General features: G+C 46.4%; 1 protein-coding gene, 2 long non-coding RNA genes and 2 other non-coding genes across 5 annotated transcripts; 4 read left to right on the plus strand and 1 right to left on the minus strand.

Annotated features, from left to right (window-relative positions):
• Positions 1-2435: 2435 nt before the first annotated feature.
• Positions 2436-28829, minus strand: LOC141133655 (uncharacterized). The gene is made up of 3 exons (XR_012243104.1): positions 28539-28829; positions 28313-28429; positions 2436-4847 (listed from the first exon to the last, which is right to left on the minus strand). It is a non-coding gene; the product is annotated as an uncharacterized lncRNA (long non-coding RNA).
• Positions 15342-17774, plus strand: LOC141133656 (uncharacterized). Its single transcript, XR_012243105.1, has 3 exons — positions 15342-15364; positions 17523-17558; positions 17637-17774. It is a non-coding gene; the product is annotated as an uncharacterized lncRNA (long non-coding RNA).
• On the plus strand, positions 22869-22940 carry TRNAG-UCC (transfer RNA glycine (anticodon UCC)). Its single transcript has one exon. It is a non-coding gene; the product is annotated as a tRNA-Gly (tRNA).
• A 9297-nt stretch (positions 28830-38126) lies between the features above and the next one.
• TRNAG-UCC (transfer RNA glycine (anticodon UCC)) lies at positions 38127-38198 on the plus strand. Its single transcript has one exon. It is a non-coding gene; the product is annotated as a tRNA-Gly (tRNA).
• A 19375-nt stretch (positions 38199-57573) lies between these two features.
• Positions 57574-69566, plus strand: LOC141133654 (uncharacterized). Its single transcript, XM_073623150.1, has 2 exons — positions 57574-57767; positions 67334-69566. The coding sequence occupies exons 1-2, from the start codon at positions 57754-57756 to the stop codon at positions 69024-69026; spliced, it is 1707 nt and encodes a 568-aa protein (XP_073479251.1). The 5' UTR covers positions 57574-57753; the 3' UTR covers positions 69027-69566.
• The last annotated feature ends 2523 nt before the right edge of the window (positions 69567-72089 follow it).

Below are 72089 nucleotides of genomic sequence, written 5' to 3' on the forward strand. Positions count from 1 at the left end.
TTTTTTTAACATTTGATTGCAAAAGTGAAAATACACTTTAAAGTAGATGTAAATCCAGTCACTAAAATCTGATATACGTTTTATTCAAATCCATTTTCATTATGAATAATTTGCAGCTTTCAATAACCACTTGCACCCACCTGCAATGTACTGCGGACGAGCGGCGCTGTAGGCAAAGCAGCGTACCCGAAGTCACTGCCTACTTCCAGGTTTGCACACAGAGGGAGCCTGTCAGCAAGTCCTGGCCAATGATTCACAGCTGGGACCTGCTGATTGGCTGTGTGCAATCAGAGCCCAGAGCTCTGTGTTGGTAATCAACACAGAGCTCTGTACAGAGGGAGCGATCTGTCAGTTTTTCATCCCTGCTAAGAAACTAAGATCTAGTAAAGGCAGCACACTTTACACTTAGGCACTTGACAGAGATGTTAACCCTTTCCTACTCAGTGTCATTAGTACAGTGACAGTGTATAGCAGTAATGGCGAACCTTGGCACCCCAGATGTTTTGGAACTACATTTCCCACAATGCACATGCACTCTGCAGTGTAGTTGAGCATCATGGGAAATGTAGTTCCAAAACATCTGGAGTGCCAAGGTTCGCCATCACTGGTGTATAGGACTATCACTGTTCGCTGTATCAATGGCACTGGTGATGTCAGTGGTAGATAGTCAGTTCCTCCTAGTGTCAGAACGCTACACTATCCCAGTCCCATTATAAGTAGTTGATCACCACCATTAGTAGTATAAACTAAAAATTAAAAGTAAATAAAAATTCCAATATATATATATATATATATATATATATATATATATATATATATATAAATATACATAATATATACATACACACCCTAGTTTGTAGACGCTATAACTTTTACACAAACCAATTAATCTACACTTATTGGGATTTTTTTTTATCAAAGACATGTAGCAGAATACATTTTGGCCAACATTTATAAAGAAATTCTATTTTTTTTATATGTTTTATAGCAGAAAGTAAAAAATATTTATTTTTTCAAAATTGTCGGTCTTTTTTTGTTTATAACGCAAAAAAAAAAAAACCCAGTGGTGATCAAATACCACCAAAAGAAAGCTCTATATGTGGGAAAAAAAGGACATAAGTTTTATGTTTTATTTGTGTACGGCGTCGCACCACCGTGCAATTGTCAGTTAAAGGGGTTGTAAACTCTCGTGTTTTTTCACCTTAATGCATCCTATACATTAAGGTAAAAAAACTTCTGGTAGTGACTGGCCCCCCAGTCTGAGCTCCGTACTTCCCTCGGCGGGGACGCGCTGTCCCTCTCTGCACAAGGTCCCGACTCGATTGGATAGATTGATAGCTGCTGCTGTCAATAAAATCCAAGGACGTGGGCACCGGGGGGGGCGGGGCCAAGTCCGGCATTCATATCTATGGACACTGAAAGTGGAGTTCCACCCAAAAGTGGAACTTCCACTCATCGGATTCCTCCCCCCCTCCGGTGTCACAGTTGGCACCTTTCAGGGGGGATGGGGGTGCAGATACCTGTATATTACAGGTATCTATACCCACTTCCGGCATAGATAGCCGCAGAATCTGCGGTTATTTACGCCACTTCCTGCTCCCTCCCCGCTGCCTGCTGGGAAACACAAGGGTCCCAGAGACAGCAGGGACCATCCGTATTGCGCTGCGCGACTCGCGCATGCGCAGTAGGGAACCGGGAAGTGAAGCCGCACGGCTTCACTTCCTGATTCCCTTACCGAAGATGGAGGCGGCAGCACCCGAGGACCGAGAGACGGTTCGGCCTCGGGTGCCGACATCGCGGGCGCCCTGGACAGGTAAGTGTCCATGTTTTAAAAGTCAGCAGCTGCAGTATTTGTAGCTGCTGACTTTTAAAAAAAAAAAAAATTTCGGCAGAGCTCCGCTTGAATGTTGGACTCGGGAACACGCCCGCAAGGTAACCCCCCCCCCCCGGAGAGCGCTTCTTCTAGGGGGTTATCTGATGCAGAGAGGAGCCGCCGAGGGACCCCAGAAGTCGAGGATCGGGGCCACTCTGTGCAAAACGAGCTGCAGTGGAGGCAAATATGACAGGTTTGTTATGTAAAAAAAAAAAAAAAAAAAAAAAAAAAGGAGGGTTTACAATCACTTTAAAGTAACGCAGTAATGCTGTATCCCAAAAAATGCCTGGTCATGAAGGGGGTAAATCTTCCGGAGGTCAAATGGTTAAAAGGCTTTACACATGATGGCCAGTTTAGAGGTACACATGATGTTTTATAGCAGAAAGTAAAAAAAAATATTTTTTCAAAATGTTTGGTCCACAGGCATGGTCCAGTTACCATCATCAGGAAACACGCTGAGAAATAAGAAGTAGCTGTAAAATAAAAGCTGCAGGAGATCTGCAGCACTGAGATGCAACAAAGGATGAAAAAAGGTAAAAAGTTTTATATAAGAAATGGTCATTTGCTTTTATCACACACGGGGCTTTAGCAAACTAAATGCCATTACTTTAAAGGCCCCTTAATACCAGTCTGTTGTGGTGCATTAAATTCAGCATTTCACCTATTTATGTGCTGCAAATGTACTTCACAGACAAAAAAAATGTCCCTGTAATTCCACCTACTGTATATATGTGTCGGGGTGATATTCTAAAGCCTCGTACACACGATCGGATATTCCGACAACAAAATGTGTGTTGGAAGGGTTTTGTCGGATAATCCGACCGTCTGTATGCTCCATCGGACAATTGTTGTCGGAATTCCCGACAACAAAATGTTAGATAGCCATGCTCTGAAATTGTCCGACAACAAATGTGTCTTGTCGGATTATCTGATCGTGTGTACACAAGTCCGTCAAACTAAAAATCCAAAGTACAAACACGCATGCTCCGAACCAATGCTAACCATCAGACAACATTAGCAGAAGTAGCCTAAAGGGTGGCGCTAAAGAACAGAAAAACCACGTAGTTTCGTAAAAGTTGGCTAAAAAAGTTCTGCCGTCTGTATGCAAGACAAGTTCACGGCCAACGCCCTTTCGGACAAAATTCCACGGCTTTGTCCGTTGGAAATCCGATCGTGTGTATGAGGCATAAGGGTGAGTGCATGTGAATCGCACATCCTTGTAGCATATGTGGACAAGCCTTAAAAAAAAAAAACTAAGAAAAAAAAGTTAGACATGAATATCCACAAGACACAAGTGATGAAATAAGAAAATGTAATATTAATTCAGACCGTATTGTATACATCAGCAGGAAAAAAAACCCAAGTCTACACTCCGGCTTTTTTCACACTTTCTGCTCTCCACCCGTACCTACCACGTGAGGAATTCCTGTTCCAAAAATTGTTCTAAAGCAAATAATAAACAAAGATAAGATATTCTCATACTATAGTATATATAATACAGTTGTGTACTTCCAACCCTCTGGTTAGAATCTGGAGGAGGCTCTTTTTTGCTCCACCATTACTGTCATAAAGACCTGGTTTGACCATATTGGTGTGGAGGAACTCTGGCCTAAACAGAGCCCTGACCTCAACCCTATTTATTACCACTGGGATGATTTGGCATGCCAATTGTGAGCCAGATCTCCTTATCCAAAGTAAATAGTTGACCATACAATGGCTCTTTTGGCCTAATGGGCAGAAATACTCAAAAATTCTTCTAAATGCAAGGAGGTGGAGGTGGGCATTCAGGTCATGTGATTGCTGTGATTGGCTCCCAATCACAAGTAGGCATCGGGAGCTTTCTGGTACCTACTGAAAACTGTGCCGGGAGCGCTCTCAGCACAGAAATGTTTACAATATATGCAGCCTCTCTGCATTAAAGCCCACCCGAAGAGAGGCCGCATATATACATATGGCCTGTGGGAAGAGGTTAATACCCAAGGGTTTGTAATAGGAAGCCCAATATAAGTGTGATGGTCCATAAACGTATGGCCATATAGTGAAGCTGCATCACTTGGACAGCTGAGGGAACTATGATCGGGATAACTCATCGCTGGAGCCACAGAGATATAAGAAGCTTATTGATTTATTATGTGAGTAACCACATAACTGAAAGTTTATTTCATATCGAGATGGCCTTTCAACCTTGTGGATTATGGAAATATTATATTAAAACATACAATGTCATTGAAAAGTAGGAAAAACATGTGTTTAAATTCCCATTATTTACAATTTGGGGTCGTTTCCCCTCATACTAGTTTTCCCCTCGTTTTTTCTGTTAAATGGAAGCATTGAATTGGTGGTTGATAAAAAAAAAGGTGGCTTTAAAAAATTCACCCCCCCACAACTTTCTTGCTAAAATCCTTCATTTAAAATAACCAATACTGATTTAAACCGTTTCAAACCACATGCCCATTCACTGCGATGAGGCCAAAACAACTTTATTTGTTGTTCGTTGTGCTGATCCCAAATCAAAGTTTGTGCTTCTTCTTGACAATAAATCCGCAGAGCTTATTTTTGGGCCATCAGGTTCAGATCCACTGAATTTCAGAGTTTTAAACTTTTGTCCTGATCACGCACACGGGTCTTCCACAAAGTGCTTTCCATGTTTGACTTATAAAATCTAAGTGCTTGTAAGCCCACAGCCTGTGCCACACCAATAAAAAATATAGTAGGAACTTGCCCAATTCGCTATGGCAGACCTGTGCCACCTGGGCAGTCAAGGATACCTCGATGCACCGACAAGTCCTATGGTATGGCAATTAGTGCAAGGCACGTGAGGTGAGGAATGAAGAATTGGTCGCTTCAAACTAAGGTGCCCGGTTTGGAATCTTCATGCCACATGATGTCTTGGTCGGTGGGCGGGGGGGGGGGGTCGCTGGGTAGAGGCGAGATTTCTGGGTCGTCCAGCTGGGAAGGATAAGCGACAAAACTCCTGGCAGTCAAAACAGGAGATAAAATGTTTTATTGATGATGTTTTTACAAAAGCAAAAAAGGTACATTTCTGTAAAGTAATTCTAGATATAAAAAAATGATGGAATTTATTGTGCTAAAGATACTAAACAATAATATTTAAAGGACTCTTTCAGACAAATGTGGCATTTCAGAGGCAGATGGAATTTTGCAGGCTTAGAGTCCCCCCCCCCCCCCCATGGCTTCATCTCTATTACCACTCTTACTATATAAAAGAAAAAAAGACCAAAAATGTGGGATTGCTTACATTTATCACCTCTGCGTTTTTTTTTTTTTGCGCTATAAACAAAAAAAAGAGCGACAATTTTGAAAAAAAAAAGCAATATTTTTTACTTTTTGCTATAATAAATATCCCCCAAAAATATATATAAAAAACATTTTTTTCCCTCAGTTTAGGCCGATATTTTTGTTAAAAAAAAATCGCAATAGGCATTTATTGATTGGCGGAGCTCGCAGCAGGGTCGTGCCAGCGGCGGCGCGCATGCGACCACATAGTGGCAAATTTAAAGGGACGTACCTGTACGCCTATTTGCCCGTCTGTGCCATTCTGCCGACATATATGTACATGCGGCGGTCGACAAGTGGATAAAAGGTTAAGTGTTTTTTTTTTTTTTGTTTTTTACCTTTTGGAACATGTTCCAGTTCCACCCATATTTTGTTTGAAGCTTGTAACTTGTTCCAGCAGCTGCTGCCACTTCATAACACCCCCCACCCCACCCCCCCCATATACACAGGGCAGACATCTTTTACGGGCATCTGCTGTCACTGTTTGAAAATAACGTGATCATACAGGGCTCCTCTCGTCCCGCCCGGCTACGTCATTCATTCACAGTGCCCTGTGAATGGAAAACTACAAGTCCCACAAGCCTTTGTGAATATTCGTATTCTCTAAAAAATAATCCATACACATCTACTATGTAATGGCATTGTTGGCCATTTGGTTTTTAGGTCCATGACCAACTAGCATTGTAACAGATTCACTAGCAGATCAAAGAAAGCACCCAACTGCCTCTATGGCAGTGATGGCACACCTTGGCACCCCAGATGTTTTGGAACTACATTTACCATCACGCTCACCCACTCTGCAGAGTGCATGATCATCATGGGAAATGTAGTTCCAAAACATCTGGGGTGCCAAGATTCGCCATCACTGCTGTCTGGAGTCACCCCCTTACTGTCCCCACCAATAAGGTGTCACACCATGCTGTTCCCTTGGAGACCACAAAGATCGTGTAGCATATTGGCCACCGCAGGAGCAGCTCTGTAGAATCAGGTAAGTGTTCTATTTATCTAAGGAGCCGCCATCAACAACAGGATCACTAGTCTGACCCGGCCCTAATGCTTGACACATACCTTACACCCCAGTTGAAGTCCATGCGGACGAAACGCGCCGGGACCGATATGCCTGCTGAGCCACAATTTTTCTAAGCGCTTTTTATACTGTCAGTTTTATACCTGGGCCCTGTTTGTGTGGGTACCAGTGAACCATTTATTTCATTAAATCTTTTATGAAGCGGATTCACACTATGTGGAGGATTTTTTTCATTCTTTCCCTTTGAGGGACATACATCCTATGGACCGACCTGTGTTTGGAGCGTATGTATTAGCGTATGATTGCTTGCACCGAAGAGATTCCAAGATTGTGTGATTACGATCGGGAACTACTACCACGCTTCACCGTGCCTGGATCTGGTTCCTCACCTATCTCCTCTGGGATAACCATTCCTCGGATGGTCTTGATACAAGCCTGTCTGACTCTCAGCCCTCGGCTAGTGAGTCCACCTATTCCGGTAAGGGTATTCTAACCGTTATATACATCCATCAGATATTCCGGTGGCATGTCACTCCAAGGTCCACCCCAGCTATTATAGATCAAGGGGATCCAGTCCATTTGAAAGCATTGGAGCTTTTTCTTTTCAACACTCGATCTATGCACTATATAACATTTCGGTGAACACTGATTAACTTTGATGTGTTGAGCACACTTAGCAGTTACCTGTTTTGATTCTACACTTATTTAGTTTTATCATTATCAGTGATCTTATGAAAGTGTATCATCTTTTTGCTGTTACACTTGCTTATTTTTTAGATGTGTGCACATTCATGTTTATTGATATTTTTTGTGTGTATTTTCTTTGGGGAGTACTCATGTTTCATTAGTTTGTGATTTTAGAAAGTTATTGCACTCATATGCATGATTTAACAAGGAAGAGCACTAGTCACATGCGTTAAGCACCAACGTTTGATTTACTGTCTACACACGTCTAACTTTACAGCTGGTTCTTAGGCTCATTCAGTTGAGTCTTGCTCTAGTAAAACTTTATTGTGCAGTCAATCTCCAGACGAACATTCTGGTTGGTTTTTGCCCGATAACGGACATCATTATTTCTTAGCGCCACATGGTTACATATTTTTTTACATACCTTACAATCTTCTTTAGATCTACCAACAACTACGTAGTACAAGGGCCTGTCTGATTGGATGCAAATTGACTGGAAAGATTAGGTGGGTCCTCATGTTACATAGTGTTGTTAAATCTAAAGTGGATTGTACAGAGATTGTATAATCGGATTGTAGAACTTGTGTCAACCGCTGTTCTGTTCAAACGGTACACTTGTTGTTCGAGTGGGAAAACACAGCTTTTTACTAGCAAAGGCAAAAAGTGATCTGTTTTGCGTGCAATTCAAACGCACCTCAATAGTACATGCTGCCCAAAATGAAATACAATTCAGCTCAAACCCAGCTTCTGAACCGCCATGTGTAACACTCAATCAGTGGGATTTTTGTTGACTTGTGCCTGTTGCATTCTAAATGCAGGAAAACACCTGTTGACCTGAGATCTTATCCCTCCAGGATGAGGCTAGGTTCACAATATTGTGATCAGACATCACATGCGATTCGCACCGCATTGCTGTGCAGATCACATGCGATGTCTGTGTGATGCAAATTCAGCCATACAAATTGTATGGCTGAAATCGCATAGCATTCACACCAAAATGGTGCAGGACCTTTTTTTTTTTTTGGTCCGCACTGGAATCGGATCTCGTGGGTGTCCACACCTATGTGATCTGATTCCTGCACCATTTGACACTGCGATCTGCGACCCGATTTGGGGGTGTCATTACATTTGCATTGACACTGTAGATGTCAGTGTGCGATGTGGGAACCGGCACTGAATCGCAGGGTTTCCCACAACACACCAGTGTGAACCGGGACTAACGTGGAAAATTAAAAAGCGGAAAATATATCTTTTACTCCAGTTTGAATACATCAGTTATGTATCCTCTGATAGACCCCGACAAGCTGTCATTGGTTCTCCTACAATAGAAACAGCTGCACACAGGAAAGTGACAGAAATATGATTTAGCAAATTGACAATTTTCAGCCAATTTTCATGGCTGGAGCTTTGATGTATAATTTTTTTTTTTTTTTTTGAATAATTCTTTAACCTTTCAGTACATGTTGTTTTTTTTTTTTTTCTTTCTTTCTTTGTAAATGTAAATAATTTCTTTAGAAAAAAAAAAAAGAAGATTTTGTTTTAGATCACAGTTCGGGATGCTCTGAACCAGGCTTTGGATGAAGAGCTGGAGAGAGACGAGCGGGTGTTTATGCTAGGAGAGGAAGTTGCACAATACGATGGAGCCTATAAGGTAGAGTACATTAGGTGGATTATTTTAGTTTCTGGAAACCAATGCAAGCTGACAAAATTCCGAAAAACCATATCTCCAATCATTTCCTCCCCTCCCCCGCGATCACTTATCTCCCACAAGTCTTATGCTGGCCATACACTATACAGAAAATCGGCCGAACCCATTTTCGAAAAACGAACGTTCGACCGTGACCGCAAACGATCGTGCCATCATATAATGTCCGATAATCTGTTCAGTGGACATGAATAAATAATTTTGTGTTCGTTTTTTTACATATACCTAGTGCAAGCAGTTCGGACGGGAAACACATTAACCTTGCAATTTATCGTACGTTCGGCAGAAATTTTCCAAACATGCCGTTCGTTTTTTTTCCACAAAAACGTCACAAACGATTATCGATTTGTACCCACTAACTTGCCGAAAAACGAACGAAGTGTCCATACGAACGATTTTTCGGCCGATTTTTCGTATAGTGTATGGCCAGCATAACTTTTATTGATGGCTCTGATCAAGCCTCACTCAGTTGACTTCTTCATTATATAAAATTAATGAAAATTCCAATTAGGTGAGTGAAATCCCATCATGTTGGCAGTATTAGGATTTGGGAACTCTGTTACACGGGCCATTACATCCGAGCCTAATGCTGGCCATACACTATACGAAAAATCGGCCGAAAAATCGTTCGTATGGACACTTCGTTCGTTTTTCGGCAAGTTAGTGGGTACAAATCGATAATCGTTTGTGACGTTTTTGTGGAAAAAAAAAAAAACGAACGGCATGTTTGGAAAATTTCTGCCGAACGTACGATAAATTGCAAGGTTAATGTGTTTCCCGTCCGAACTGCCTGCACTAGGTATATGTAAAAAAACGAACACAAAATTATTTATTCATGTCCACTGAACAGATTATCGGTCATTATATGATGGCACGATCGTTTGCGGTCACGGTCGAACGTTCGTTTTTCGAAAAGGGGTTCGGCCGATTTTCTGTATAGTGTATGGCCAGCATAAGATGAATAAAACAGAATCAACCCAAAAGTGACACCAAGTTTGATCATTAATATCTATTTGATATGCATAGTAACACACTGCTGTCTTTGCGCTGACCTATTTCAGAGGACTTCTACTGTGAAAGCTGAGCCCAAAAAAAAACAGGCAGAGGTCAAAGGACTAGTCATCACCAGTATTGTCTGTGCTTTCCCTACAGCCAAGCTTTTCCTCATTACATGCTTTGTTCTCTGAGTAGATGCAGCTATCTTGTCAAAGGTCCGACAATTCGATCGTGTGTGGGCTTCATCGGACCTTTTCCGTCTAAAAATCTGACGGACCTTAGAAGTAGAACAAGTTTCAAATATTTCTGACGGACTTGATTCCTATCGAAAAATCAGTTTGTCTGTATGCTAGTCCGACGGACCAAAAACGACGCAAGGGCAGCTATTGGCTACCGGCTATGAACTTCCTCATTCTAGTCCGATCGTACGTCATCACAATCAAAACGATCGGACTTTGGTGGAATCGTGTGTAGGCAAGTCCGTTTGGTCGGAACTCCCGTCAAAGTCCTTCGGAGTTCAGTCCGACGTGTAGTCCGCTCTTGTGTACGCGGCATTAGAGGTAGGGCCTTGCTTCATCATGTCGGAGCTGCCCACCATGACTGGTGATTGGTGGGAGATTATTCAAGAACCCACAAGAGAGGTGGAGGGAAATACAGCCACAAAATAAGTCAAAGTAAAAAAAAAAAAAAATCCTTGCAAGGCCTCGTGTAAAGCTTTATTTTTAGCGACAGGAATAGTGAATACAAAAAAAACAGTATTTCCTGGCACAAGGATCATTAAATTCAGGGTTAAATGACCATTTCATGGCCTCCTGCTCCATATGGAGGAGTGATTGTGATTCTGGCTTCCCTATTTCTCTCTTTGGATGATTTGTACTTGTTACCATTATACATTATCGTATCTCTCACAGGGTGTTGTGACTTTTGTTTTTCTATTTGATCCCCTTCTGTTCAATGATCCTTGCCGCTGAACATGTCTGGATGTGGGTTTGTTGGACGTTTTTATCGTTAAAATAATTTGCAAAAAAGACCAAACAATTCACAATTGTATGATACGCAAGAAGGACCGTAAGTAATGGGGCGTACACACGGTCGGACTTTTCAGCTACAAAAGTCCGACAGCCTGTCCGACAGACTTTCGACGGACTTTTGGCGGACTTTCGACGGATTTGCGGCGGACTTTCTAACGAACAGACTTGCCTACACACGATCACACAAAAGTCCATCGAATTCTTACGTGATGACGTACACCGGACTAAAATAAGGAAGTTCATAGCCAGTAGCCAATAGCTGCCCTAGCGTGGGTTTTTGTCCGTCGGACTAGCATACAGACGAGCGGATTTTTCGACCGGACTCGAGTCCGTCGGAAAGATTTGAAGCATGTTTCAAATCTAAAGTCCGTCGGATTTGAGGCTAAAAAAGTCCGTTGAAAGTCCGGAGAAGCCCACACACGATCGGATTACCAGTCAGCTTTAGTCCGTCAGCGTCCGTTGGACTTTTGTAGCTGAAAAGTCCGACCGTGTGTACGCCCCATAAACTGAAACGGGTGCATTTCCTAAAACTGGAGAGGTCAAAATCGGATGCAGCTGTGCATGGTAACCAATCCGCTTCTAGCTTCAGCTTGTTCAATTAGGCTTCGACAATAAAACCTGGAAGCTGATTACTATGCAGAAATGCACTAGATTTTACACTCTCCAGTTTTAGTAAATCAACCCCATAGTGTCAGAGAAGCTGGTCCATGTGCACATCTGTGGCTCCACAATTGGCCACAGAGGAAAGATGGGTAGAATTGTCAGCTGTCAGTCATAGCTGTAAACACTGGTGAGGAGTGTGTAAAACTCCAGGACTGAGATCTAGCAGATTGCTCCATGAGTGGTAGTAGGTAGTGAGCGATTTCAGGATGAAGACGAGATACAGGGAGGCTGTGAAAGGGCTGCAGTGTGCACTCCTAACAAGGATCCAAACAGATTGGCCTGTGTATAACAGAAATCTGCAGAGTGTGGTCTAGGTGAGGGGGGAGCTGTCAATACTCAGGCTCTGATGTTAACTGTCTTATGGGGCGTACACACGGTCGGACTTTTCAGCTACAAAAGTCCGACAGACTTTCAACGGACTTTTGGCGGACTTTTGACGGACTTGCGGCGGACTTTCTAATGAACAGACTTGCCTACACACGATCACACAAAAGTCCGACGAATTCTTACGTGATGACGTACGACCGGACTAAAATAAGGAAGTTCATAGCCAGTAGCCAATAGCTGCCCTAGTGTGGGTTTTTGTCCGTCGGACTAGCATACAGACGAGCGGATTTTTCGACCGGACTCGAGTCCGTCGGAAAGATTTGAAGCATGTTTCAAATCTAAAGTCTGTCGGATTTGAGGCTAAAAAAGTCAGTTGAAAGTCCGGAGAAGCCCACACACGATCGGATTACCAGCCAGCTTTAGTCCGTCAGCGTCCGTTGGACTTTTGTAGACGAAAAGTCCGACCGTGTGTACGCGGCATTAGAGATTAGAAAGTTCAGTCTGTAAGGCCCCTTTCACACGAGGCGGGCTCCGTTTCTACGGGGTCCGCCGGCTCAGCGGGAGATCAGTCCGTTGATCTCCGCTGAGCCGGCGGATGACAGGTCCCTCTCTGCTCACTGAGCGGGGAGGGGCTTGTCAGGCGCCGCTGCCGCCTATGGAGGGATCGGACGAAAACAGACAGCGTGTCCGTTTCCGTCAGATCTCACCCGATCCGATCCGCCAGCGACGGATCTGGACGTAGAGCCATACGTCTGCTTTTAGCGGATCGGACGGGGTCGGATGTCAGCGGACATGTCTCCGCTGACATCCGACGCTCCATAGGCTAACATGGATCGCCCGTTCAGGTCCGCCGTCAAAACTGACAGGCGAACCTGAACGGTCCGATTGTGTGAAAGGGGCCTTAGTCCAGAAGCAGTAAATCACAGCTGGCTGCGAATCGGTGCAAGGAGAGATGTCAAGGAAACGATGTGCTGAATCGGCAGCTTGCATTATGACTGTAGAAAGTTACAAAACCTTGATGTACAGCTGAACCAGTTATGGATCAGGGACTGGCCACAAAAAAAAAGGTTCATTATGGGGAGAGCTGGCAGCTGTCAGCCTCCATCAGAAGGCACTAGATGGTAAATAGCAGTTCAGTCTTCTGTGTACACTGAGTGAAGGTCCAATGGTTTGTCCGTGCCAGGGATGACAAGGGGCAGTGAATGATAGTAATTGTTATAGTAGAGAATATAGTACAGATGATATCGCAAAAAGGCTGAAGGCAAAGATAAAGAGCACAAACTTGCAGCTCTCCACATACATGCTATGCAGAGCGGGTAGCTGAGGAATGGGTAGTAGCTGGCAACACATTTCAGAGGAACACACTTCTTTCTCAAGTCTGTGGGGAATAGATGGAGAGATAATATGGGGGGAAAAAAGGATACCTCATGGGACAGCAGGCAGGAATCCTTAATAACTAAATAACTATAATAACTTATAATAATAAACTCAGACATGTGTTGGATAAATAAGGCCGCGGCTGCTTTATTATTGGTTTAAAGACAATATTATATTCATCATAATAACACCAACTCAATAAACTTAAAAACAACCTAGTCACTACGGCTCAGGCTGCATAAATATTATCAGAAACCAAAATTATCCACATCATAAATTAATATTATATAACTTCAAAAACAGATTTGTCCCCCTTTGTATTTATTTATTTATTTATTTATTTTTATTACAAAGGTGACACCACCACATAATTACAGCCGCGACAGAAAACAAAAAAATTTGAGAGGGGAACACCACAGCTCCTGTCTTCTGAGGCGAATGAGCCTGACTAGACGGACCCCGTTTATATAGCCCTATATTTCACTGGATCTGACCAGATTTATCCAGCTTTCATCCCTAGTACCCCCAAAAGCCCGGGAAAGTCACATGTACTATTCCCCCAGGCCATGTGAGCACCATGTGTCCACCTGAGAGCCTTAGCTGGCTCCCAAAGGGGGAGACTTGAAACTGCCCATCCTGCCGCTCTCCCATGAGGAAAAAGGGGTGATTGAAACCGTTTACCCCTTTTTCCTATCATTCTCAAAAGGAAGAGACCATTACACATAAAAAACAAAGTCGCATAAAAGGCACTATTGGAAACAAGCCAACAAAGTAGCGGTAAGCTTAATAAAACAACAGTAACCAGATGCAGAGTGTAAATACATTATTTGAAAGGCCTTGAGGAGGAATAAACCCATTTTGTCCTTGAATATCATACAACTGGATTGTCCCCATGTGTTGGGCCCTACTGTGGTTTTTTTTTTTTTTTTTTTGTATTTACTTACCTTCTGACTAGATCCCAGCCGCAGGTTTACTCTCCTTGGTTTCCCTCCAGACTGACCAATAATCTGCTAGGGACAGTACCATATATATTTTTGTGAACAGTCGTGTCATCACCAAACTTCACTACAAATCTCGTGAGACTAGCAGTCGCATCACGGGCAGATTTAGGGTCGGTTCACACTGGGGCAACACGACTTCAGCGCGACTTTGCACGGCGGCTTCGACGCGACTTTAGCAAATTACAAGGCGACTTGAAGTCGCCTCCATGACAGGCGACTTCGCCTGTGGCCAATCAGCTCTCTGGGAGGGAGGGGTTTTCCCTGCAAAGTCGCTTGACTTTACAGAGAGATCCGACTTGGAGGCGACTTCCATTGATTTCTATGGTACAGGTCGCCTACCAAGTCGGATCAAAGTAGTACAGGGAGTACGCTCTGAAGTCGGAGCGACTTCAGTAGCGTCTATTAAGACGCTAGCGTTCACTCCCATTAAAACTATTTCTGGGGCGACTTGAGGGCGTACAAGTCGGATCCCAAGTCGCCCCAGTGTGAACCGACCCTTACTAAAACCGGAGCACTCAGAAGCTGGTGCAGCTGTGCATAGAAACCAATCGGCTTCTAATTTCTGCTTGTTCAGTAAAGCTTTGACAATAGAACCTGGAAGCCGATTGGTTTCTATGCAGAGCTGCACCAGATTTCGTACTCTCCAGTTTTAGTAAATAACCCCAAAGTGATGATTTAAAGCTGCAGATATACAGCTATGAGGCTGTGTAGGAACAGAAAGGGTTTTTTGTTTTTTTTTTTTAGGATTCATTTAAGAACTTGGGTAAATCTTTCAAGGCGCAATAACATTTCTAGGTGTTCTCCATCAGCACTTTTTGTGTTCAGGCTCAAAAAAAAAGAAAGAAGGTGCTTAGTGTGTTTAGTTGAGAATCCATGCAGTAACGTTTCCCCCTCTTTCCTTTAGATCAGTAGGGGACTTTGGAAGAAGTTTGGTGACAAACGGATTAGAGCCCTTGCACACTGGGGCGGGGGGCGGCGTCGGCGGTAAAACGCCGCTATTATTAGCGGCGTTTTACCGTCGGTATTCGGCCGCTAGCGGGGCGGTTTTACCCCCCGCTAGCGGCCGAGAAAGGGTTAAATACCACCGCAAAGCGCCTCTGCAGAGGCGCTTTGCCGGCGGTATAGCCGCGCCGTCCCATTGATTTCAATGGGCAGGAGCGGTATACACTCCGCTCCTTCACCGCTCCGAAGATGCTGCTGGCAGGACTTTTTTTACCGTCCTGCCAGCGCATCGCTCCAGTGTGCAAGCCCTCGGGGCTTGCACACTGGAATGACAGTAGCGGCACTTTCGGGGCGGTTTGCAGGCGCTATTATTAGCGCAATAGCGCCTGCAAACCGCCCCAGTGTGCAAGGGCTCTTATGGATACTCCTATATCTGAGGTAATGTGTGGTAAGAAGTATACTGGATAAAGCATTTTTTTGCTCAGGTCAGATTCCATCTCCGAGTGCTTCCAAATCCCTGAAGTTGTGCCATGTTCACAGATACAGTGCCTTGAAAAAGTATTCATACCCCTTGAAATTTTCCACGTTTTGTCATGTTACAACCAAACACGGAAATGTATTTTATCTGTTAGACCAACACAAAGTGGCACATAATTGTGAAGTGGAAGGAAAATGATACATTTGTTTTCCTAATCTTTTACAAATATGTGAAAAGTGTGGGGGGGCATTTGTATGGCGCCCCCCGGAGTCAATACTTTGTAGAACCGCCTTTCACTGCAATTCCAGCTGCAAGTCTTTTTGGGGATGTCTCTTCCAGATTTGCACATCTAGAGTGAAATTTCTGCCCATTCTTCTTTGAAAAACAGCTCAAGCTCTATCAGATTGGATGGAAAACATCTGTGAACTGCAATTTTCAAGTCTTGCCACAGATTCTCAATTGAATTTAGGTCTGGACTTTGACTGGGCCATTCTATTATATGATAATGCTTTCATGTAAACCATTCCATTGTAGCTCTGGCTGTATGTTTAGGGTCGTTGTCCTCCTGGAAGGTGAACCTCTCCCCCCAGTCTCAGGTCTTTTACAGGTTTTCTTCTATGATTGCCTTGTATTTGGCTTCTCTGATTCATGCTCTCATTTTCGGATTATGGATTGAACAGTGCTCTGTGAGATGTTTAAAGCTTGGGATTTTTTTTTTTTTTTTGTTTGTTTATAGCCGAACCCAGCTTTTATCTTCTCCACAAGTTTATCCCTGACCTGTCCGGTGTTTTCCTTGGCCTTCATGATACTGCTTGTTCACTAAGGTTCTCTAACAGACCTCTGAGGGCTTCACAGAACAGCTGTATTTATACTATGTGTAAAGGCACCCCCCCCCCCACTATGTCATTCCCTTTGCTAAAGTAGAACTTAGTGTCACAGTGATCTATAAGCGGAGGACAAGTGATTGCTGGAAAGGTCCATCTATTCATAGATCACATGTCATTCTTAGGAGCTGCTGTAGTACGGCTTCTATGAATGGAAGAGCTGGCAGAAAGGGCGGGTGTAGTCAGGGACTCTTGATGGCGTGACAGTCGCAGCATCTTCAGTTCTATTAACACTCGCTGCTCCATGAAGGAGAATTTCAGCTAACAGAGCAGACAGGAGCACAAGGGACACATCTTACTTGATTGCAAGTAATGTCCCTTGTGCTGATTGATTTATTCCCTACTAAACTTGGGCTTTAATGTTTCATTAGTAATGGGTCTTCTCAGGAATCTTCCAGGACAGCATTCCTATATCTCAGTCATTGGTTTCCTTGTTCTTGCTAAATTAGTTTCTCTTACTCTGTAGTTCCTTCCACTTGGCATTATTAGAAGATGTTGGCAGAAGGCAGTGTTAATTTTGGCAGCAAATTTCGATTTAGTTTTAGTCTTAGGACTAAAATGGCATTTTAGTTTTAGTCCCATTTTAGTCTTCTGCAATTGTTTTAGTCGTATTTGGTCGACAAAATCTCCAATACATTTTAGTTGACTAAAACTAATTTTAGTCATCTAAAATCTAATGGGTGTATTTAAATTGTAATGCATTGGTTAACATTTCTTTACAATTTCCAAACTCATTACATACTGCTGGAGCGAAAAATCTCATATTATTTAAGGTATTGAGGTATGAACATGCACTACAGACCAGTGTTCATTTTGAAGTCAAATTTCAATTTAGTTTTAGTCTTAGTCTTTTGACTAAAATACCATTTAAGCTTTTGTCGTATTTTAGTCGACTAAAATGTTTTTGTCAACAAAATTAACACTGGCAGAAGGGGCTTTTATCTGCTTTTCTAATAATTTTGAGGAAATAGATTGAGGAATCGATCATTAGAAGGCTGTCCTGGAAAACTATTGGGGGAAAGCTTGTTAATTTTACATTTCTTAAAATAAAATAGAATAACCAAGAGCTGTCTGCGGCAGAAGTCATTTCATACTTCTAGGTAAAAACTGTCATTTTGTGCCATCTTCTGAATTAGGGTGTTGGTGTAGCTGGTTTATCAAAAGCTGACAAAAAGTAATGTTCTTATTCTATGTCAGATGTATAAATGTTGATTTTTATTTTTTTTTTTGATAGATGGGATTTGCAGGTATCGCTGTTGGTGCTGCTATGGTATGTGTCCATTACAGATCACTAGAACTCCATTTGCTTTGGTGCAGATGTTTGTATATTAACTCTTTATTTCTACAGGCTGGATTGAGGCCAATATGTGAGTTTATGACATTTAACTTCTCCATGCAAGCCATTGATCAAGTCATTAATTCTGCTGCTAAGACCCATTACATGTCAGCTGGGCGAGTCCCTGTTCCAATCGCCTTCCGGGGACCCAACGGAGCATCGGCCGGTGTGGCTGCCCAGCACTCTCAGTGCTTTGCCTCCTGGTATGGGCACCGTCCAGGACTGAAGGTCGTGAGTCCCTGGAATGCCGAAGATGCAAAGGGTCTGCTGAAAGCTGCAATCCGAGATGATAATCCAGGTGAGAAGATTGACAGGGATTCAGGCAGACAAGTACTCCCCTTCATCCATTCAATGAGGTCCTTTAAATTGTATTTTTAATTTTTTTTTGTGTTTTTACAGTGGTAAGCATGTTGAAGCGTTGGCCGAAGTGTAAATGAGCCCTTAAAGCAGTGTTTCTCAACTCCAGTCCTCAAGGCGCACCAACAGGTCATGTTTTCAGGATTTCCCTCAGATGGAACAGCTGTGGTAATTACTAAGGCAGTGAAACTGATCAAATCACCTGTGCAAAATAATGGTAAGCCTGAAAACATGACCTGTTGGGGTGCCTTGAGGACTGGAGTTGAGAAACACTGCCTTAAAGAGACTCCTGTCAGTATGTTTTGCCCTGATTACTAGGCACATGCTTGCAGTCTGTACAGAATATATTCAAAGTAGCGTTCTCTCATAAGAGGCAAATTTTTATTTTTTACACTTGGAGCTAGTTTACAGTTGCTTCATAACAAAGCTTCGGACAGACTTTGTTAAAGCTCTCTGAACGCCAGTCAAAGCCCCTGTCCCTAAATAAAATGGTTAGCTTACAGTCCTCTTTACACCTTGCATTTGCTTTGACCTAAAAATTATAACCCATGTCGCTTTAGTGGTGCTTCAAACTGTCTTCAAAGCCTCCCTAGAACTCTGACAAAGCTTGTTTGAAGCATTTGCGGCTTTTGAGAGGCTTTAATTCAGCTTCAGAAATTGTGTGTGTGTGTATATTACACACACACACACACACACACACACACACACACACACACACACAGCATCTATCAAGCTTCAAAAGAGCATCACGGAAGCTTCACCACGAAGCATTATTATTATTACAGGCAGGATTTATATAGCGCCAACAGTTTACGTAGAGCTTTACAACTTGAGGGTAGACAGTACAAATACAATACACTTTACTACAGTAGGAATCAGAGGGCCCTGCTCCTTAGAGCTTACAATCTAAGAAGCAGTAAAAGGCTTGTTGAAGCGGTAGGCGCTTTGTGAAGCCAAAGCAAGTGTCAATGGGCCCTTAGAGTGTTCTAGCCACAGCCAGGGGCGGACTGACCATTCGGGCACTCGGGCACTGCCCGAGGGCCCCATGCCACTAGGGGGCCCCATCAGGGTTGCCAGCCTCAATAAAACCAGGGACAGTATGTAAAAATCTGTGTTTTTTTAAAAATCCCAAGATTATAGCTGCCCCACCTCTCCAGTACCTTTTCAGTGTGTGTATGTGTATTCTGTGTGTGTATACTGTGTGTGTATATTGTGTGTATACTGTATGTGTATATTGTGTGTGTATATTGTGTGTGTATATTGTGTGTGTGTGTATACTGTGTGGCCCCATAATCTCCTATTGCCTGGGGGCCCCATAATCTTCTCTTATTGCCTGGGGGCCCCATAATCTCCTATTGCCCGGGGGCCCCATGAGTTGTCAGTCCGCCCCTGGCCACAGCTTTTATCTGCTCCCTCCCCCAGACCTCTACCTCTTATTCCTGCTAGTAGAAAAATCTCACCAGATCAAAAGTGAAAACGGCTGGATAGTAACCCCACTGTCTGTGTGCATTTACAGTCATGGGAGGGATTATCAAAGAGAAGAAAAGGTGCCGCTCACCAGTGCAGTGCATTAGTATGTAGATAAATGTGCCGCCTTTTCTTCTCTTTGATAATGCTCTTACATCTCTGAATGGTGCACTGAAGCCGCCTCCCTTTCCTTCAATCGGCGGGGAGATCGCTGTCTCAGCTTAGACCGACACTGCAAGTTTCATTTGGATCATTGTGAAGGGGGGAGGTTGCTGGTGGCTTGGAAGTCTAGGCATGAGCAGTGCTAACAAAATAAGAACTGTATACATTGTATGTATCACATGTCTTTGCTGTATCTACAGGCAGTCAGATCACGGTGGTCGCTCACTCTCGTCCTGTGGGTCACTGTATAGAGGCTGCCAATGTGCTGGCAAAGGAAGGGATTGATTGTGAGGTAAGAACGTACCAATATCTGCACAAATGAGCATTTTTATAAGCGTTTATTATAACCAAAAGATTCAGTTCTAAAAACATATACAGTACTGTGCAAAAGTTTTACGCAGGCGTGAAAAACATGCTGTGAAGGGTTACTAAACCCAGGACTCTGCATTCACTATATCTGGTCTCCCACAGTACACAGAACATGGAAATGTGATTATTTTAGTAAATAGAAACTGCTAAATACCTTTTTTTTTTTTCTTTCAGCATTTTGAGCAGTCTTGTGATTTCTATCAGTGTCTGGTTAAAGCTTGTAGGAGGAGTTTTCATACTCCCATGACTGTCCTATGAGGCTGCATGACCCCTGACCCTCTGTCTTGATAGTGCTGATTGGCCCTGTGCTGATCACATGCACTCTCCAAGAAAAACAAACTCTCTAGCAATACATACCAAACCGAGCATGTGCAGCTTGTCCCCTATCCTCTGTACTATCCAGAGATGGCTTGGGGACTGTGGAAAAAGGGAGGATCTAAGAAGAAAGGATCAAACAGCCTTTTTACAGATGGCAAAAAATTAACCCCTTCCACAGTTTGTATAGGCAGCAAACCATGCTTGTTATACAGACTGATTTTACTGCTGTGGGTTTAGTAACACTTTAAGAATACTAGGGCTACAACTAACGATTATTTTCATAATCGATTAGTTGGCCGATTATTGTTTCGATTAATCGGTTAATAACCTTAAAAAAAAAGTGTGGTGTATAATTTAGTTAATATGTAAAGTTTAAAAAAAGGCAATTTATTCCTAAATATCTTTATACGCAGGGGTAAATATAGATAAACAACTATATGGTTAGGGAGTAAAATCTTTAATCCTCTCTGAGAATAACAGACAGAAGAGATATACTCTATATACTATTAGAGGTTGAATCTAGACTCAGATCATTTTTTTTTATTTAAAGAAAAAAAAAATTCTAGACTGTAATATTACATGCTTTTCTGCAGCTTCTCCATTGAAGTATATTGAACCAAAAACCGTTTTGCATTGAAAAAGGTCCTTGACCCTTTCCAAATACACAGCAGCTGAAAAAAGCATAGATGTGAACGTTAAATGAACTGTAGTGCGTTTCTGCAAAAAAGCACCAAAAAACACATAGGTGGGAACCAGGCCTAAGACATTTAGTAACATAATGGAGTTAAAAAAAAAAAAATCATTTTTTTTACTGTGCAACAGTGAAAGTAATATTTACAGTAGAGATTATTTGCTCTTTTTGTATTATATAGGGCTAATTTTAGCTTTTTTAACCCCCATTATGTTACTGGCCGATTAATCGATTATGAAAATAGTAATCGATTAATTTCATAATCGATTAGTTGACGATTAATCAATTAGTTGTTTCAGCCCTAAAGAATACTTTCAGAAATAGAAGTGTTTATAGTTTCTTATCAATTGACAAAATTGAAAGTAAATGAATGGAAGAGAAATTCAAATCCAGTATTTGGTGTGACCCCCCTTTTGTCTTTAAAACGGCATCAATTCTTCTAGGTACGCATGCAGTTGTTTTTTATTTATTTTTTTTTTTTTTAAAGTACTCGGCAGGTAGGTTGTTCCAAACAACATGGGCAACTAAGCACAGATCTTCTGTGGATGTAGGCTGCCTCAGATCCTTCTGTCTTTTCATGTAATCCCAGACAGACTCCTTGTTCTTCTTTACAGTGAAGACAGTTCCTAATGACATTGGCTGTATGTTTGGGGGTCGTTATCCTGCTGCAGAATAAATGTGGGGCCAATCACACACCTCCCTAATGGTATAGCATGATGGATAAGTATCTGACTGAATTTATCACCATTGATCCTGACCAAATCTCCAACTCCTTTTGCAGAAATGCAGCCCCAAACCTGCAGGAACCTCCACCATGCTTCACTGTTCCCTGCAGACACTCATTATTGTACCGCTCTCCAGCCCTTCCGAACAAACTGCCTCCCGCTACACCCAAATATTTCACATTTTGACTCATCATATTGGAGAAGTGACCACTGAGGCCTACAACAGCTGAAGGACTCTGTAGCTCTAGGTCACTCTACAAAATGGATCTGCATCTCTACATCACTTTAAGCGGAGTTCCGCCCAATTTTTTTTTTTTTTAAAGTCAGCACCTGCAAATACTGCAGCTGCTGACTTTTAAAATATGGACACTTACCTGTCCAGGGCGCCCGCGATGTCGGCACCCGAAGCCGATCTGTCGATTGGCTCTCGGGTCCTGGCGCCGCCATCTTCGGTAAGGGAATCAGGAAGTGAAGCCTTACGGCTTCACTTCCCAGTTCCCTACTGCGCATGCGTGAGCCGCGCTGCGCAATCAGGATGGTCCCTGCTGTCTCTGGGACCCGTGTGTTTCCCAGCAGACAGCAGGGGGGGGGGGGGAGGGGGGACGGGAGGAGGCGTAGACTCCTGCGAGAGTCTATGCCCAGAAGTGGGAGCAAATACCTGTATTATACAGGTATCTGCACCCCCCCACCCCCTGAAAGGTGCCAAATGTGACACCGGAGGGAGGGAGGGTTCCAAAAAGCGGAGGTTCCATTTTTGTATGAACCTCTGCTTTAAGAATATCATAACCCAAGGGGAAATATGGGCGGCTCAATGGGTAGGGTGGATGGAATGAGAACCATTCAGAGTCCCTCCCTACAGGACAGAATATGAAAGATTCATAACACTACAATATGGACCTGTATCTCCAGTTCCTTTAGGAAATCTAAAGCCGAATGAGCAAGAGGATGAAAAGCGGAACTTCCCTTTATAGGTGAAGTTCTGCTTTAAGATCGGGCAGCACAGAGGCTTAGTAGTTAGCACTTCTGCCTTGCAGCACTGGAGTGTTTGGATCATATCCTGACCAGGAAACTGTCTGCATGGAGCCTGCATGTTCCCCCTGTGTTTACCCTCCGGGTACTCCGGTTTCCTCCCACACCCTAAGGACATGCTACCTCGCGTTGGTGGTGCAGTGGTAAGCATAGCTGCTTTCCAAGCAGCTGACCCGGGTTCAATTCCCGGCCAATGCAATCTCAAAAGATGGCTGCCTCACCTGGTAAGTGTTATATCCCCCCCCTTCTCATAATAGCTGTATATACAATGTTCCTTCTACAACCTACCTACCATAGGGGCCATGCGATCGCTCCACAGAGAGCCAGAACAGGGATCTGTCAATGTAATATATATATATATATATATATATATATATATATATATATATATATATATATATATATATATATATATATGGGGATATTTATTATAGCAAAAAGTAAAAAATATTTCTTTTTTTTTTTTCAAAATTGCCACTCTTTTTTTGTTTATAGCGCAAAAAATAAAAATTGCATAGGTGGTCAAATACCACCAAAAGAAAGCTCCTGTGGGAAAAAAAAGGATGTCAATTTTGTTTGGGTACAGCGTCGCACGACCGCACAAGTGTCAGTTAAAGCAACGCAGTGCCGAATCGCAAAAATATGGCCTGGTCATTAAGGGGGTAAATCCTTCCGGGGCTGAAGTGGTTAAAGTGTATTTTTTCCAAAAAAAGTTGCAGCTAAAAAAAAACGCTGCGCAAATACTGTGTGACATAAAAAAATTGCATTGAATGCCTTCCCCCAGTGTGTCATTATCATAGGGACTCAAAATACATTGCAAAGCATTAAACAGAAAGTATAATGCATTTGCAGCAAGCACGTATTGTGATTTATCTCTTGCAAGCTGGCCCCTTTCACACTGGGGCGGTGGGGGCGTCGGTGGTAAAGCGGCGCTATGTTTACAGTCATTTTAGAGGCGCTATTCGGCCGCTAGCGGGGCGTTTTTAACCCTCGCTAGTGGACGAAAAAGGGTTAAAAACGCCCACAAAGCGCCACTGCAGCAGTGCTATGCCGGCAGTATAGCCGCGCTGCCCCATTGATTTCAATGGGCAGGAGCGGTTTAGGAGCGGCGCTTCTTCACCGCTCCAAAGATGCTGCTAGCAAGACTTTTTTTAGCGTCCTGACAGCGCACCGTTCCAGTGTGAAAGCCCCCGGGGCTTTCACATTGGAGAGACAGCAGCGGCTGTTTCAGGGCGCTTTGCAGGCGCTATTTTTGGCGCTGCAGCGCCTGCAAAGTGCCCCAGTATGAAAGGGGTCTTATAATTGTTATTGTATTAAAGCACACCCGGCCAGCACCAGATATATTTTTTTCATGTTGGTTGCATTATTGCTAATTAATTTGTAGGTCTAAACCTTTCCAGGTATTTACATTTTATTGTACAAAAAAGTGGCAACCACACCAACCTATAACTAGGCTTTGCAGTAAGGTACACATGGAAGAGCAACACACGTCACAAACAAAATATTTCCAAGCACACTTACCAGCCTGCCTGCAAAACAACCAAATTGACCCTGAAATAAATTAACTTTTTGATTATATTCTAATTGTATGAGATACACTTTATTGATTACAGGTTCATCTCTGGTCAAAACTTTTTTTTTCTTTTTGTTATATATCAATAAAGTTGAATAAAAAATTAAAAAAATAATAAAGTGTAAAAAAAATATTTGAAATAAAATAAAAATAAATTGTTTCTCAGACGTGCACAATTATTAAATCTTGACTTATTAGGTATCTACTCATTGTAACCTAATTTTTTATATTTTATAAAAAAAATAAAAATAAAATAGGTATTATATGGTGTTTGTGTGCACTAAAATGCATTTAAGTGTATTTTTCCCTGAAAATTTGCATTTAATAAACAGCTGCGCGAATATCGTGTGATAAAAAAAATTTGGCAACAACCAGCATTTAAATCTCCAAATCTCTATTTTCAGAAAATATATCATGTTTGGGTATTATAGGCCATTTTTATTGCTAAAAACACGTTTACAAATTTGAATTTTTTTGTCAGTTAGAAAAAAATAAAATTTTTTTTATAAATATTCACTTTTTGGGCTTCTATTTATTCATCTTAACCTCACGTTTTATATTTTATAAAAAATAAAATAGGTATTACACGGTGTTTGTGTGCACTAAAATGCATTCAAGTGTATTTTTTTTCCCTTAAAATTTGCATTTAATAAACAGCTGCATGAATATTGTGTGACATAAAATATGGCAACAACCACCATTTAATTCTCCAGGGTCGCTTCTTTCAGAAAATATATCATGTTTGGCTATTATAAGCCATTTTTCTAGCTAAAAAAACATGTTCATTTTAACAAGTGTGTGAGAAAATGTCAAAATTGTCCTGGGCAGCGAAGGGTTAACATGTTTACAAATTTGAATTCTTTGTCAGTTAGAAAAAGGTCATGTGACATGCCCATATATGGTCATGTCACATGTGACATGCCCATATCACATGTGACATGCCCATATCACATGTGACATGCCCATATATGGGCATGTCACATGTGACTTGATGATGTCACAGTGGGAGAGTCCTGATATAAGGAGCTCTGGCAGGAGCTGGGCTCACTCTCAGAATTTCTCTTGTGTAGAAAGGACGTGAGTTCTGTTGCTCTGAGACACGTTGCTTATTATTTTTATAATAGCGCGTTTTCATAGCGAGAGAAGTGCGATAAAGTCAGCGGATCTTCTGTTTATCATCAAAGGAGACCCAATTATGCAATCGAAAATGGTTGCAGCGGAAAACCAGCCCCCCGCACAGCCCAAAGCCCCTCGTAGGGGGGTGTGTAAGGCTATCAGGCGGGGAATCAGGGCAGTTCTAAACACTGTCTGCATTCACCTAAAACCCAGACAGCGACACGCTGAAGGTATGTAGGATTTCATTCAATTAAAATGTAATAAAATGGGAGAGAATTCTATACTGGATACATTTTTATTATTCAAATATAATCTCAGCTCACTCCTTCAACTGGCAGTTGGGCAGCAGGAGACATGAATCAGGTGTGTGGGAGGAATGCCTAGATCTCATTGGCTGCCTGATGTAACTGACAAACACTTGTGTCCCATCACCAGTTTTAATTATAAATGCAAAAGCAAAGTAATTATTCTCATCATCATTCTGCTAATTAATAATTATCCCAGTATTTCTATATTTGGTTTTATTACAGTAGTTATACAGAAGAGTTCTATCTGTCACATGACCTGGGATTGCTTCTAACTGACAAATTTCAAATTAAAAAAAAAAAAACACGACTGGCTTCATGTACACTGCTGCTGGTAAACGGACATTTAGGATCAGTTGGGCATTTTTTTCAGCTGCCCCTGAACTCTCCTCTATGTTATCTTATCAGTACATCTACACGAGGGGGGCATTTATAGTCCTTTCTAAGCAGTTGAGTTTTGAAGCATTTTTTGGAAAGCAAAAAAAAAAAAAAAAATGCGATGTTCAGAGCTATTTGAAACGCCAAATGCCTGTAACAGCTTGTAATTGCGGTAACTTGTGTTTAGCTGCGATTCGTTTACAGGTGTTTGTCCAGCAAAAGGGACATTTTTTAAATGTCAGTTACTATCTCTCAAGGTTTTCAAACATCCCGTGTACATTAGGGGCCGGTTCACACCAGAAAAACGCAGTCCGGATGAGTTCCAGGTGCTTTTCTGCATGCATGTTTTTGATGTGTTTTTGATGCAGTCCAGTGCATTTTTTTTCTCCCTTTTTATACTTAACCTTAACCCTTTCATGACTAAGCCTATTTTTGACATTTGGTGTTTACAAGATAAAATCCTTATTTTTTGCTAGAAAATTACTTAGAGCCCCCAAACATTATATTTTTTAGCAGGGAATCTAGAGAATAAAATGACGATTGTTGCAATATTTTATATCACACGGTATTTGTGCAGCGGTGTTTTAAACGCAATTTTTTTTAGGAAAAGGGACACTTTCATGAATTTACAAAAAAAAAAAAAAAACAGTAAAGTTAGCCCAATTGTTTTGTATAATGTGAAAGATGATGTTGCGCCGAGTAAATAGATACCAAACATGTCACGCTTTATAATTGCACGCACTTGTGGAATGGCGGCAAACTACGGTACCTAAAAATCTCCATAGGTGACGCTTTAAATTTTTTTTTACAGTTACCAGGTTAGAGTTACAGAGGAGGTCTAGTACTAGAATTATTGCTCTTGCTCTGACAATCGCGGTGATACCTCACATGTGTGATTTGAACACCGTTTACATATGCGGGTGCGACTTCCATATGCGTTTTCTTCGCTGCGTGAGCTCGCGGGGATGGGGTCGCTTTAAAAAAAAAAAAAAATTTTTGATCACCTTTATTGCTGTCACAAGGAATGTAAACATCCCTTGTGACAGTAATAGGTGGTGACAGGTACTCTTTATGGAGGGAATCGCACTTCAAAGTATTCAGATCGCCGAGTAAACGGGAAGTGACGTCATGACGTCGCTTCCGTGTTTACAATTAGGAGGCTGGAACGAAGCTGCTCACGGCTTCGTTCCAGACTGTCACTAGCCGCCGGAGGCAGCGGATTGGTAATCGGGCCTCCCAATGGAACGGGAGGCCCGGTAAGAGCGGTGGGAGGGGGGACATCCCCTCCTGCTCCTCCGGTATAACAGCCGAGCGGCTTTTAGCCGCATCGGTTGTAATACCTGGATAGCAGATCGCCGGCTCTAAAAAACAGTACCTATAAGGAAGTTACCCCCAACAGGTTAAAGGGACTTTAACGGCAACTCATTTAAAATTTAAAATTTATTTTATTAAGTAGAAAAAGTATATATATATATATATATATATATATATATATATATATATATATATATATATATATATATATATATATATATATATATATATATATATATATATATATATATATATATCATAAAAGACATATAACAAGGAAAACAAAAACAAATGTCATACAATCTATAAAAAACTATACAACGATATACTGTATGTGCGAGATTAAAGACTATATTCAATGGTCTTGCCACGAAATCTTACGCGTTTCGGGACTTAAGCACAATGTCCCTTCATCAGAGACGGATCGTGGATCATAGACCTATTATACAATCAAATATAAACAGGATGAGTACAAAGAACAATCATGTATAAATGATATTTACAAGTATCACATATATGTCATTTGGTTTATTGTGACCGTAGATAAGGAGAGCACAACCTACCCATACATATCAGTAACGGAGCATCTATGCCAAAATCGCTGCAGTAACGGTGTCAGATACCCCAGGTCTAGCAGATGTAAACGAAGACCTGAAAGCATCGGCTGGCCCAACTCTATCCACACTGATCCAACCCACGAACATAAGGGGGCATCCCGCAGCTCCGCCAAAACAAGCTACAACCAAATCGCAGGTACTACAACATACCGTATCATTTGCGGAATAGAAACATGTGCTATATAGTAAAGACTTGCCAGAGACTCATAAGCGGTTCAGGAAATCAAAAGACAAAGGTGGGGGTTAGTAAGAGGGCTGCGTTCATACCAGGATGTTCATAGGTCAGGCCACAACAGTCTGCATCACCGTAAGAGAGAGGAAAATATTGCCAAGTGTATGGAAGCACAGATCGAACCAGGGCATTAACCCATATGAGGGCTAGGTCTGTGAACAAAACAAAGGGGGGATAAGGTAGTAATAGCAACCCTGAGAGTGTCAAATTTAGTGAACAGACAGTATGGCTGGATCACAGCCATCCAAGGATAGTACTTACAGCAGAGTATAATGTTGAGTCTTGGTGAGGCATGGGTTGATTAAAGGAGCGTCCGGGCCGGTCACCGCCAAGTGCGGTAATGATGAGCCCGTTCAGGTGCATCATTGAGATATAAGGAGCCTGGGAGGGCGTGGTGTGGCGTGACGTGCGTCTAATCAGCGCAACGTCATCACATCAATCACACAATAGAAATGTGTGAGGGGGGAGCGGTCGCGCCATGGCGCCACGCCCACTGCACGTTCCCGTACTCAGGACGAGAAACAGCGTGCAGCTGACAGGCAGCCCCGCCCACCAAGTGAGACCACAACAAAGCAGACGGAGCAGCGAGGCAGAGTTTGGTGGTTGCCTGGCAACATACCAGGCAACCGCTATCTCATAGGGATTCAGGGAAATTTCTCCAGCATCAAAGGGCAGTACATTTAAAGCAAAGCTTAAGTGATAATAGACGCTGTATAGCCTGTGCAGCCCGGTCTGAGTTAACCCATTCGAACAGAGGGGCCTAACAAACTCAATATGTGGTTTGCATAGCCACACTATTTTAACCCATTGGAGCCTGAGGCCTCCAAGTATTACCGTAGTAAGTGCAACACAGGAGTAAGACAGAGTATGTTTGTTTGTGTATAACTGACAGGACCGCAGGGGTCCCCCCAAGAGACACAATCCCACCCAGAGTAGCGGGAGGGACAGTGGTGGGAAAAGGATCCCGAGCCGCCGCTGCACGGCCCGCCCCACAGCAAAATCTGAGAGGAGGGCCATGCAACGGCAGCCCACCGACGCAGAAAAGTCCGACAGGCGGGCCACCCGCCACAGGATAGCGGCTAAGGTGTCCGCCAGACGGCCAAGAGCAAGGGCCCCCCATAGGCCAACCAAAAGGAGGCCCGGGGGCCCCCCCTGCGCCGGGTGGGACAGGGAGGGGTCAGCCGAAACAAAGACAACCGCACGCCCATGGATCCGACATGAAATGCTCCGACATCAGCAGGGTACAGGGGTCAATGACAACACACCATATATGTAGATTGCACATCATAGACACATAACATGGCAGTTGAATTTTCTAGAGACCGAAAAAGATGATAAAGACCAGCTACAAAATGGTGATATACATTTATGATTGAAACGTAGATGAGTAGTGACTATGCAGGGGGTCTGTAAGAAGGAACCATAGGTCCTTCTCACAAAGACCAGATGTAAAACCCTCTAAGAACGGTCTGTAGCTGAACTGCTCATTGAGGCCCGGGGGTGAGGTGGCAGCAAGGTCCATAATCCAGCGAGCCTCTCGCTGTAGAAGGACCTTATTCCAGTCTCCGCCCCTCGGGTTGGGATGGATTCTGTCCAAAAAGAGAAATTGAATTTTTGGGAAGACCCCGTAATGTTCGTTAAGAACATGTCTCCCCAAAGGGGCGGAGACTGGAATAAGGTCCTTCTACAGCGAGAGGCTCGCTGGATTATGGACCTTGCTGCCACCTCACCCCCGGGCCTCAATGAGCAGTTCAGCTACAGACCGTTCTTAGAGGGTTTTACATCTGGTCTTTGTGAGAAGGACCTATAGTTCCCTCTTACAGACCCCCTGCATAGTCACTACTCATCTATGTTTCAATCATAAATGTATATCACCATTTTGTAGCTGGTCTTTATCATCTTTTTCGGTCTCTAGAAAATTCAACTGCCATGTTATGTGTCTATGATGTGCAATCTACATATATGGTGTGTTGTCATTGACCCCTGTACCCTGCTGATGTCGGAGCATTTCATGTCGGATCCATGGGCGTGCGGTTGTCTTTGTTTCGGCTGACCCCTCCCTGTCCCACCCGGCGCAGGGGGGGCCCCCGGGCCTCCTTTTGGTTGGCCTATGGGGGGCCCTTGCTCTTGGCCGTCTGGCGGACACCTTAGCCGCTATCCTGTGGCGGGTGGCCCGCCTGTCGGACTTTTCTGCGTCGGTGGGCTGCCGTTGCATGGCCCTCCTCTCAGATTTTGCTGTGGGGCGGGCCGTGCAGCGGCGGCTCGGGATCCTTTTCCCACCACTGTCCCTCCCGCTACTCTGGGTGGGATTGTGTCTCTTGGGGGGACCCCTGCGGTCCTGTCAGTTATACACAAACAAACATACTCTGTCTTACTCCTGTGTTGCACTTACTACGGTAATACTTGGAGGCCTCAGGCTCCAATGGGTTAAAATAATGTGGCTATGCAAACCACATATTGAGTTTGTTAGGCCCCTCTGTTCGAATGGGTTAACTCAGACCGGGCTGCACAGGCTATACAGCGTCTATTATCACTTAAGCTTTGCTTTAAATGTACTGCCCTTTGATGCTGGAGAAATTTCCCTGAATCCCTATGAGATACCGGTTGCCTGGTATGTTGCCAGGCAACCACCAAACTCTGCCTCGCTGCTCCGTCTGCTTTGTTGTGGTCTCACTTGGTGGGCGGGGCTGCCTGTCAGCTGCACGCTGTTTCTCGTCCTGAGTACGGGAACGTGCAGTGGGCGTGGCGCCATGGCGCGACCGCCCCCCCCCTCACACATTTCTATTGTGTGATTGATGTGATGACGTTGCGCTGATTAGACGCACGTCACGCCACACCACGCCCTCCCAGGCTCCTTATATCTCAATGATGCACCTGAACGGGCTCATCATTACCGCACTTGGCGGTGACCGGCCCGGACGCTCCTTTAATCAACCCATGCCTCACCAAGACTCAACATTATACTCTGCTGTAAGTACTATCCTTGGATGGCTGTGATCCAGCCATACTGTCTGTTCACTAAATTTGACACTCTCAGGGTTGCTATTACTACCTTATCCCCCCTTTGTTTTGTTCACAGACCTAGCCCTCATATGGGTTAATGCCCTGGTTCGATCTGTGCTTCCATACACTTGGCAATATTTTCCTCTCTCTTACGGTGATGCAGACTGTTGTGGCCTGACCTATGAACATCCTGGTATGAACGCAGCCCTCTTACTAACCCCCACCTTTGTCTTTTGATTTCCTGAACCGCTTATGAGTCTCTGGCAAGTCTTTACTATATAGCACATGTTTCTATTCCGCAAATGATACGGTATGTTGTAGTACCTGCGATTTGGTTGTAGCTTGTTTTGGCGGAGCTGCGGGATGCCCCCTTATGTTCGTGGGTTGGATCAGTGTGGATAGAGTTGGGCCAGCCGATGCTTTCAGGTCTTCGTTTACATCTGCTAGACCTGGGGTATCTGACACCGTTACTGCAGCGATTTTGGCATAGATGCTCCGTTACTGATATGTATGGGTAGGTTGTGCTCTCCTTATCTACGGTCACAATAAACCAAATGACATATATGTGATACTTGTAAATATCATTTATACATGATTGTTCTTTGTACTCATCCTGTTTATATTTGATTGTATAATAGGTCTATGATCCACGATCCGTCTCTGATGAAGGGACATTGTGCTTAAGTCCCGAAACGCGTAAGATTTCGTGGCAAGACCATTGAATATAGTCTTTAATCTCGCACATACAGTATATCGTTGTATAGTTTTTTATAGATTGTATGACATTGTTTTTGTTTTCCTTGTTATATGTCTTTTATGATATATATATACTTTTTCTACTTAATAAAATAAATTTTAAATTTTAAATGAGTTGCCCTTAAAGTCCCTTTTAACCTGTTGGGGGTAACTTCCTTATATATTCTGATTTCGGGGATGTTGGCAACAACCATGATATAGTTGAATAGCACTTTCCCTCCTCTTTTTCTAAAAAACAGTACCGGGATGATGCCTGCAGCTGCGGGCATCATCCCGGTATAACCCCCGAAAGCTGAGTACGCACATCTGCGTACGCTCGGCGGAAAGGGGATAAATAAGGACAAATTTTTCATGCAATTATTGCCAGCCAGTGGGTCGGGATGACTGGCAGGCAACAAGCATTTTTATACGAAGGCCAACAAGAGTCATCCTTGTGTCCCTGTCATGTTGAGTTTATTCATTATCTCTGGCACAAGAGTTTTGAACTTTTCTCTCTATAATTTGATGTTGTACAAAGAAAAATATATGAAATGTAGTTGAAGGTGCTAAATCTAAATTCCTCTCTTTTTTTTTTTTTTTTTTTTTTTTTTAGATGTTTGCAGTATTTCCTGCAGACAAGGCTCACACGGCAGGCCTGTCGATCATCACATTGGGGCGCCGCCAAAAAGTGACATTCAAATTGAGACTCCACCAGAGTGCGACCGTGACATGGCCACTCCACCAGAGTGCAACCTAGACATGGCCACTCCACCAGAGTGCGACCGTGACATGGCCACTCCACCAGAGTGCGACCGTGACATGGCCACTCCACCAGAGTGCGACCGTGACATGGCCACTCCACCAGAGTGCGACCGTGACATGGCCACTCCACCAGAGTGCGACCGTGACATGGCCACTCCACCAGAGTGCGACCGTGACATGGCCACTCCACCAGAGTGCGACCGTGACATGGCCACTCCACCAGAGTGCGACCGTGACATGGCCACTCCACCAGAGTGCGACCTAGACATGGCCACTCCACCAGAGTGCGACCGTGACATGGCCACTCCACCAGAGTGCGACCGTGACATGGCCACTCCACCAGAGTGCGACCGTGACATGGCCACTCCACCAGAGTGCGACCGTGACATGGCCACTCCACCACCAGAGTGCGACCGTGACATGGCCACTCCACCACCAGAGTGCGACCGTGACATGGCCACTCCACCACCAGAGTGCGACCGTGACATGGCCACTCCACCACCAGAGTGCGACCGTGACATGGCCACTCCACCACCAGAGTGCGACCGTGACATGGCCACTCCACCACCAGAGTGCGACCGTGACATGGCCACTCCACCACCAGAGTGCGACCGTGACATGGCCACTCCACCAGAGTGCGACCTAGACATGGCCACTCCACCAGAGTGCGACCGTGACATGGCCACTCCACCACCAGAGTGCGACCGTGACATGGCCACTCCACCACCAGAGTGCGACCGTGACATGGCCACTCCACCACCAGAGTGCGACCGTGACATGGCCACTCCACCACCAGAGTGCGACCGTGACATGGCCACTCCACCACCAGAGTGCGACCGTGACATGGCCACTCCACCACCAGAGTGCGACCGTGACATGGCCACTCCACCACCAGAGTGCGACCGTGACATGGCCACTCCACCACCAGAGTGCGACCGTGACATGGCCACTCCACCACCAGAGTGCGACCGTGACATGGCCACTCCACCACCAGAGTGCGACCGTGACATGGCCACTCCACCACCAGAGTGCGACCGTGACATGGCCACTCCACCACCAGAGTGCGACCGTGACATGGCCACTCCACCACCAGAGTGCGACCGTGACATGGCCACTCCACCACCAGAGTGCGACCGTGACATGGCCACTCCACCACCAGAGTGCGACCGTGACATGGCCACTCCACCACCAGAGTGCGACCGTGACATGGCCACTCCACCACCAGAGTGCGACCGTGACATGGCCACTCCACCACCAGAGTGCGACCGTGACATGGCCACTCCACCACCAGAGTGCGACCGTGACATGGCCACTCCACCACCAGAGTGCGACCGTGACATGGCCACTCCACCACCAGAGTGCGACCGTGACATGGCCACTCCACCACCAGAGTGCGACCGTGACATGGCCACTCCACCACCAGAGTGCGACCGTGACATGGCCACTCCACCACCAGAGTGCGACCGTGACATGGCCACTCCACCACCAGAGTGCGACCGTGACATGGCCACTCCACCACCAGAGTGCGACCGTGACATGGCCACTCCACCACCAGAGTGCGACCGTGACATGGCCACTCCACCAGAGTGCGACCGTGACATGGCCACTCCACCAGAGTGCGACCGTGACATGGCCACTCCACCAGAGTGCGACCGTGACATGGCCACTCCACCAGAGTGCGACCGTGACATGGCCACTCCACCAGAGTGCGACCGTGACATGGCCACTCCACCAGAGTGCGACCGTGACATGGCCACTCCACCAGAGTGCGACCGTGACATGGCCACTCCACCAGAGTGCGACCGTGACATGGCCACTCCACCAGAGTGCGACCGTGACATGGCCACTCCACCAGAGTGCGACCGTGACATGGCCACTCCACCAGAGTGTGACCTAGACATGGCCACTGCACCAGATTGCGACCTCGACATGGCCACTCCACCAGAGTGCGACCTCGACATGGCCACTCCACCAGAGTGCGACCGTGACATGGCCACTCCACCAGAGTGCGACCGTGACATGGCCACTCCACCAGAGTGCGACCGTGACATGGCCACTCCACCAGAGTGCGACTTCCACACGGAGAATCCACTAGCATGCAACGTTCACGTTGATACTCCACCAAAATTCCAGGGGAATGTCTCCAGTGAAGATGGGGACAAGGTTACAAGAAAAGATAGGCAGATATTAGTGGTAGGGGATTCAGTTATTGGAAGGATACAGAGGGCGATCTGTCACAAAGACCGGTATCGCCGAACAGTATGTTGTTTACCGGGCGCTCGGGTTCGGAACATTGTAGATTGCATGGACAGATTGTTGGATGGGGCTGGAGTGGACCCAGCTGTCATGGTATATATCGGTACCAATGACAAAGTTCGAGAAAGATGGAGCGCCCTACAAAATGATTTCAAGGACTTAGGGGCTATATTGAAGAAAAGGTCCCCCAAGGCAATATTTTCAGAAATACTGCCTGTACCTCGAGCCACACCAGAGAGGCAGCAGGAGCTTATGGTACTTAACAAATGGCTGAGGAACTGGTGCAGGGAGGAGGGGTTTGGGTTCATGGAGAACTGGACTGACTTTTCTGCAAATTACCGGCTCTATAGCAGGGACGGACTGCACTTAAATGAGCAGGGTGCCACTCTATTGGGAGAGAAGGTGACCAAAAAGCTGGAAGAAATTCAGGTTGATGCGCCACCAGAATGTGAAGCTCCCATTGAGAACCCACCAGAATGTGACTCTCACGCTGAGACTAACCCAGAATGTGACGTTGAAGATGAGACTCCACCAAAATGCCAGAGGAACATTGGGAACATCTCCTCCAGTAAAGATGGGCGCAAAGTTACAGCAAAAAACAGGAAGATACTGGTGGTAGGGGACTCAGTTATTGGAAGGATACAGACGGCGATCTGTCACAAAGACCGGTTTCGCCGAACAGTATGTTGTTTACCGGGCGCTCGGGTTCGGAACATTGTAGATTGCATGGACAGATTGTTGGATGGGGCTGGGGAGAACCCAGCTGTCATGATACATATTGGAACTAACGACAAAGTTAGAGGAAGATGGGGCGCCCTAAAAAAGGATTTCAGGGACTTAGGGACTATATTGAAGAAAAGGACCTCCAAGGCAGTATTTTCAGAAATACTGCCTGTACCCGGAGCCACACCAGAGAGGCAGCAGGAGCTTAGGGAGCTTAACATGTGGCTGAGGAACTATTGCAGGGAGGAGGGGTTTGGCTTCATGGCGAACTGGGCTGACTTTTCAGTTGGTTACGATCTTTATAGCATTGATGGATTGCACCTAAATAGGAGGGGTGCAGCTTTTTTGGGAATGAAAATGACCAAAACATTGGAAGAAATTTTAAACTAGGAGATGAGGAAGAGGGATCAGAAGATGATTTGCTAGTGAACATGAGGAAGAAGACCTTCAAGTCAAGCCATCATCACTGGAGTCCGCTACGTCATCACTCTCTTGAAAGATTCTCATCAGCTCCTTTCTTCAAGAGAGCAATACCACCAGCTATCTTTACCAACAAAAAGTCTAAGGAACCCTCCCAGGGACCAGGCACAGCTGTACTGACACAGGTCCCCACACTGGTGGCGCCTGCCTATCCAGTAAACAGATGGTCTTCCCATCAGCCCTCCCAAGGACCAGGTACAGCTGTACCGACACAGGTCGCCACACCGGTGGCAGCTGCCACTTCAGTAAACAGAGGATCTTCCCATCAGCCCTCCCAGGGACCAGGTGTGGCTCGAAGAAACATCCATGACCTTTTGGCATCTGCCATCTCAGCTATCTTGAGGAAATGGTAATCGGCCCTCCCAGGGACCAGGTATGACTGTACCAAGACAGATCTCTGCACCAACGCTTCTACTGAGATCACCTAAAAGTTTCCAATTTTTCAGCCACATTTTTTATACCTACTTTTATATTTTTTACTTGTTCCCATTCACATAGCATAACTTTAAGAAAATTGTAAAAATTGCTGATCACAATTAAAGCCGGAACCCCATGGAAAAAAAAAAGAAGCATGGCCACCCAAAATCCAGACCCCCTACTAAGCACACATCCTGACAGGCCAGGAAAGGGGGGGAGGGGGGTGAGCATACACCACGCCCTCCTCTCCTCGCCCATACCAGGTCACATGACCTCAAAATAAAGAGGTGCCTTGTCAAGGGGGAGGGGGGTTCCCCTTTGCAAGGTCCACTCCCCATGTTGAGGGCACGTGGCTTGGTATGGCTCAGGAGTGGAGGGGGTGCACGCTCATCCCCCCCTTTCCTGACCTGCCAGGCGGCATGCTCGGCTGGGGTTCTGGTATCAGATTTGTAGGAGCCATGTTTTTGTCATTTTTCACACGTGATTCCCTCTTTAAAGGCGAGCAGCAAACTTTACAATTTTTATTAAGTTTTATTCTGTGAATGAGAACATGTAACAGATATAAAGTAGGTATTATCCCAATATGGCTGCAAAAGTCGAAATACCTTTTAGGTGAGCGTCAAAGAAGTAGCGCTGGTGCCCCATTCAAGTGGTCACCATTCAGACGCCCATAAAAACACCAGAGGCCGGCCAACAGACCTGGGCACATTAGGTGGAGCTACTAGTGGTAGCAGCTCCACAGACAGACAATCATAGACAATGATCATGGACTATCAGGGCATCCTTGTTGCCCAATCCACCATACTGGGAATGGACTCTCTACCATCTATGAAGAGCCAGGCTTCCACATTCAAGTGGGTTGTCCTGTCCATGCCTGTCTACATTTCAGGTTACACCCATGGCTAGCTTATGTCCTCTTATATAAGACAGAGCTTATCCATGGAGTAGAGACACTATACAGACCAGAGGACATGTATTTGTCCCATTCCACACGAAGGACATCACCAATATTGGAGAAGTGACCACTGAGGCCTACAACAGCTGAAGGACTCTGTAGCTCTAGGTCACTCTACAAAAAGGATCTGCAGCTCTAGGTCACTCTACAAAATGGATCTGCATCTCTACGTCACTTAAAGCGGAGTTCCTCCCACACTCCAAAGACATGCTACCTCACGTTGGTGATGCAGTGGTAAGCATAGCTTCTTTCTAAGCAGCTGACCCGCGTTTGATTCCCGGCCAACGAATGAGGAAGAGGATGAAAAGCGGAACTTCCCTTTATAGATGGAGTTCTGCTTTAAGATCGGGCAGCACAGAGGCTTAGTAGTTAGCACTTCTGCCTTGCAGCACTGGAGTGTTTGGATCATATCCTGACCAGGACACTGTCTGCATGGAGTCTGCATGTTCTCCCTGTGTTTGCGTGGGTTTCCTCCGGGTACTCCGGTTTCCTCCCACACCCTAAAGACATGCTACCTCGCATTGGTGGTGCAGTGGTAAGCATAGCTGCTTTCCAAGCAGCTGACCCGGGTTCGATTCCCGGCCAATGCAATCTCAAAAGATGGCTGCCTCACCTGGTAAGTGTTACCCCCCCCCCCCCCCCCCCTTCTCATAATAGCTGTATATACAATGTTCCCTCTACAACCTACCTACCATAGGGGCCATGCGATCGCTCCACAGAGAGCCAGAACGGGGATCTGTCAATGTAATATATATTTATTTATATATAAATATATATATATTTTTTGAGTAATATTTATTATAGCAAAAAGTAAAAAATATTGCTTTTTTTTTTTCAAAATTGCCACTCTTTTTTTGTTTATAGCGCAAAAAATAAAAACCGCAGAGGTGGTCAAATACCACCAAAAGAAACCTCTTGTGGGAAAAAAAAAAGGATGTCAATTTTGTTTGGGTACAGCGTCGCACGACCACGCAAGTGTCAGTTAAAGCAACGCAGTGCCGAATCGCAAACAAATGGCCTGGTCATTAAGGGGGTAAATCCTTCCGGGGCTGAAGTGGTTAAAGTGTATTTTTTCCAAAAAAAATTGCAGCTAAAAAAACGCTGCGCAAATACTGTGTGACATAAAAAATTGCATTGAATGCCTTCCCCCAGTGTGTCATTATCATAGGGACTCAAAATACATTGCAAAGCATTAAACAGAAAGTATAATGCATTTGCAGCAAGCACGTATTGTGATTTATCTCTTGCAAGCTGGCCCCTTTCACACTGGGGCGGTGGGGGCGTCGGCGGTAAAGCGGCGCTATATTTACCATCGTTTTAGCTGTGCTATACGGCCGCTAGCGGGGTGGTTTTAACCCTCGCTAGTGACCGAAAAAGGGTTAAAACCGCCCACAAATCTTCGCTGCAGCAGCGCTATGCTGGCGGTATAGCCTGCGCTGCCCCATTGATTTCAATGGGCAGGAGCGGTTTAGGAGCACCGCTCTAAAGATGCTACTAACAGGACTTTTTTTAGCGTCCTGACAGCGCACCGTTCCAGTGTGAAAGCCCCCGGGGCTTTCACATTGGAGAGACAGCAGCGGCTGATTCAGGGCGCTTTGCAGGCGCTATTTTTGGTGCTGCAGCGCCTGCAAAGTGCCCCAGTATGAAAGGGGTCTTATAATTGTTATTGTATTAAAGCACACCCGGCCAGCACCAGATATATTTTTTCATGTTAGTTGCATTAATGCTAATTAATTTGTAGGTCTAACCTTTCCAGGTATTTACATTTTATTGTACAAAAAAGTGGCAACCACACCAACCTATAACTAGGCTTTGCAGTAAGGTACACATGGAAGAGCAACACACGTCACAAACAAAATATTTCCAAGCACACTTACCAGCCTGCCTGCAAAACAGCCAAATTGACCCTGAAATAAATTAACTTTTTGATTATATTCTAATTGTATGAGATACACTTTATTGATTACAGGTTCATCTCTGGTCAAAACTTTTTTTTTTTTTGTTTGTTATACATCAATCAAGTTGAATAAAAAATTATTATTTTTTTAAAGTGTAAAAAAATATATTTAAAAATATATTTAAATGAAAAAAAATTGTTTCTCAGACGTGCACAATTATTAAATCTTGACTAATTGGGTATCTACTCATCGTAACCTAATTTTTTTATTAAAAAAAATTTAAAAAAAAATAGGCATTATATCGGTCGACCTCTACTACTAAAGCTGTGTGCACTTCGTACACTCAAACTGGATTAATAGATCTATGATGAGAAGTGAGTGTGAGTGCACACAGATATACACAGAACCCTTGATGCATTTCCCACTAACTTATATATTTGAAGTGTATCTTGGGAGCCTACAAACCTGCATTGTCTATTCACTTCACTCAGGAAGTAATTATTTCATTGCATGGTAACATTTCTGAGCTGTCCCTTATTACAGAAATAAAAACAAACAAGAACTTGTCACACATAAGATTTAGTATCTGCAGGGTGGAGTCTCTTGCCTACATTCAGAACGATCTTCTCTAAGCTAGATATTTATTTAATGCCACTGACTCATAAAATACAGATCAAGCACCACCTTTCACAGCTCCACTGCTGATGAAGCCAAGAAGTTATGGCCTTTTTCAGTAGCATTGTGAAGTGTTTGCTTAAAGTGGGGTTCCACCCAAAAAAACAAAAATACCTGAAAAATTCTAAAAACAAAAAAACATTTGGATATATATATATTTTTTTTTTTACTTACCTCTAAATGCCTGTTGCTAGGTGGTCACTCGTAGTCTGCCTCTTCCTTTGCCTGGGCTGGTGACATCACTTCCCCCTCGGCACAGGAAGGGCTCGGCTCTGCTCCCTTCTGTCAATCATCTGGGACCCATTACAGATGAAGCCACAGCCCGACGCCCACAGTTGAAATGCCGACGAGCGGTGGGGGGGGGGGGGACGAGCGGGGCTTCGATCCCCCGCATCGCTGGACCCAGGGACAGGTAAGTGTCCAATTAACCACTTGCCGACCGCTTGCCGACCGCCTAACGACTATATACATGAACACAATGGCACGGGCAGGCAAAATCACGTACCTGGTACGTGATTGCCTTCCCGCGGGCGGGGGGGTGGCCGATCGGACCCCCCCCCCCGGTGCCAGTGGCGGTCGGCTTTTGTCTGGGAGCGTTTAGAGACGAGGGGGAGGCCATCCGATCGTGGCCCCCCCCTCGCGATCGCTCCCAGCCAATGACAATCATCCCCTGCCTGTGATGTCATCTCTCCTCGGCTCGGCAGTTTCCGTTCCGGCGCCGAGGAGAGAAGACATGTGAGTGCACAACACACACACACACACAGTAGAACATGCCAGGCATACATAATACCCCCGATCGCCCCCCAATCACCCCTCCCCCCCCCGTCACACTGACACCAAGCAGTGTTTTTTTTTTCTGATTACTGCATGGTGTCAGTTTGTGACAGTTAGAAGTGTTAGGGCAGTTAGTGTTAGCCCCCTTTAGGTCTAGGATACCCCCCTAACCAAGTTTTAACCCCTTGATCACCCCGTCGCCAGTGTCACTAAGCGATCATTTTTCTGATCGCTGTATTAGTGTCGCTGGTGACGCTAGTTAGGGACATAAATATTTAGGTTCGCCGTCAGCATTTTATAGCGTCAGGGACCCCCATATACTACCTAATAAATGTTTTAACCCCTTGATTGCCCCCTAGTTAACCCTTTCACCACTGATCACCGTATAACCGTTACGGTTGAAGCTGGTTAGTTCATTTATTTTTTATAGTGTCAGGGCACCCGCCGTTTATTACCGAATAAAGGTTTAGCCCCCTGATCGCCCGGCGGTGATATGCGTCGCCCAGGGCAGCGTCAGATTAGCGCCAGTACCGCTAACACCCACGCACGCAGCATACACCTCCCTTAGTGGTATAGTATCTGAACGGATCAATATCTGATCCGATCAGATCTATACTAGCGTCCCCAGCAGTTTAGGGTTCCCAAAAACACAGTGTTAGCGGGATCAGCCCAGATACCTGCTAGCACCTGCGTTTTGCCCCTCCGCCCGGCCCAGCCCACCCAAGTGCAGTATCGATCGATCACTGTCACTTACAAAACACTAAACGCATAACTGTAGCGTTCGCAGAGTCAGGCCTGATCCCTGCGATCGCTAACAGTTTTTTTGGTAGCGTTTTGGTGAACTGGCAAGTGCCAGCGGCCTAGTACACCCCGGTCGTAGTCAAACCAGCACTGCAGTAACACTTGGTGACGTGGCGAGTCCCATAAGTGCAGTTCAAGCTGGTGAGGTGGCAACCACAAGTAGTGTCCCGCTGCCACCAAGGAGACAAACACAGGCCCGTCGTGCCCATAATGCCCTTCCTGCTGCATTCGCCAATCCTAATTGGGAACCCACCACTAATGCAGCGCCCGTACTTCCCCCATTCACATCCCCAACCAAATGCAGTCGGCTGCATGAGAGGCATTTTCTTTATGTCCTCCCGAGTACCCCTACCCAACGAACCCCCCCAAAAAAGATGTTGTGTCTGCAGCAAGCGCGGATATAGGCGTGACACCCACTATTATTGTCCCTCCTGTCCTGACAATCCCATAGTTGCCAACATTGTAAAAAAAAAATGTGGGACACTTTTGTGGTTGTAGGCGGAGCTGTCCAATAATTAGGGGGCGGGGCAGTCGTCAGCAGGCGTGACCTGGCAAAAAGAGACAAGTGCGGCGCGCGAAGTGCGGCGCGCCGAAAAATGGGCGTGGTTTACGCGAAATTGTGGCCGTGGCTTAAATGGGCGTGGCTCTAGAGGGTGTGGTTAGAGTCTGAAATGAATGAGGGATGGAGAGGGGGAGAGAGAGGGGAATGACGGGACAGCAGCCCCAGATCCTACACAATAGAAATATGTGTATTCTAGAAAGTTTAACAATCAGCAGATAAAGATACTCCAAACACCTGGTGTTAGCACTTCAATCATCCCGGCACCATGGTTGTTATGGTGTCAGGATGATTGAAGTGCATTATTTCTATTATTACATTGTAATATAAAACTAGAAAAGGTACAATTTCTGGGGAAATTGTGAAAGTGTTCTTGCCTCTACAATTGGAGTGGGCGGAGTAACTGGATGGAGTGGCTTGAGTAAATGTGAAAAGTGTTAAAAAGCTTAATATTTTAAAAAGTATAAATAGTAGTAAAAAAGTTGAAGTCTCATCATTAGCTGAAAGAGCTGAACATTTTTTTCAAAAATTATGATTTTTTTTTTCAAAAATGATTTTTTTTTTTTCAAAAATGATTTTTTTTTCAAAAATTTTTTTTTCAAAAATGATTTTTTTTTTTATTATTTTTTTTCAAAATGAATTTGTTTTTTTTTTCAAAAATTATTTTTTTTTTCAAAAATATTTTTTTTTTTACATGGGGCGGTCATAATGTTTTGGCTGATCATGGGGCGGTCATAATGTTTTGGCTGATCATGGGGTTGTCAGCTTTTGTCACCTCCCACTCTAGTTTTGAACATTTCGCCATTCATTCCTATGGGACCAATTTCGCCGCAAAAACGTCATTTCGTGGACCATTCGGCGAAACATTCCACAAAGTAATCACACACCAATCGGGAACAATCCGCTCGTTTCGGTATATTATTTGTCTCTGTAGTGTGAAAACTGTGGGAGGAGTCTACAAGCATTATCAAGCCTAGCAGATGAAGTCACGTGCATTTGGGGTGTCTCAGCATCTTGTGTTTACAACCACTGTTTCCTAGCAACGCTCATGCCCTGTTTATGCTTCCCAAATACTGCTTCATCAAAACTGCCCCATCAGAATTACCCCATCAAAACTGCCCCATCATATTCCTCTATTATAAATCAGTACATGGTGTGTCTGTCCCCTCCCCCGGGCTCTGTAATCAGAGCTGAGATGCTCCAGCCACCTTCCCCCCTGTGTATAACAGAAGCTTTGGTAACCATGGCAACAAAACAAACACTAACAGTACACTCTGATTAATGGCTAAAATTTCCTGAAATGACCTCTAAACAAATGGCCGTATTTTAAAAACTATACATCCTATAGTGAAGATCTTTATATTGTGAGAATCACAAGACCCAGACCTAGATTTTGATACATAGTATGTCTCTGAAATATTAAAAATGAAGGCACGGTCGCAGTTTAGAAATTGCCCTTCAAATTTGAAGGGGCTAGAGTGTAGTTTCAATGAATGTCAATGGACGGTGTGAGTTGCAAACAAATGGTCATATTGTGAAAACTATCAGGACTATGGCTTAGCCGTGGACATGTTTAGTGGCAGCAGGGATAGCTGAACGTTTTGATATAAGATTTGTGTAGGTGGGCTTGAAAATGAGGGAGTGGCGGCAGTTTAGAAATCATGTTCTGATTTTCCAGCTTTTGTCATCTCCCACTCTAGTTTCCCCATTCATTCCTATGGGACCAATTTCGCCGCAAAAACGACGATATTTCGTGAACCATTCGGCGAAACGTTCCACAAAGTAATAGCACACCATTCGGGAACAATCCGCACGTTTCGGTATATTACTTGTCTATGTAGTGTAAAAACTGTGGGAGGAGTTAGGGTGGTAAATTTGGCTATAATAATAATATATATGTGAGATAACAGTAAGTGGTCTTGCTATGCAAGAACACTTAATGAAATCATTCAACTCACCATAATGCAGAATCAGTGGGATCCCTGAGCGTGTCACCAGCCGTCCGTCCTTGCTTCAGATGTCCGAGCAGAGTCCATCCTTGCATCAGGTGCCCCCAGCAGAGCCCCCCTCACACCAGGAGTCCCCGGCGGAGCCCCCCCTCACATCAGGAGTCCCCGGCGGAGCCCCCCCTCACATCAGGAGTCCCCGGCGGAGCCCCCCTCACATCAGGAGTCCCCGGCGGAGCCCCCCCTCACATCAGGAGTCCCCGGCGGAGCCCCCCTCACATCAGGTGTCCCCGGCGGAGCCCCCCTCACATCAGGTGTCCCCGGCGGAGCCCCCCCTCACATCAGGTGTCCCCGGCGGAGCCCCCCCTCACATCAGGTGTCCCCGGCGGAGCCCCCCCTCACATCAGGAGTCCCCGGCGGAGCCCCCCCTCACATCAGGTGTCCCCGGCGGAGCCCCCCCTCACATCAGGTGTCCCCGGCGGAGCCCCCCCTCACATCAGGTGTCCCCGGCGGAGCCCCCCCTCACATCAGGTGTCCCCGGCGGAGCCCCCCTCACATCAGGTGTCCCCGGCGGAGCCCCCCCTCACATCAGGTGTCCCCGGCGGAGCCCCCCTCACATCAGGTGTCCCCAGTGCCCCCCCCTCACATCAGGTGTCCCCAGTGCCCCGCCCCCCCCTCACATCAGGTGTCCCCAGTGCCCCGCCCCCCCCTCACATCAGGTGTCCCCAGTGCCCCGCCCCCCCCTCACATCAGGTGTCCCCAGTGCCCCGCCCCCCACTCACATCAGGTGTCCCCAGTGCCCCGCCCCCCACTCACATCAGGTGTCCCCAGTGCCCCGCCCCCCACTCACATCAGGTGTCCCCAGTGCCCCGCCCCCCACTCACATCAGGTGTCCCCAGTGCCCCGCCCCCCACTCACATCAGGTGTCCCCAGTGCCCCGCCCCCCACTCACATCAGGTGTCCCCAGTGCCCCGCCCCCCACTCACATCAGGTGTCCCCAGTGCCCCGCCCCCCACTCACATCAGGTGTCCCCAGTGCCCCGCCCCCCCCTCACATCAGGTGTCCCCAGTGCCCCGCCCCCCCTCACATCAGGTGTCCCCAGTGCCCCGCCCCCCCTCACATCAGGTGTCCCCAGTGCCCCGCCCCCCACTCACATCAGGTGTCCCCAGTGCCCCGCCCCCCACTCACATCAGGTGTCCCCAGTGCCCCGCCCCCCACTCACATCAGGTGTCCCCAGTGCCCCGCCCCCCACTCACATCAGGTGTCCCCAGTGCCCCGCCCCCCACTCACATCAGGTGTCCCCAGTGCCCCGCCCCCCACTCACATCAGGTGTCCCCAGTGCCCCGCCCCCCACTCACATCAGGTGTCCCCAGTGCCCCCCCACTCACATCAGGTGTCCCCAGTGCCCCCCCCACTCACATCAGGTGTCCCCAGTGCCCCCCCCACTCACATCAGGTGTCCCCAGTGCCCCCCTCCACTCACATCAGGTGTCCCCAGTGCCCCGCCCCCCACTCACATCAGGTGTCCCCAGTGCCCCCCCCACTCACATCAGGTGTCCCCAGTGCCCCCCCCACTCACATCAGGTGTCCCCAGTGCCCCCCCCACTCACATCAGGTGTCCCCAGTGCCCCGCCCCCCCCCCCACTCACATCAGGTGTCCCCAGTGCCCCCCCCACTCACATCAGGTGTCCCCAGTGCAGTGCCCCCCCCCACTCACATCAGGTGTCCCCAGTGCCCCCCCCCACTCACATCAGGTGTCCCCAGTGCCCCCCCCACTCACATCGTGTCCCACAGCGGTGCGCGCGCTCACCCCCCACCTAGAACCCCCGCCCCTTTCCATATCAGACTGGCAGCGGGGCGGGGGGTAGGCGGGCCGAGGCGGAGCGGGGCGGGCCGAGGCGGAGCGGGGGGCGACGCAGAAGCTTCGTCTAGCCTCCCCCCAGCCGTCTCCTGAACTTCAACAAAATGGCGGCCGGCGGAGACAATGTCTCCGCCGGCCGCCGACCTCTAGCGGCGGCGGCGGTTTCAAAAACCGGAACCGAATTTTTCGGGACATTTCCCGGGACACCACAAATCCGGGAATGAAGTCCAAGTCCCGGGAATGTCCCGGGAAATTCGGGACAGTTGGCAGCTATGCAATCCTGGTCTTTGCATTGGTGAATGTTTTGAACGCTACCATTCACTAGTTGTTTATTAGCGTAGGGTACAGCATCGCACAGACTAGACACACTTTCACAGGGTCTCCCAAGATGCCATTGCAAATGCGTTTGAAAAATCGCTGTGCAAATACTGTGTGAAAAAAAAAATGAAACACCCGCCATTTTAATCTGTAGGGCATTTGCTTTAAAAAATATATAAATGTTTGGGGGTTCAAAGTAATTTTCTTGCAAAAAAAAATAATTTTTTCATGTAATCAAAAAGTGTCAGAAAGGGCTTTGTCTTCAAGTGGTTAGAAGAGTGGGTGATGTGTGACATAAGCTTCTAAATGTTGTGCATAAAATGCCAGGACAGTTCAAACCCCCCCAAATGACCCCATTTTGGAAAGTAGACACCCCAAGCTATTTGCTGAGAGGCATGTCGAGTCCATGGAATATTTTATATTGTGACACAAGTTGCGGGAAAGAGACAAATTTTTTTTTTTTTTTTTTGCACAAAGTTGTCACTAAATGATATATTGCTCAAACATGCCATGGAAATATGTGAAATTACACCCCAAAATACATTCTGTTTCTTCTCCTGAGTACGGGGATACCACATGTGTGGGACTTTTTGGGAGCCTAGCCGCGTACGGGGCCCCGAAAACCAAGCACCGCCTTCAGGCTTTCTAAGGGCGTGAATTTTTGATTTCACTCTTCACTGCCTATCACAGTTTCGGAGGCCATGGAATGCCCAGGTGGCACAAAACCCCCCCAAATGACCCCATTTTGGAAAGTAGACACCCCAAGCTATTTGCTGAGAGGTATGGTGAGTATTTTGCAGACCTCACTTTTTGTCACAAAGTTTTGAAAATTTAAAAAAAGAAAAAATTTTTTTTTCTTGTCTTTCTTCATTTTCAAAAACAAATGAGAGCTGCAAAATACTCACTATACCTCTCAGCAAATAGCTTGGGGTGTCTACTTTCCAAAATGGGGTCATTTGGGGGGTTTTGTGCCACCTGGGCATTCCATGGCCTCCGAAACTGTGATAGGCAGTGAGGAGTAAAATCAAAAATGTACGCCCTTAGAAATCCTGAAGGCGGTGATTGGTTTTCGGGGCCCCGTACGCGGCTAGGCTCCCAAAAAGTCCCACACATGTGGTATCCCCATACTCAGGAGAAGCAGCTAAATGTATTTTGGGGTGCAATTCCACATATGCCCTTGGCCTGTGTGAGCAATATATCATTTAGTGACAACTTTTTGTAATTTTTTTTTTTGTCATTATTCAATCACTTGGGACAAAAAAAATGAATATTCAATGGGCTCAACATGCCTCTCAGCAATTTCCTTGGGGTGTCTACTTTCCAAAATGGGGTCATTTGTGGGGGTTTTGTACTGCCCTGCCATTTTAGCACCTCAAGAAATGACATAGGCAGTCATAAACTAAAGGCTGTGTAAATTCCAGAAAATGTACTCTAGTTTGTAGACGCTATAACTTTTGCGCAAACCAATAAATATACGATTATTGACATTTTTTTTACCAAAGACATGTGGCCAAATACATTTTGGCCTAAATGTATGACTAAAATTGAGTTTATTGGATTTTTTTTAGAACAAAAAAAAAAAACATTTTTTTTTTCAAAATTTTCAGTCTTTTTCCGTGTATAGCGCAAAAAATAAAAACGGCAGAGGTGATCAAATACCATCAAAAGAAAGCTCTATTTGTGGGAAGAAAAGGACGCAAATTTTGTTTTGCATTGCATGACCGCGCAATTAGCAGTTAAAGCGACGCAGTGCCAAATTGTAAAAAGTGCTCTGGTCAGGAAGGGGGTAAATCCTTCCGGGGCTGAAGTGGTTAATGTCTGCACTGTTCTGTTGGAGAGTTCCTGTAACTTCCTGTCTGGTAAAACATTTTCAGCAGGACAGGAAGTGAGGGTAAATCACGCTTACAGAGACCCCAAATAGTTGTGAAAAAACAAACCGGGGTTCTAACCATTCCCCCTTTTTTTTTTTCCTTCCTTCCTTGGAATTTACATTTTATGTCAGTGTCAATTGTTGTCTTGTCTTAAGATATCATATTTATTTATTAATCTTTTCTAGGTCCTGCATTCAATTACCTGGATTCTCCTGTGTTCCGTGTAACTGGAGCTGATCTTCCCATGCCTTATGCCAAGACCTTGGAAGAAAACTCCACACCCCAAGTAAAGGATATCGTATTTGCAGTGAAAAAGACTCTAAATCTTATCTAAATGTGTATATACCATAGGCGTGCGCACGGGGTGTGCCGGGTGTGCCTGGGCACACCCTAATCACCCCATGCTGTGTCCAGAGATTTGCCCCAAAATGCTGCATCCAAGAGAGTGTGTGGCCCGCGCTGCCTGTGAAACAGTTTCACAGGCAGCAGATCGTGAGAATTGCCAAAACTGTTCAGTGTATGAAACTGTCAGATAATGACACTGCATGCAGGGAGAAACACCAGCTGTCAAAATGTTGGGGTGATGTCGGGGGTGGGCGGGACAGAACGGCCATCAAACACCAGCCAATGGGATGGGGTCTGGGTGGGCAGCTACATTTATGTGGCCCGCCCCCTCTCTGAAGGAGCTCAAACATTGGCTGGTGTTTAAAGCGCTTGGTCCCGCCCACTCCCGATATCGCGGCTGAGTTGTAAGTCATCACAACTCAGCCGCTATGTCGGGGGTGGGCAGGATCAAGCGCCAACACCAGCCAATGATTGGGCTGCTTCAGAGAGGGGGCGGAGCCAGAGAAATGTAGCGGCCTGCCCAGACCCATCCCATTGGCTGGTGTTTGGTAACTGTTCAGTCCCGCCCACCACCAGCATCACCGCTGTCTTTTAACAGCTGGTCTCTCTCCCTGCATGCAGTGTCATTATCTGACAGTTTCATACACTGAACAGCTCTGGCAATTCTCACCGTCTGCTGAATGTGAAACTCCCCCTCTCTCCTATCTGTGCCACCCAATGCTGCCAATCAGTGCCACCCAATGCTGCCGATCAGTGCCAACCAATGCTGCCGATCAGTGCCAACCAATGCTGCCAATCAGTGCCAACCAATGCTGCCGATCAGTGCCAACCAATGCTGCCAATCAGTGCCAACCAATGCTGCCAATCAGTGCCAACCAATGCTGCCAATCAGTGCCAACCAATGCTGCCTATCAGTGCCAACCAATGCTGCCTATCAGTGCCAACCAATGCTGCCTATCAGTGCCAACCAGTACTGCCTATCTGTGCCAGTGCTGCTTATCAGTGCCAACCAATTCTGCCTATCAGTGCCAACCATTGTAAACCAGTGCTGCCTATCAGTGCAAACCAGTGCCGCCTATCAGTGCCAACCAGTACTGCCTATCTGTGCCAGTGCTGCTTATCAGTGCCAACCAATTCTGCCTATCAGTGCCAACCAGTGCTGCCTATCAGTGCCAACCAGTGCTGCCTATCAGTGCCAACCAATGCTGTAAATCAGTGCCAACCAATGCTGTAAATCAGTGCCAACCAATGCTGCCTGTCAGTGCTGCATATCAGTGCCCATCGGTGCTGCCTATCAGTGCCAATCAGTGCACATCAGTGCTGCATATCAGTGCCCATCAGTGCTGCATATCAGTGCCCATCAGTGCTGACAATTAGTGCCCATCAGTGCTGCCTATCAGTGCCACCTACCAGTGCCCATCAGTGCTGCCTATCAGTGCCCATCAGTGCTTCCAATCAGTGCTGCCTATAAGTGCCAAACAGTGTCCATCAGTGTTGCCAATCAGTGCTGCGAATCAGAGCCTATCAGTGCCCATAAGTGCTACCAATAAGAGCCCATCAGTGATACATATCAGTGCCACCTATCAGTGCCAATCAGTGCCCATTAGTGCCAATCAGTGCTGCCTATCAGTGCCACCTATCAGTGCACATCAGTGCTACCAATTAGTGCCCATCAACGCTGCCAATCAGTGCTGCCTATCAGTGCCCATCAGTGCTGCCTTAGCAGGGATGGTGGAAACCCCTCTACAGATAATTGCAATACAAATTACCTTTGAGTGCAACAACTTTTTAGTTGGGAGGTTCACACCATTATAGCACTTTGGATTTTTTATTTTTTAGAGTGTTACACTTAATTGTATATGTTTTAGTTACAGTTATAATGTGAATTATTGCACTTGAAGTTAATTTCCCACCACCCCTGCTAAGTCCATGTCTTTATGGACCTTGCCTTGTGCACTGGTGTGCAGTCATGTTGGAAGGGGTCGTCCCCAAACTGTTCCCTCAAAGTTGAGAGCATGAAATTGTCCAAAATGTCTTGGTATGCTGACGCCTTAAGAGTTCCCTTTACTGGAACTAAGGGGCCAAGTCCAACCCCTGAAAAACAACCCTACACCATAATCCCCCCTCCATCAAATGATTTGGACCAGTGCACAAAGCAAGGTCCATAAAGACATGGATGAGCGAGGTTGGGGTGGAGGAACTTGACTGGCCTGCACAGAGTCCTGACCTCAACCCGATAGAACACCTTTGGGATGAATTCGAGTGGAGACTGCAAGGCAGACCTTCTTGTCCAACATCAGCGCCTGACCTCACAAATGCCCTTCTGGAAGAATGGTCAAACATTCCCATAGACACACTCCTATACATTGTGGACGGCCTTCCTAGAAGAGTTGAAGCTTTTATAGCTGCAAAGGGTGGGCCAACTCAATATTGAACCCTATGGACTAAGACGGCATTAAAGTTCATGTGCGTGTAAAGGCAGGCGTCCCAATACTTTTGACAATATATATATATATATATATATATATATATATATATATATATATATATATGTATGTGTGCTTGAGCTTTCGGGTGCACACCCTAATGCAATAGGCTGCGCACGCCTATGGTATATACTGTATATAAAAAGTCATTTAAAGGTCATTCTAAAACCTAGGTGTCCTGACATCTATGTTCTATTTTACGTCCCTGGAAAAATGTTTTATAGGAAGAAAGGATTTCATTCTATGCCGGGTAAAGGACAAACCGGTTAAATCCTGGAGGGTGTTCCTGTATTGGGGGCTTTATCCAGCGGCAGGATCGCCTCTTCCAACACTCCATACAATCTGTCCTCCTTATAGTGAGAGATGTTTTAAAAGATGGACAATATTTATTAGAGTAAATCCCCTCACTAAACTGTAAAAAACCTGCCTGGCACTGCCCTCCCCTGGAAACTGACCTTGGTTTATAATGGCTGCTGAGCCCTGACATCGTGGTCAGTTTACTACATACCTCCGTCATCCGCAGCTCTCTGTCCTCTCCCTCCCTGTCAGCTCCTTTATGCAGCGACAACTCACAGTACAAGTATTTATTGAAAACGAAGCCTCTAAATAATTTTTTTTCAGATATCTTCAAGCTGGTCATGTGACTCCTGGTCGTTCTGCTACAGCGGGAGGGGCAGAGCAGCCAGCATGCTAGTCATGTGACCTCCTGGCTAACATCACAGTGAGAGCTTGGCCCCTCCCACTGTAGCCCGGGGATCGGAGTAGCAGGAAGTCACGTGACCGGCCTGAAGATCTCTTTAAAAAAAAAAATAAATGTTTTTAGAGGCATCTATTGCACTATCACTGTGCATTATCACCTGATAAAGGAGAGGGACTGACAGTGAATTGATTTATAAAGGTTACACTTTAAGCTTTGATGATAAAAACTAGAAGCTGATTGGTTTCTAGGCAGAGCTGCACCAGATTTTGCACTCTCCAGTTTAATATAATCAGCCCGTCTATCTTCAGTGCTGCTCAGCATGATTGAACTTCCACCCAGCCATATAATGACATCAGTCAATATGTCTGACACTTTCGTGGAATCGCCTAGCTGGCAACTGATTGGGGACAGGTATGAGTGATTGGGCACTAGACCAGGGCTTGACAAATTTACTTTGAATCTAGAAACCAGCTGCCTGGAACTGCATGGCCGAGGCCTGTGTCAATAGGAATTTGGCAGCCCCATATATTTAGCAAAGAGACGTCCCAAAAACATCAGCAGCAATGTAGCACCTACACATTCAATGGACGGGCCTGTCCACGAAAGCTCCCCCCTTCCTCGTCACCCCCACTGACCAACTAAGCTCCGATCCTGACTCAGAGATGCAACATTAGTTGGTCAGTGGCGGTGAACCGCACTTTACCACGGGTCATGTGACCCCCCCGACTCCCCACCTGCTCTCGCCAGCCAAACAAAGGATGCTGTAGCGGATCTGGCAGCTCAGGAGTGAGAGTGCACAGGGGGTGTGGAACAGTTAATGGGCTGACAATTTCTAGTTGCAATTTCACACCAGTGCCTGGGATTGGTCGAGCCCCACACTAGACCATGTGCGGGAAGCGGTGGTAGTAAGACCTACATGATTTTGTTGCAAATGTCAGCAGTGTTACAGCAACACTCACAATGTTTGTCTGAATTAGGTACATGTGGTTGTATCGGCACCTACTGCCATACAAGTTATGTAAATGTCCGTGCCACGACACGAGTCTCTGAAAGAAGAGCTGTAATATGTATCTAAACTCAGGAACAAAAATGGAATACATTACTGGTTCAAGATGGTGGCTGCATTAGTCCCTCCCCCAAATCTGCTGATCTTGCCAGTAACACACTTCCTGTTCTAGGGTGCTCACTCATCATGCTGTATAGAGGAGCAGCCTTTTCACCCTAGGACAGGACTACAGAACACCTCCCTGTCTCCTAGGTGGGAGTTGTTTTGTATTTCTCAGAGATGGTACAGAACAATTCTAACTAATCCGAGTGCAGTACAGGCTCAGTGTGCAGGAAGTTCTGCTCACTAGATTTCTAGCAGAATCAGAAGTTTTTGTTTTTTTTTTCTTTGCGCACTAATTGAACCAATAGAACAAACAATGTCATAATTATCAAGACCTAAAGGGTGCAAATAAGAGGAGTTCTGGACTTCAGAGCAATTGGGATCCAGTGAGGAAGGGTTGGAGGTCATACTTTTACTGCTCATTTCCTGTCTTGTTGAGCACCTTTTTATTTTTTTTTTTTTTTTAATTGATGACATTTTAATTGATGATCTTCTCATTAATAAAAGCACATTTATTGCTATATGTGTTATTATTAGAAAGATCCTTTCTTGTCCTGGGAGTGCGGAGAACGTCAGGATTGTTCACCTAACAACTGGAGACACAAATACCCAAAGAAACCAGCAAAAGTTATAATCCTCCCTGTTCTGGAAACATCTTGAATGTAAAAAAAAAAAAGTTTGTGACTTGTAAAAACTAATTGCAGCTTGATTGTGATTGGCTTTTTTGAGTCATGGATCTAAGGCTACTTTCACACTGAGGCGTCGGTAAAGCGCCGGTATTTTTAGCGGCGCTCTACCGTCATTTTTTCGGTGCTATTTGGCTGCTAGCAGGGTGCTTTTAGGCTCTGTTTCCACTAGTGCGACTTTTCATGCGACTTGGGACTGAAAAGTCGCATGACAAATTGTTTCCCATGATTTCCAATGAGTACCGTTCATATCTGTGCGACTTCAAGTCGCAGCGACTTCAAAGTAGTCCCTGCACTACTTTGGTCCCACTTTGATGCGACTTGAGGTCCATAGATACAGGCATTGCTTCAAATCGCGGTAAAAAATCGCGGCAAAATCGCGCGACTTTGGGGACACACTAGTGGAAACATAGCCTTAACCCCTGCTAGCGGCCGATAAAGGGTTAAACCCGCCCACAGCGGTGCTTTGCCGGTGGTTTGGCGGCGCTGCCCATTGATTTCAATGGGCAGGGGTGCTTTAGGAGCGGTGTATACACTGATCCTACAGCGCCTCAAAGATGCGGCAAGCAGGACTTTTTTTTTTTACCATCCGTCCTCGGGGCTTTCACACCAGAGTGAGAGGAGAGGCTCTTTCAGGGCGCTTTGCAGGCGCTATATTTAGCGCTATAGCCCCTGCAAAGCGCCTCAGTGTGCAAGTAGCCTTAGGGTCACTTGAAGCCACATGTGTCAAACACAAGGCCCACGGGCCAAATCCAGCCCCCCCCCCCCCCCCCCCGGCCATTTCATGTGGCCCTTGCACGCAGGTTTTTTTTTTTTTTTTTTTTATACCCAGAACATGCACCACCTCCGGCTCTTGCCTTCCCCTCCCAGCTTACCGCTGTCACTTGTACACACAGAAGCCTGCTGTGTTCTGTGATTACAAGGACAACTTTCCTCTCAGCAGCTCTCACAGATCTCTGCCTGCCCTGCAGTCATGGCAAGGGGGATGTGGGTGCAATGTGGGGGTGGGGCATCACGTGGTAAGCTGCACTGTGATTCCCCCGGGTGCACAGATCCTGTGACCTGCAAGTGACAAAGAGAGGCCACCTACACTGCTGGGAGATACTAGAGCTGGGTAGATGAGATATGATGAAGATTTGGGGGGGGGGGGACTGTGGAGAGAGATGTGTGCAGAGTTGGGGGATGGGAGTGGAGCCGAGGAGGAGTGAAAGTGCGATGTGAACGGAAGCGGAACCCTCCATACTTTGTATATAGCGCACTCCTCAACCCTGCACTCTGTACACTGCACATCCCTGAACTTTGTATGTAGTGCACCCCTGAACTCTGCACTCTATATAGAATGCTACCTGAAACTGTACTCTGTATGAAGCGCATTCATTTTTTTTAAATATTACACTGTACCTTTTTTTTTGGATCACTTTTATTCCCATTAGAAGGAATGTAAACATCCCTAGTAATAGAAAAAAGGGATGACAGGTCCTCTTTATGGAGAAATCTGGGGTCTATACTGGTGGTGGCTGGTACCCCAGCCGGGGGGGGCGTCAAACAAACCACTCCAACACCCCCCCCTTCCACGGGTGGTACTCATGTGGATGGGCTCTGTGTTGGTGCTGAGAGATCGCTCCGATGAGGGCGGCCCCCCCATACTGCATCTAAAAGCGATCCGGCAGCTAATCAGCTGCTTGGATCACTTTTATTTAAACAATCGCCAACTGAAAAAAAAAAATACCAGGGTTATAGCTGCTATATACCAACCATAACCTTGGTAAACCACTTCAAAGCCGCAACGTATAATTACGTATTGCAGCCGGTGAGTGGATAATAAATAAGACATCCAATAAAATGACACATGGGGGCCTGCTGTATAGGCCAACTGCAATGACCCCCCACAATAAGAGATCCTGACCTTGGAGGTGGTGAGGTCCTTTTTTCATACACATTTAATAGTGCAAAACATAAACATATAGTGGTTTTCTATATATTAAAGGATAAGGTCACCTTTAGAAGCATGATACATATTGAGGGTGTAACATGTTCTTATGTACCCACCTCCCGCTGCCAACACTTCCCGCTCTGTGACAGCTGACTATTCTCCCCACACTCGCTGTCACAATTTTTAAAACATCTCAGCCATGTGGGGTTCCACCCACACGGGGGGGGGGTCATTCATTCCGTTTTCTGTGAATAATCAGACTACAAGTGCTGTCAGCCATTGCAGTTGATGGCTTGTAGTTCTCAAACAGCTGTGAGGGTGATGATGAGCGCTCCTGTAGTCCATTCATCTTTCTGCTCTCAGGTGATATGATATGGTGCCTGTCCACATCAGAAAGAAAGAGAAAAACACACAAGCATTGTGTGACAAGTTCATAAAACCTTTATAAGACCCCTTTCACACTGGGGCGCTTTGCAGGCGCTACAGTGCTAAAAATAGTGCCTGCAAAGCGCCCTGAAAGAGCCGCTGCTGTGTCTCCAATGTGAAGGCCCCGAGGGCTTTCACACTGGAGGGGTGCGCTGGCAGGACGCTAAAAAAGTCCTGCTAGCAGCATCTTTGGAGCGGTGAAGGAGAGGTGTATACACCGCTCCTGGCCATTGAAATCAATGGGGCAGCGCGGATATACCACTGCTGCAGCAGCGCTTTACGGTGGTTTTAAACCTTTCTCGGCCGGTAGCAGGGGGGGTAAAAGCACCCCGCTAGCAGCCGAATAGCGGCGCGAAATTGGCGACAAAGCGTCCCTAAACATAGCGGTGTTTTACCGCCGACGCCCCCACCGCCCCAGTGTGAAAGGGGCCTTGGGCTACTTTCACACTGAGGCGCTTTGCAGGCGTTATAGTGCTAAGAATAGCGCCCTGAAAGAGCCGCTCAATTCACTCCAATGTGAAAGTCCCGAGGACTCTCACACTGGAGCGGAGCGATTGCAGGGCGGTCAAAAAAGTCCTGCAAGCCGCATCTTTGCCGCACTATAGGAGTGATGTATTCACCGCTCCTAAAGTGCCCCTTCCCATTGAAAACAATGGGGCAGAGCTGCAAACCCGCCGGCAAAGCGCCGCTGCAGTGTGAAAGTGTGAAATAGTAAAAACTGATACAAACTCGCTTTGTCATATAAAATAAGAGAGATCTTCTCACCGCTCACCAAAAGTCCCTGCTGTAGTATCTACACTCCACATCCCTCTTCTTATTAGTATAATGATGAATGTGAGCCCCTCCCCCACCCTGTGATCACCTTTCCTGTGTGTCCTGTCACTACCTAGGAATACACACACAGCCATCACATAGATGTGAATGTACACAGGGGGTGTAAGGATCGGAGCCACCACAAGAGGGCGCAGTGAACTGTGTGACCGCTGAAGAGAAGGAAGATACCAACATGGCAATTTAGGGGGGGGGGCGGAATCTCCGATTTTTTAGCAGTTATCATCCGATCTTCTCCTGCTCTCCCTAAGGTTGAAACATGAAGGCGCTGAGTAATGTGATTGCCGCAGAGTCCGCACTGTGTTTACTGAGAGATAAAATACAGAACTTACAGCGAATTATAAAGATGACAGAAGGATTGAACTATGCACCATTCCCGGGACTCTAATGCGCATGCGTCGGCAGGGGATCCAAAGCATGCGTACTAGTGGCAGGATTTCGAGCGATTCTAAAGCGCATGCGTCGGGCGGGAATCCCACGCATGCGCACTGGGGGCCGATTTTGCCGCGATCGTACTGCGCATGCGTCGGCCGGCAATCCGACGCATGCGTACTGGGGCTGGTTTTGCCGCGATCGTACTGCGCATGCGTCGGGCGGGAATCCGACGCATGCGCACTGGGGGCCGGTTTTGCCGCGATCGTACTGCGCATGCGTCGGGCGGGAATGCCACGCATGCGTACTGGGGGCCGCTTTTTTCGCGATTGTACTGCGCATGCGTCGGGCGGGAATTCGACGCATGCGCACTGGGGGCCGGTTTTGCTGCGATCGTACTGCGCATGCGTCGGGCTTGAATCCTGGAATCTGACGCATGCGTATTAGGAGGCTGTGAATCCAACGCATGCGCAGTTGAGGAGACCGGTTTTTGGAACGATCTCATTGGTTGGGATTTGTTTGGACGTTTCCGGGAAAAGTGAGAAGATCCTCCATAATGACTCCGCCCAGGTACAGAGGGGGAGGGGTCTATGTCTCTATATGATATTATATGGAATGATAAGATGTGTATTATGATGTGTGCTGAGGGGCCCATCCCCCCTCTCACCACCACACATCCACATTCAGCAGGCCTTTCCTAGTGCCTCTATGTAGAGGTAATCAGAGAAGGTGATGTACTATAGGCATAGTTGCCAACATTGCAAAAAAAAAATGTGGGACACTTTTTTGGCTGTAGGCGGAGCCGTACAATAATTAGGGGGCAGGGCATTCACATGTAGGCGTGGTCTATAAAAAAAATAGAAGTGCGGCGCGCAAAGCGCGCCGCGGCAAAGATGGGTGTGGTTTACGCGAAATAGTGTGCGTGGTTTAAATGGACGTGGCTCAATAGGGTGTGGTTAGAGTCTGAGATGAATGAGGGATGGAGAGGGAAATGACGGGACAGCAGCCCCAGATCCTACACAATAAAAATATGTGTATTCTAGAAAGTTTAACAATCAGCAGATAAAGATACTCCAAACACCTGGTGTTAGCACTTCAATCATCCCGGCACCATGGTTGTTATGGTGTCAGGATGATTGAAGTGCATTATTTCTATTATTACATTGTAATATAAAATGAAATCATTTAACTCACCATAATGCAGAATCAGTGGGAGCCCTGAGTGTGTCACTAGCCACCAGATGCCATCAGGCATTGCCAGCGGAGTCCCCCCTTACATCAGACATTGCAGCAGAGTCCTCCCTTACATCAGACATTGCCAGCGGAGTCCCCCCTTACATCAGACATTGCAGCAGAGTCCCCCCTTACATCAGACATTGCAGCGGAGTCCCCCCTTACATCAGACATTGCAGAGGAGTCCCCCCTTACATCAGACATTGCAGCAGAGTCCCCCCTTACATCAGACATTGCAGAGGAGTCCCCCCTTACATCAGACATTGCAGCAGAGTCCCCCCTTACATCAGACATTGCAGAGGAGTCCCCCCTTACATCAGACATTGCAGAGGAGTCCCCCCTTACATCAGACATTGCAGCAGAGTCCCCCCTTACATCAGACATTGCAGAGGAGTCCCCCCTTACATCAGACATTGCAGCAGAGTCCCCCCTTACATCAGACATTGCAGCAGAGTCCCCCCTTACATCAGACATTGCAGAGGAGTCCCCCCTTACATCAGACATTGCAGCGGAGTCCCCCCTTACATCAGACATTGCAGAGGAGTCCCCCCTTACATCAGACATTGCAGAGGAGTCCCCCCTTACATCAGACATTGCAGAGGAGTCCCCCCTTACATCAGACATTGCAGCGGAGGGGAGGGAGAATTTTTCTTTTCCCCCCTCAAACAGAAGCTGGGAGCACTTTGACTTACCGAGTGACACACTAGCTCCCCCCACGTGGTGCCGACTGTTCCCTGGTGGTCCCGGCCTCGGGCTCCCCCCAACCTTTCACGTTCTCCTCCTTGGTGCTGTGTAAACAGGAGGAGGCAAACTTCTTCCTCCTCCGAGTGAGAGTCCTGGCACTGACACAGCAGCAGTCAGCGTGACACAGCGGTGCGCACCTCCTCCCCCATCCATCCATGTGCTCCGACTGCGAAGTAGCCACGCCCCTGCTTGCCATACTTGGCAAATCAAGGCAGGCAGAAGGAGCAGGTGTCCTCCTTGTCCAATAGAGGACAAGGAGGACAAAATGAGGCAAGGGGGAGGATACCGAAGCTGCGGTGATGCTGATTAACCCTTTTATTGCCTTTAAAAAAATTATGATCCTCTGGGACAAGCAAGGAAATTCGGGACAAATCCCGGGAAATAAAAAAATCGGGACGAGGCTCCCGAATTCGTGCATGTCCCGGGAAATTCGGGACTATTGGCAAGTATGCATACCTGTCACCATGGCAACCAACATCCCCATCATCCTGGCAACCAACCACCCCTCACCCTGGCAACCAACCTCCCTGTCACCCTGGAAACCAACCACCCCCTCACCCTGGCAACCCCCTCACCCTGGCAACCAACCATCCCCCCACTCACCCTGGCAACCAACTATGCCCTCACCCTGGCATTCAACTACCCCTCACCCTGGCAACCAACCTCCCCCTCAACCTGGCAACCAACCACCCCCTCACCCTGGCAACCACCCTCCCTGTCACCCTGACAACCAACCACCCCTCATCCTGGCAGCCAACCACCCCTCACCCTGGCATGCAACCACCCATCACCCTGTCAACCAACCACCCCCTCACCCTGGCATGCAACTACCCATCCCCCTGGCAAGCTACCACCCCCTACCCTGTCACCCTGGCAATAGGTTTGCTACATCATCCCTTTAATCCAGGAAACATATTAATTACACGGGTTCTGAGGCTGATTTAATGCAGATAAGGCACCAAGTGAGTTTAATTACCACCTTAACCACTTCCCGCCCGGCCCATAGCAGATGACGGCCGGGCGGTGGTTCAGTTATCCTGACTGGGCATCACATGACGTCCAGCAGGATAACATGCCGCCACGCGCCCGCAGGGGCGCGCATCGCGGCGATCGGTGTGTCAGTCTGACACACCGCTACACTGATCTTGGTAAAGAGCCTCCGGCGGAGGCTCTTTACCACGTGATCAGCCGTGTCCAATCACGGCTGATCACGATGTCAATAGGAAGAGCCGTTGATCGGCTCTTCCTCACTCGCGTCTGATAGACGCGAGTAGAGGAGAGCCGATCGGCGGCTCTCCTGGCAGGGGGTCTGTGCTGATTGTTTATCAGCGCAGTCCCCCCTCAGATCACCACACTGGACCACCAGGGATCGCCACTAGGACCACCAGGGAAGGGGCAACATGTGGATGGCCAGGTATGTACCCCATGGCCATCCACATGTGCCCAGTGTGCCCAGTCAGTGCCCAATCTGTGCCAATCAGTGCCCACAAATGGGCACTGATTGGCATCATTATGTTGCAGTGATGCCCAGCAATGCCACCCTTAGGGGCATCAGTGCAAACAATCAGTGTCATCAGTGCCACTCATCAGTGTCCATTCGTGCCACCTGTCAGTGCCCATCCGTGCCTATCAGTGCCCACCTATCAGTGCCCATCCGTGCACATCTGTGCCAACTATCAGTGCCACCCATAAGTACCCATCAATGCCACCTACGAGTGCCCATCAATGCCACCTACGAGTGCCCATCGGTGCCATCTATGAGTGCCCATCAGTGCCGCATACCAGTGCCACCTATCAGTGCCCATCAGTGCCACCTATCAGTGCCCATCAGTGCCGCCTATCAGTGCCCATCATCAGTGCCCATCAGTGCCACCTCATCAGTGCCACCTCATTGGTGCCACCTCATCGGTGCCCATCAGTGCCGCCGTATCAGTGCCCGTCATTGAAGAAGAAAACATACTTATTTACAAAAAATTTTAACAGAAATAAAGAAAAACTAGTTTTTTTTCAAAATTTCCGGTCTTTTTTTATTTGTTGCGCAAAAAATAAAAACCGCAGAGGTGATGAAATACTACCAAAAGAAAGCTCTTTGTGGGAACAAAATAATACAAAATTTGTTTGGGTACAGTGTAGCATGACCGCGTAATTGTCATTCAAATTGTGACAGCGGTGAAAGCTGAAAATTGGCCTGGGCGGGAAGGTGTCTAAGTGCCTGGTATTGAAGTGGTTAATCAGCCACAGAACCCGTGTAATTAATGTGTGTCCTGGATTAAAGGGATGATATGGCAACCTTACCTGGCAACCAACCACCACTGGAGTCCCTGCACATTCACACTGGTCTCCCTTGCCCTGGCAGCCTGTGTGGCCTCGGTGCATGTCCACTGGGGGCCCCTGTACTCTCCAGACCTGGGGGAGGTGGATAGGAGTGGTCAGCGCAAGGTCAGGTAGGTGAGAGGGGAGTGAACAGACCTCCTGTGACAGTTGTGGGGTCCTGGATGATGCTGTGAGGAGGGGGGATGGGGAAGGCCTGCTCTATCAGACCTTGTTTACTTGGGGCAATTGAGGGGCAGTGTGGTTTTATGGTTTCCCCCTAGACACCAAGCCACAAATCAACATGGCCAGTGGCCACGTTAGTACTCATTATAGCAAGGCAAACATTTTACCACCTGTCGCATCTGCCAGGCAGAAATGTAACCAGAAACAGCCCATTCAGGTGTGATGACCCACGTTCTTACCACCCCTTGATTGGTCTCCTCCAAACCAATATGGCAGCTGATCCTGTGAGTATGTAAAGCTGCAATGCTTAGTTTTTGTTTTTTAACTCGGTACCCTGAGTCTGACAGGCGGCGGCCCCCGTCCAACTCACCCGTTGAAGTCAATGGGGACTGCACCACAACCCCAATGCTTGACCTGAGGTTGCGGCACAGTGTTTTAATGCAAAGTCCCCCTGCAAAAATAAAACAGCCGGAAAAAAGAATTAGGAGGCGGCAGTTTAATTATTTATATATTTGTGTGTGTGTGTGTGTGTGTATATATATGGTGTACTCACTTTTGTTGCCAGCGGTTCAGACATTAATGGCCGTGTTTTGAGTTATTTTGAGGGGACAGCAAATTTACACTGTTATACAAGTTGTACACTCACTACTTTACATTGTAGACAAGTGTCATTTCTTCAGTGTTGTCACATGAAAGGATATAATAAAATATTTACAAAAATGTGAGGGGTGTACTCACTTTTGTGAGATACTATATATATATATATATATATATATATATATATATATATATATATATATATATACCATCCCCACAGCCCCATAGAATGTTTTTTTATTTTTGTATTTCTTTTGTTCAAAGTAAAGTTTAGGTATGGTAATTTTGACATAATTCGCATTGATCTGGCTTCGTCCAATATATGTATGTATTTGCCATATCTGTGGTATCCCCTGGAAGCTGGAAATCACTGTTGCTCCGGTGATTGCTGCTCGCTTCCAGATCCCAAGCCGCTCAACTGAACTGCAAACACAGGAGGCCGCTTGCTGTGCGTAAGCACCATTGAAAGAACAAGGTGTGGCGGCTGGGAGGTGATGTCATGATCTCTGCCTCAGTGGTGTATTTAGGTTTTGTGCTGCCCTAGGCCTGACTAAACGCATGCACCCCCCTAATTTAAATACGACCCACCCCATCCTGCCGAGGCCACACCCCTTCCTGTTTAAGACCCACCTTATCATCTGTAAACAACACCCCTTCCTCTTTAGGCTCATTTGACACCTTTCAGGGGGGAACGGGTACCTGTTTCTGACAGGTACCCTTCCCCACTTCTGGAAAACTGCGCTGTCCCCTCTGAAGTTTGCCCCCCCTCCTCCTTCCTCCACTGGGCCATTCAGAAAGTGCAACGCGCTTCGCACATGTGCAGTAGGGAACCGGTCGGTTTCCCTTACCATGAATGATAGTGGCAAAAAACGAGAGCCAATCCGAAAATCGGCTGAGGTGTGGACATCGCTGGATCCCTGGACAGGTAAGTGTCCTAATATTAAAAGTCAGTAGCTACAGTATTTTTAGCTGCTGAGTTTTAATGCTATCACGGGGGGGGGTCTCACTGTACCCATCAAACGCAGTCACTGTGCCCATCAAATGCAGCCACTGTGCCTATCAAACGCAGCCACTGTGCTATCAAACGCAGCCACTGTGCTATCAAAACGCAGCCACTGTGCTATCAAAACGCAGCCACTGTGCCCATCAAAACGCAGCCACTGTGCTATCAAACGCAGCCACTGTGCTATCAAAACGCAGCCACTGTGCTATCAAAACGCAGCCACTGTGCCCATCAAATGCTGCCACTGTGCTATCAAATGCAGCTACTGTGCCCATCAAACGCAGCCACTGTGCCCATCAATTGCATCACTGTGCCCCATCAATTGCAGCCACTGTGCCCTCAAACGCAGCCACTGTGCCCTCAAACGCAGCCACTGTGCCCTCAAACGCAGCCACTGTGCCCATCAAACGCAGCCACTGTGCCCATCAAACGCAGCCACTGTGCCCATCAAACGCAGCCACTGTGCCCATCAAACGCAGCCACCGTGCCCTCAAACGCAGCCACCGTGCCAATCAAACGCAGCCACCGCGCCATCAAACGCAGCCACCGCGCCATCAAACGCAGCCACCGCGCCATCAAATGCAGCCACTGTGCCCATCAAATTCTGCCACTGTGCCCATCAAATTCTGCCACTGTGCCCATCAAATGCTGCCAGTGCCCATAACACTGATATACTTTTTAAAATCATTGTACCTGCTGTCCTGGGGGTTTCCCTCGTGCTCCTCTCTCTCCTGACCTCACAGCCCCAGGGCCGAGGAGAAGATTCACTGCAGCAAAGCAGTGCAGGGGAGGGTAGGCGGAGCTTAAGGCTCCACCTGTCACCTGTTGGTTATGTGGGCGCGATTGACACACGGCGCCCCCCCGCATGAGAGGAAGCCCCCCCCACAAGTCTTGCTGATTCCCGGCTCCCGCTGCCGCCTCCCGCATACATGCAGCGCACGGCGGCCGGCTTTTTGTAGCGGCACCGTGGTGTATGGGCGTGCTTGTCAGAGGGTGGAGGCGTGTATCTCACGCCCCCCTACTCTGACAAGCACGCCCATACACCACGGCGCCGCTACAGAAAGCCGGCCGCCGTGCGCTGCATGTGTGCGGGAGGTGGCAGCGGGAGCCGGGAATCAGCAAGACGGGTGGGGGGGCTTTCTCTCATGCGGGGGGGGCGGCCCTTTTTGCCGCCCCCCGCAAAGTGCCGCCCTAGGCCTAGGCCTAGTCGGCCTAGGCCAAAACACAGCCCTGCTCTGCCTCATCCAGTCATAGAATACTTTGCATTCATTGAGAAATGTAATGTTCTCTTAATGGCACCCACGAGTGAGTGGCCTTCTATGTTCAGTAAGCGCCAGGGCAGCTGCTCAGCAATGGATATAGAAGCTAGTGGAGATCACTTGAGAAGCAGTGTTGTAGTGGTGCCTACTATGATGATTTCCACCCTCCACAGGGATCCCACAGGTATGGCACATACATACTTACATTCAGGGCCAGGAATGGGGGGGGGGGGGGTGAGCAGGCACCTGCCCTGGGCGCTGTGTTTTGGTGCTGCTGAGTTAGCCGCTCTTCCTGCTTCTTACTGACAGGAGTTACATCAGTGTCACACCTGTCAGAAGGAGCAATGGCCGATAGCTGCTGCTGGAGAGAGGATTCAGCTTTCTTTTTCCTCCAGCCTGCTGTCAGAAACCATGAAATCAAGCCGAGACAGAAGTACAGTCAAATCACACTTGTTTAATAATAACAGTAAAAAGAACAAACATAGTCAAAACATAACCAAAGTTCAGTAACCAGACCAGATAGTCAGCCAAGCCAGAAGTCAGGGATCAATGTAGTGGAACAGCAAGCAGGATCTGGAGCCAAAAGGGATGTCAGCAAAGCAAGTCTTGAACAGGATCGCAGGAGATAGTTTCTGTGATGTTGACCAAGGCGAAGGCAGAGCTCCACTGGACTGCGCGGCTTAAGTAGGCAGGACTGACGAGCAGGATATCATCAACAGCTGAATAACTGTGGAGAGATAGGAGCTGGCAATTAGCCGACAGCTGAGCGGCCAGCTCAGAGAAGAAAGGGCTGAGCCCAGCCCTGACACCTGCATGTGGTTGAATAGAGCCAGCGCTGAGGCAGGACTGTCCTCAGTCTCAGCACTGTACTGCTGAGGAAAGAGGGTGGACTGTGTCCCTCTTCCTCTCCCTCTCTGTTATGTGACTTGTCACATGACCGGAGAGAGGAAGGAGAAGCTGTGAATACTGATCTCCCAGTACGGGGGGGGGGGGGGCAACAACTCGGGAGCATGGGAACACTTGGTGTAAAGGGGGACTCTATTGAGGACACCTGATCTAAAGGGGGACTCTACTGGGGACACCTGATCTAAAGGGCGACCCTATTGGGGACACCTGATATAAAAGGGGGACTCTATTGGGGACACCTGATGTAAAGGGCCTTTGCCCTGGGCACTAGATGACCTTGTCCCAGCACTGTTTACATTGTTCCAAGCTGTACCAATGTAACTATCTAAATATTACAATACCTAAACTTATATTGTCTCAGTGGCTCCCAAGTCCTACCCCATAGAAGCCATGGTTTCCATACACTGCACTGATGATGGGCAAAAACCTTGCAACAGCTGTATGCAGGGTGATTAGGCAATGGGGGCATTCAGTTCAGTGGTACTTATGGTTACCAGCATGGCACAGTCAGATGCCTTTCTTGTATTACTCTAGAGAGATCTGCCACTGTGCATATGGTCCACCAGGGGGTAAATCGTCTCTGTGCTTCCTTTATCTCTGCCAGGTGTTCTGGAGCATTTCTCTAACTTTGCCGTAGAGTCCCTAGCCCTATTCCCATGCTTGGTGTGTGGGGTAGTTCTGCTTAAGCCGCCATGTTGGTGGTTTGAGGCCACATTGTCATCTTTGTTCTTGCCGGTCATTCCAATGATGGGGTTCACACATCTCAGCGGAGGTAGCTGATGCCGAGGGGTCCCTCGAGTGGTACCATAGGGCACACCAGACATTTGCCTGGTGGGCCGCATGTCCTAACAAGAGCTGGCTAATGCAGGGGTCCCCAACCCCTGGGCCGTGAACTGGTACCAGTCCATGGCCTGTTAATGACCGGGCCATACACAGATAGCATGTATACAGACCGCGGTTGCCGTTCACCTCCCGCTATGCGACCATGCCTATGTTTCCTCTCCCGACTCTATGTTAATATGATCCAGATCTGCAGTTCCTCTCGCCCCCTGCTTTGCTGATAGGATGACATCATCGGTGGGATGGGAGACCCTGGACCGTTTTATTAAAAATTAACTCATTAAAAATTCATCCCACAAATATTGCGCTTACACAATCATGTGCCCAAACCGGCACCAGTTTGATCAGCCTTTTTCGTATATAAAACCCCCGGAACACCTCCAGGTAATCCGACCTACGCTTCTCTTAGACAAATTTTTAATGAGTTCATTTTTAATAAAACGGTGTTGCATATTACCCTGTCATTTCCCTTTTTGGTGAACGGTACTTACTTATCCTCTGATGGGAGAGCACGGTTTTATAGAGGAAGGAAAATGGTTCTGAAATCTTCATCTGATTGGGTCAATTACTAAAGGCGTGTTTGGCCCAGGGGCCTTATGGTTTTGGTGAGTGTAATATTAGCATCACTGGTGGTGGAGCACTACATTTTTTTTTGCATCTATGGTGAAGCACGGTGGATGGGATGGAATGCAACAAAGGCAGTGACATTGAACTTTGCATTTAAAATAGCACAAAGGACTTTTTTTCTCTTTTTTTGTTATTTTTACCCTTGTTTTTTGCACATGATATATATATATATATATATATATATATATATATATATATATATATATATATATATATGTTCAAAAAATGTATTTTGATGCAAAGTCACATGATATTGATATTGTATAGTGTGTTTTATGTTTTCTGGAGTCGCGGAACACGCAAATGGTAAAAATTGAGGTTGTGAGACATGGTAATTACACAGTATGTTGGAAGACGAGCGCCCACTTTATTTATGTTTTCCCGGTATTAGAATGTTACACTTTTATTAAATGCTCCTTTTTACTTTACAGCCTGCTGAGAATGGAGAGCTGCTTATTATATTGCTTAAAGGACTACATTGAGGAGAACCGGCTTCTCCTCATCCTGACTGCAGTCTTGATGGTTCTGGCACTCTGGAAAAGTCTCCCTTGCAAGAGTAAAGCCAAAGGTTTAGTTAGAGAGGTGGCCAACACAATGGTCGATGGGAACAGTTTCTCCTTCGATGAAGCTAACAAAGAACATGAAGGACATAAAGACTTGGAAATTCAAAATGGAAAGCACACATTAATCTCAACTCCTCTAGAGATGACGCTTGTGCTGCCTAGTTTACATTTTTCTCAGGAATATCTTGGAACCTCAGAGTCTCTTCATTACCATCAACCAATTCAGATGTTGCCTGAATCAAGACTACCGTCTATGGATTCTGCTGAACCTCCTGGTGACCATGAAATGGAGGAGGATACTTGCACAAGGCACAAGCCAAATCTGCCAATTGTAACTGAAAACCAAGTAGAAGCTTTAAAGCCAGAATCCCTGGACAACAAAGAACAAGAAGGACTTAAGAGCTTGGAAATGCAGAGTGGAAAGGACACTTTAAACTTAACTTCTACAGAAAAGGTGGCGGTGGTGCCTAATCTACATTTCTCTCAGGGACTTCCTGGAAACTCAGGGTCTCTTAATTGCCCTCCACTGGTTCCGATTTTGTCTGGATCAAAACTACCACCTATGGATTTTGTTGAATGTCCTGGTGACCATGAAATGGAGGAGAATACTAGCACATGGCACAAGCTCAATCTGCCAATTTTAACTGAGGACCAAGTAGTAGCAGTAAAACCACAATCCCTGGACAACAAAGAACAAGAAAGACCTAAGAGCTTGGAAATTTATGACAGAAAGGACACTTTAATCTTGACTTCTACAGAAAATGGTGTGGTGCTGCCTAATCTACATTTCTCTCAGGGACTTCTTGGAAGCTCAGAGTCTCTTCATAGACTTCTACAGGCTTGGATTCTGTATGAATCAAAACTACAACCTATGGATTTTATTGAATGTCTTGGTGACCATGAAATGGAGGAGAATACTCGCACAGTGCAGAAACCCAATCTGCCAACTGAAGGCAAAGAAGAAGCATTAAAACCAAAATCTTTTTTGAAAATTCGCCCTACATTTGTAAAGTTCAAGAGATCCGTAAGACCCTCAAGCAAAGAGCAGTCCCTGTCGCTAGCTTCCATCTCAGCCATTGGAATTACTGATATAATCAGCCTTGATCCTCCTGTGTGTGTCCTAAAATCGCAAAAACACAAACTTGGCATGGCTGAGATGGTCCTCCAGTTCCAAAATGACATGTCATCTGAGCAGTTAACACTTCCTATGGACCAGTTAAGTGTCACAGATATGAATTGTGTCCAGAAGGGTATCAAGGTGACTCAGGATAGCGTAACCAAAACTGAACCCCAGGATCCACATTCGGCATGGCAAGATCCCAGATCTACAAGGCCACGTACTATCACCAAAGTGCCAAAGAGTAAGCCTACTTTGAAGCTCCATCAAGAATTTGATGACCTTGGGAGGAACCCTGAGATAAAAGCCAAATTGGTTCACCATCGACCAGGTGGCAGTGCAAAGACTGAAGCAAGCAACAGAAATAGGGCCGATGTCAAAGATAAATTCTTGGAGTTTGCAAAAAGTTTTCAAAAGAGGATCCAGGAAGCTCTGAATCAGTAAAGGCAACCCCTCCCCCTATTTCTGTGTTGCTGCTCCTCCTTCAGGAACCGTGAAACTTTATTAAAAGTTTTGAGACCTCTTCACTGTTATGAATTTTTTTTTTTTATTGAAAGGGCCTAAATTCACACTAGGTGTGGCCATTTTGAGTAATTATCTATGATTTCTAGAACTCCTGAGACCATACAGGGAATTTTCCGCTGTGGATTAGACGACAATGGCACCATGAATGCAGTAAAAGGTAACTTTGATGTAAACTGAATGTAAAGTGCATAAATGCATCATGCCTCACTGTATACTGTCTTCTTGCAAATGTTCCTACCTGGAGATCCTGCCAGTTACAGCTCTTGTTGCAGGCTGAAAACGCTCCTTTAGTTTGGGCTGCCTACTAGGTCTATCAGATAGACAATTCGATGGCAAACTAAAGCAGGTGGCAGGCTGACAACACTGCTGCTAAATGCAAGACAGTGGCTTAGCGTTGTCAGCTTGAAACAGGAAGTGCTGTTCCTTGTAGGTTCTGCAGGTAAGAAAACTTTACAACAGATTCGCAAAAAATGATTTGCATAAGAAAACTGTATACAGTGAGGCTGGAAGCCAAACCTACTAGTGGATTTTAAGTTTACCTACACTCTGTTTTACAATTAATACATATCGAGGGAATGGATTCCCAGAGCAATGTGGGTTATCTAAGTACAGCAATGTGGGTTTTCTAAGTGTAGCACCCTGGTGTTTAGGCAGGGTTGCTTCTAAAGTTACCTGCCAGGTATAACTGCCTTGACTAATAGTTAAGGATCAATTGATTTCACTCTAATGCCCTGTACACATGGTCGGACATTGATCGGACATTCCGACAACAAAATCCATGGATTTTTTCCGACGGATGTTGGCTCAAACTTGTCTTGCATACACACGGTCACACAAAGTTGTCGGAAAATCCAATCGTTCTGAATGCGGTGACGTAAAACACGTACGTCGGGGATATAAACGGGGCAGTAGCCAATAGCTTTCATCTCTTAATTTATTCTGAGCATGCGTGGAACTTTGTCCGTCGAATTTGTGTACACACGATCGGAATTTCCTACAACGGATTTTGTTGTCGGAAAATTTTATAGCAAGCTCTCAAACTTTGTGTGTCAGAAATTCCTATGGAAAATGTGTGATGGAGCCTACACACGGTCGGAATTTCCGACAACAAAGTCCTATCACACATTTTCCATCGGAAAATCCTATCGTGTGTACAGGGCATAAGTCTGTAATTGCTGTACTTCTCTCTTTTGCCGCTAGGTGGCCGGGTACCTGGTGGCATTAGATAGGAGAAGGGCAATGCAAGGTCAGATTATGGGTATATGGGGTATCTCAGCCAATGGGCAGGGGTTTTCTTAAATCCCTTGGCCTGCTGGGAGAACCTATATATTTGGGTGGGGTCAGGTGATCGGTGTTCTGTGCCACCTGGACGGCTGTCTGGGTGGACGTGTGTTGTGTTGCCCAGGCTGCTAGGCCAGAGTTTGGGCCTATCCCAGGCACATCTGGCTGCTAGGCTGTCTGAGGGCCTATCCATAAGCAAGAGAGCAGCGCAGAGTTGGGATTGCGGCTTGCAGTCCAACCAGAAGTGACGGTTCTGCCGGCCGGAGAACCTGTCGTGGTCGAAGGTAGAGGGGAAGCTGTCACCACTAAGGGACCAACCACCTTATTACCAGGGACCACAGTGAGTAGCTGAAGCAAGTACCGGAGCAGCATTCTCACCAACCGGGGACTGTGAAGAATTAGGAAACTTCAGTCGGTATCATGCCAGGGACCCAGCCAGCAGAGTTGATGCTTGCGGAGCAGCCTTGTGTGTCAAGCCAGGGACCGAGCAGGCCAGTGGGGTGACGCTTGAGAAGTATCTTGAGTGCCAAGCTAAGGACCCAGCAGAGAGGCGGGGGTGACGCTTGAGGAAGATACTACCATGACAATTGGAGGAGCTCTAGGGATTCAGTGGCAGTGAATCATCTAGTCTAGTGAGAGACTAGGAGCTAATTGGGCTGAAGAACTACGAGAAGTGATTGTAGTGGAAGCAAAGGAACTGTTACACTTTGTGTTAAGAACAGTTAAAGACTGTTGCCATAGGAGACAGCATTCCTATACATGCAGATGTGGTGTCTTGCTGGATGCCATTCCCTGCATGGCTGTCCTGTTGATGTCTCGGAGTCTGCCAATTAATCTTGCAACTACCTAAGGGTGTCCTGGCCCTAACCCTCTCTCCCAAAGTTCTGTTAAGAGAAATAAAATCTCTTTTGCATTCAAGAAGTGTCTGGCGCCCAATCAATATACCTTGCATTACACCCACTATGCCATGCAACCCACCATATACAGAAGGATGCTAGCTATCTCTGGCCCTGGAGGTTCTCATTAAACCGAAGGAGGCCTGGGACCTTGCTACATAGCAATAATAACCTCATGCTTTCAGGCTGGCTCAGCATGATTGAAACCTCAGATGGAACTGTGGCAGTAGGAGGACGTCACTGCTCTAACTATATTGGGTTAGATGGAGCTGACAATTGTAGGAAATCACTGTGTTATGTAAAATATAGTCAGAATTTGTGATGGGTGGGTGAAGGCTTATGATCGTATTTTGGGCCGTATTTTATGCTGTACACATGTTAATGTCTGTGCTAACATCCAGGGTACATGCACCCTATTGCTTGCTAGGAAACAGGTGGCCCCTGCCACCTAGCATCTTTGGATAAGACTAGAGATGGGCTGAACACCCCCCCCCCCGGTTTGGTTAGCACCAGAACTCTCCAACATCGCAAAAGTTTGGACCACCCAAACCACAAACCCTATTAAAGTCTATGGGACCCGAACTTGAAAAATCAAAAGTTTCCATTTTGAAGGCTTATATGCAGGTAATTGGCCATAAAAGGGGTATGGGGGCCAGGGTACTGCCCTGGGGGACATGTATTATTGCAATTTTTTTTTTTAAAGATCTGCCTCTTCATCCACCTCCCTACCCACCTCCCAGACCGTGTCTCCAACTGCCTTTTTGTTCACCTTCCAGACCATGTCTTCACCTGCCTCTGCCTGTCT

This window comes from Aquarana catesbeiana, linkage group LG03, assembly GCF_042186555.1.
Source record: "Aquarana catesbeiana isolate 2022-GZ linkage group LG03, ASM4218655v1, whole genome shotgun sequence".
In the NCBI taxonomy this organism is placed as follows: domain Eukaryota; kingdom Metazoa; phylum Chordata; class Amphibia; order Anura; family Ranidae; genus Aquarana; species Aquarana catesbeiana.